A 71,842-nucleotide genomic window follows, 5' to 3' on the forward strand; every position below is an offset into this window, starting at 1 on the left:
CCACCACCCCACCACCACCACCACCATGGTAGCCCACACCACCACCACCACCACACCACCACCACCACCACCACCACCACACCACCACCACCACCACCACCACCACCACCACCACCACGGTAGCCCACACCACCACCACCACCACCACCACCACCACCACCACCACCACCACCACCACCACCACCACGGTAGCCCACACCACCACCACCACCACCACCACCACGGTAGCCCACACCACCACCACCACCACCACGGTAGCCCACACCACCACCACCACACGGTAGCCCACACCACCACCACCACCACCACCACCACACCACCACCACCACGGTAGCCCACACCACCACCACCACCACCACCACCACCACCACGGCAGCCCACACCACCACCACCACCATGGTAGCCCACACCACCACCACCACCACCACAGTAGCCCACACCACCACCACCACCACCATTGTAGCCCCCACCACCACCACCATGGTAGCCCACACCACCACCACCACCACCATGGTAGCCCACACCACCACCACCACCACCACCACAAACATGGTAGCCGACACCACAACCACCACCACCAACATGGTAGCCCACACCACCACCACCACCACCATGGTAGCCCACACACCACCACCACCACCATGGTAGCCCACACCACCACCACCACCACACCACCACCACCACCACCATGGTAGCCCACACCACCACCACCATGGTAGCCCACACCACCACCACCACACACCACGGTAGCCCACCACCACCACCACCACGGTAGCCCACACCACCACCACCAACACGGTAGCCCACACCACCACCACCACCACGGTAGCCCACACCACCACCACCACCACCACGGTAGCCCACACCACCACCACCACCACGGTAGCCCACACCACCACCACCACCACGGTAGCCCACACCACCACCACCACGGTAGCCCACACCACCACCACCACCACCACCACCACGGTAGCCCACACCACCACCACCACGGTAGCCCACACCACCACCACCACCACCACCACCACGGTAGCCCACACCACCACCACCACGGTAGCCCACCACCACCACCACCACGGTAGCCCACACCACCACCACCACCACCACCACGGTAGCCCACACCACCACCACCACCACGGTAGCCCACACCACCACCACCACCACCACCACGGTAGCCCACACCACCACTACCACCACCACGGTAGCCCACACCACCACTACCACCACCACGGTAGCCCACACCACCACCACCACCACCACCACGGTAGCCCACACCACCACCACCACCACGGTAGCCCACACCTTCACCACCACCACGGTAGCCCACACCACCACCACCACGGTAGCCCACACCACCACCACCACCATGGTAGCCCACACCACCACCACCACCATGGTAGCCCACACCACCACCACCACCATGGTAGCCCACACCACCACCACCACCACGGTAGCCCACACCACCACCACCACCACGGTAGCCCACACCACCACCACCACCACGGTAGCCCACACCACCACCACCACCATGGTAGCCCACACCACCACCACCACCATGGTAGCCCACACCACCACCACCACCATGGTAGCCCACACCACCACCACCACCATGGTAGCCCACACCCCCCACCACCACGGTAGCCCACACCACCACCACCACCACGGTAGCCCACACCACCACCACCACCATAGTAGCCCACACCAACAACCACCACCATGGTAGCCCACACAACCTCCACCACCATGGTAGCCAACACAACCCCCACCATCACCATGGTAGCCCTCACAACCACCACGGTAGCCCACAACTCCACCACCACGGTAGCCCACACCACCACCACCACCGTAGCCCACACCACACCACCATGGTAGCCCACACCACCACCACCACCGTAGCCCACACCACACCACCATGGTAGCCCACACCACTACCACGGTAGCCCACACCACCACCACCTTAGCCCACACCACCACCACCACCACCACGGTAGCTCACGCCACCACGGTAGCCCACACCACCACCATGGTAGCCCACACCACCACCATGGTAGCCCACACCACCACCACCACCATGGGAGCCCACACCACCACCATCACAGTAGCCCACAACACCACCAGCAAGCTAAACTAAATACAGGCATTTGCCAACCAACCCAACCAGTTTATAGAAATAGTGTGCAGCAGTTTATCAGTTATGAAGGTTTCATTTCCAAATACAATGGAACAGAAAACTAGACAAGGTAAGTCAGGTACCTGACAGTGTCTAAGTGATCATGTGTGATGAGCACTGTCTGCATCATACATTCCTCCTCCAGGGTGTTAGCCTGTTAGGTTTTCGGAAAGGGAAACTTAACAAAAGAGCAACACATCCATTGTAATGACGCTGTAAATAGTCATGTGACTGAAAATCACAGGAAGTGGGAAATCTGAGGTTGGTCGATTTTCAACTCATTCCCTAATGAAGATACAGTGGGATATTGGTCATGTTGCACTTCCTAAGGCTTCCACTACATGTCAACCATCTTTAGAAACTTGTTTGAGGCTTCTACTGTAAAGGAGGAGCTCATAAGGGCTCTTTGAGTCAGTGGTCTGGCAGAGTGCCACAGGCTCGTGATGCTCGTTCATGTGAGAGGTAGCTCTACAGCACTACAGGACCATTGCTTTTCTACAGACAAAGGAATTCTCCGGTTGGAACATTATTGAAGATTTATGTTAAAAACATCCTAAAGATTGATTCTATACATCGTTTGACATGTTTCTACGGACTGTAACAGAACTTTTTGACATTTCGTCTGCTCCTAGTGAATGCGCTTCGTGACTTTGGATTTGTTTACAAAACGCGCTAACAAAAGTAGCTATTTGGACATAAATGATGGACATTATCGAACAAATCAAACATTTATTGTGGAACTGGGATTCATGGGAGTGCATTCTGATGAAGATCATCAAAGATAAGTGAATATTTATAATGTTATTTCTGACTTCTGTTGACTGCACAATATGGCGGATATCTTTTTGGCTTGTTGGGTCTCTGAGCGCCGTACTCAGATTATTGCATGGTTTGCTTTTTCCATAACACTTTTTTGAAATCTGACACAGCGGTTGCATTAAGGAGAAGTTTGTCTATATTTTCATGTAACATGTAACACTTGTATTTTCATCAACATTTATAATGAGTATTTCTGTAAATTGATGAGGCTCTCTGCAAAATCACCGGATGTTTTTGGAACTACTGAACATAACACGCCAATGTTTACTGAGATTTTTTTAAATAAATATGCACTATATCGAAAAACATTTATTGTGTAATATGAAGTCCTATGTGTCACGTTCCTGACCTGTTTTCTGTTGTTTGGTATGTGTTTAATTGGTCAGGGCGTGAGTTTGGGTGGGTAGTCTATGTTATGTGTTTTCTATGTTGGGTTAATGGGTTGCCTGGTATGGCTCTCAATTAGAGGCAGGTGTTTGGCGTTTCCTCTGATTGAGAGTCATATTAAGGTAGATTGTTCTCACTGTTTGTTTGTGGGTGATTGTTCCTGTGTCTGTGTAATCCACATGGGACTGTTTCGTTTGTTCGTTCGTTTTAGGTAGTCTGTTCCTGTTCTTGCGTCCTTCGTCTATATGTAAGTTCGTTTGTTTCAGGTCTGTTGCCTTCGTTTATTGTTTTGTAGTTTGTTCTAGTGTTTTGTCAGTGTTTCGTCTGTTTTGAAATAAATAGTTATGTATTCATCACCCGCTGCGCCTTGGTCCGTTCATACACCACCAGACGAACGTTACAGTATGAGTGTCATTTGATGAAGATCATCAAAGGTTAGTGATTAATTCTATCTCTATTTCTGATTTTTGTGACTCCACTCTTTGGCTGGAAAAATGGCTGTGTTTTTCTGTGACTTGGCTCTTACCTAACATAATCGTTTGTGGTACTTTCGCTGTATAGCCTATTTGAAATCGGACACTGTGGTGGAATTAACAACAAGATTACCTTTAAAATGGTATAAGATACTTGTATGTTTGAGGAATTTTAATTATGAGATTTCTGTTGTTTTGAATTTGGCGCCCTGAACTTTCACTGGCTGTTGTCATGTCGATCCCGTTAACGGGATCTCAGCCCTAAGAAGTTTTAATTAATTGTGGAAAGCACTACAGGATTGTGAGTATAGCGAGAGGGGTATGCAGAGTACCCACACCATCTCTGAAGTAAAGATCTACTGACTCTGGGTACCTTTCCTCCCCAGAAAAATGTGGTAACAGCCTGATTAATTGACTTGAAAAAACACTTTGGTAAAAACAATGGGATAGATTGAAATAGACTTGGGTAAACTGTTAATTTTTACGGCATTAATCGTTCCTATCACTGCGCAAGAAGGGGAGCAAAGTTTGCAGAAAAAAAGAGCATGTAATGAACGAGGTACGTTCACTCCAAGGTTTTTGAAACCAGAGCTGAAAGGACAAGTCTGTCTGCTGTTGCGCTGCTGGATTGATTGGGAAGCACTCACTTTTCTGGAGATTCAGCTTGTAACCTGAGAAGGAGCCAAAGATCTCCAGAATAGAAAGGATAGAAGGTAAAACAGGTTACAGGGTTATTTACATAGGTTATCATTATATGCAGATTATTTGTTACTCTATGTTCAACTCCTTCCTGTATTACACCTTGGAAAGAGGTGGATGCCCGTGAAGCTACTGAAAGGGGCTCAATGGCGATGGCAAATAATAAAGGGGACAGTGGGCAGCCTTGGCATGTCCCACGTTCCAGGGCAAAATAATCAGAACGGGTGTCATTGGTACGATACTGGCCTGGGGAGATGTATACAAGAGATGGATCCATGAGCTAAATTTGTCCCCAAATCCATTTTTTTTAAGAACAGCAAATAGGTACTCCCCACTGAATTCTGTCGAATGCTTTCTCTGCGTCGAGGGAGATAACCACCTCAGGGTAGTTGGAGAATTGCTTAGAATAAATAATGTTAAACAAGTGTCTGAATGTTAAAAATTGAATATCTGTCATTTATAAAGACGGTTTGTTCCTGTGATATGAGTCCTGGTGAGACGCCTCGCTATCACCTTCGCCAGTACCTTTACATCCACATTAACCTCACTAAGCAGCATTCGGAATTTTGGATGAAAAGCGTGCCCAAACTAAACTGCCTGCTAGTCAGGCCCAGAAGCTAGGATATGCATTTAAAATATTTGGATAGAAAACACTCTAAAGTTTCCAAAACTGTTAAAATAATGTCTGTTAGTATAACAGAACTGATATGGCAGGCGAAAACCTGAGGAAAATCCATCCAGGAAGTACTATTATTTTGAATGGCTGTTTTTCCATTGAAAGCCTATCCACCATACAAAGACTTAGAACCCAGTTCATGATCTCTATGGCTTCTTCTACATGTGGTCAGTCTTAAGGCATTGTTTCAGGCTTTTACTCTGAAAAATGAGGGAGATACAGCACTTTCAATGAGTGGACAGTGGACATTTCCAGACATGAGTGCGGCGTGCGATCGGGAGCGTGCCTTTCTTGCTTCTCCTTTTCTATTGATGAAGCTTTTGTCCGGTTGAAATATTATTGATTATTTATGACAAAAACAACCTGAGGATTGAATTGTTGAATTGTTTTTGACAGGTATTCTGCTCCTCAGGTCGTGTGACATTTGAATCAAAAAGGTAACTTACGAACTCACCAATCAAACATGATATGTAAGAAAGTGGAACACAAAGTACATATTTGGCAAAATTAAATAATACGTAGGAGCTTTGTCCACGAGCTTCTTCTCCATTCACCTGCTAAACCAAAACTCCCCTCTTGTATTTTAACTGAATACACATTTAAACCTTTGACCTGTTACTCCATCTCCTCCTGCAATTTAACTGACACACCACCGTGGTAGCCCACACCACCACCGTGGTAGCCCACACCACCACCCACACCACCACCGTAGTAGCCCACACCACCACCGTAGTAGCCCACACCACCACCGTAGTAGCCCACACCACCACCGTAGTAGCCCACACCACCACCGTAGTAGCCCACACCACCACCGTAGTAGCCCACACCACCACCGTAGTAGCCCACACCACCACCACGGTAGCCCACACCACCACCACCGTAGTAGCCCACACCACCACCACGGTAGCCCACACCACCACCATGGTAGTAACCCATTTCTGACTGTATTATTTTCATATAGGATTTCCCATAAACTAGTCTAGACCTGCTCAGCAAGTGACCATAAAGAGATTAGGGAGATGACGTATTGAAAGGGAAACTTAACGAAATGTAAACCCTTCCATTGTAATGATGCTATAAATAGTTCTGTGACTGAAACTCTTCACTTGGAGAGACATCATATCCTAGAAGAAGCTCATCATGGGTATCCAGGGTTTGACCAGCTTCATAGATCATTGTGGAACATTTTTAACAGATGATCGCTTCAGAAACAGCAAGGTGGTCATAGATGGTAGTAATATCTACCACTTTCTTTATTTTAACTCAAGTGTGGATCAGCAGCATGGAGGGGATTATGATGATTTTGAGGACCAGGTCTGTGAGTTCTTTAACCTTTACCGAGCCTCAACCCCGGATCCGGGATCACCCCCCCCCCCCCCCCCCCCCACACTGATTAGCATCGCTAGCATAGCGTCACAATTAAATAGTAGCATCTAAATATCATTAAATCACAAGTCCAAGACACCAGATGAAAGATACAGATCTTGTGAATAAACCCATCATTTCTGTTTTTTAAAATGTTTTACAGGGAAGACACAATATGTAAATCTATTAGCTAACCACGTTAGCAAAATACACCCTTTCATTTCTTGTCCACCATTTCTCTCTCTACCACTAGCTATCACCAATTCGGCCAAATAAAGATATTGATAGCCACTAACCAAGAAAAAAACTCATCAGATGACAGTCTGATAACATATTTATGGTATAGGATAGGTTTTGTTAGAAAAATGTGCATATTTCAGGTATAAATCACAGTTTACAATTGCACCCACCATCACAACTCGACTAGAATTACTACAGAGAGCAACGTGTATGACCAATTTACTCATCATAAAACAGTTCATAAAAATAGACAAAGCATAGCAATGGAAAGACACAGATCTTGTGATTTCAGACAATATTTCAGATTTTCTAAGCGTTTTACAGCGAAAACACAATAAATCGATAAGTTAGCATACCACATGTGCAAACGTTACCCCAGCATGAATTCAAGGCAAAGGGAGCGATAACGTTATCAACACCAAAATATATTAATTGTTTCACTAACCTTCTCAGAATTCTTCCGATGACAGTCCTGTAACATCATATTACAACATACATATATTGTTTGTTCGAAAATGTGCATATTTAGCCATAAAAAAACGTGGTTATACAATGAAAATAGTAGCAAATCAAGCCTCAAAATGTCGGACGTCATCTTTCAGAGTGATCTAGTTTAATCGAAAGCTAATCATATACTTGACTAAAAAATACAGGGTTGACAGGAATCGAAAGACAAATTAGTTCTTAATACAATCGCTGATTTACATTTCTAAAATTATCCTTACTGTGCAATACAGGGTTCGCCAAGCGAAGCTATACCAAACAAAATGGCGAAATATGCGTTTAAAATATTTCGACAGAACAACGATTTATCATATTAAATATTTCTTACTTTGAGGTGATTTTCCATCAGATTCTTGGGCAATGTATCCTTTCTTGGGTCTAATCTTCTTTTGGTCGAAAGATGTCCTCTGTCCGTCGAAATGCCCACTAACGTTCGACCGGGACCCCGAAACGTGTCCATCGCTTCAAAGTGTATTACAAAGCAATGCCTCAAAATCGCACTAAACGGATATAAATTGCTATAAAACGGTTTAAATTAACTACCTTATGATGTTTTTAACACCTATTACGAGTAAAAACATGACCGGCGCTATATTACTGGCTAAACCAAGGCTTGGAAAAAGGCCAGTCAGATGTCCTTCTTGCGTTGAGCGCAGAGTCCGAAAGAACGCTACTGCCGGTATTTTGTGAATTATAGAGGCACTGATTGCGCAATCGACTCCATTCAAAGCGTCATCACGTACTGACATCCAGGGGAAGACGTAAGAAGTGTCTGTTTCTCCATAGCATTTACACGGACCTTTAAACTGACTCCAGATCAGGGGCCAAGATGTCTGAAATCTGACTCCCTATCATGAAAAGTGCTGTAGATTGAGTTCTGTACCACTCAGAGACATAATTCAAACGGCTATAGAAACTAGAGAGTGTTTTCTATCCAATAATAACAATAATATGCATATTGTACGAGCAAGAATTGAGTGCTAGGCAGTTTAATTTGGAGACCAAAAAATGCTAATGCGAAACAGCTCCCCCTATAGTTGCAAGAAGTTTTAAGGCGCTGAGAGATTGTGGCATTGAACCTTATGTGATTATAGACGGAGGCTCCGAACACACCGACAAAAAGTTTGAAACTCTCAAAGAACGAGGTAAATCAAAGATCGACACAGCCAACCACTTGTCCAAGGGGCATCGAAGGGGCAGATTAATACCAACCCTTGCCAGACAAGTCTTTAAAGAGGTCCTCTCCAGCCTGAAGGTGCCTTTCGCACAGGCCATTTTTGAGGCAGACCCAGAAATAGCCTCCTTGGCTCAAAAGTGGAACTGTCCAGTCCTGTCCAATGACAATGACTTTTATATTTTTGACATCCAGGCAGGATATCTGCCCATGTCCTGTTTTAAGTGGCAGAACGCGTCGGTGCAACGCTGGAGTTCTCAAAATTACATCCCCTGCAAGAGATACACCACAACAAGCTTCTGCAGTCACTTCAACATCAACAGACAGCTTCTCCCAGTCTTCGCTGCCATCGCAGGAAACGACTATGTCAACTTGAAAAAGATGGGCTTTTCCATCAAGTTTGAAGACAACTCGCCGATGGAACCCAATCGGAAGCGCAGTAAGTTTGAACAAATTACGTGTATCCCGAAGTATACATAACTACTACAGATGCATTTGGGACGGCAGGTAGCCTAGTGGTTAGAGCGTTGGGCAAGTAACTGAAAGGTTGCTAGATCGATTCCCGAGCTGACATGGTAAAAATCTGTCGTTCTGCCCTTGAACAAGGCAGTTAACCCACTGTTCTTAGGCCGTCATTGTAAAAAATATTTATTTCTGAACTGACTTGCCTAGTTAAATAATAAAAAATAATAATAAATATATATAATACTGTAGTGAATGGTGGGGCGAACCCAGGTAGCTGGTGTGAAAGGCAACACCCTACGCGTTGTGCCAACAGGGTTAACCCACTTGGTGGGAATTGTAAGGTGGCTCAAGGATCGCTACAATAATATTGTAGCTGTCGTCAAGGCAAAGGGTGGCTATTTGAAGAATCTCAAATATAAAATATATTTTAATTTGTTTAACCCTTGTTTGGTTACTGATTCCATACGTGTTATTTAATAGTTTTGATGTCTTCACTATTATTCTACAATGTAGAAAATTGTAAAAATAAAGAAAAACACTTGAATGAGTAGGTGTTCTAAAACTTTTGACCGGTTGTGTATATCTGAAATCAGAAAACAGACCACTGACATTTATTCTGTTTATCTGAGACAACTGGTCAAATGCAAGCAGCAGCTCACAACATAGTGGACTTTACCATATGAAATACCATACAGTTACAGTATCTTTATTTTCATTTTGTAAACAAATACTACAAATACTACAAATACTACAAGCAAAGAAACAGAATGAAGTGCTTCCACCAGATAAGTGTTTCTTCAGAGATTAAAATAGTACAACCAAGAATCATTGGGGGAAGAGATGTGACAAAAAGCTCTGCAATACATTAACTAGTCTCTCTCTCTCACACACACACACACACACACACACACACACACACACACACACACACACACACACACACACACACACACACACACACACACACACACACACACACACACACACACAATGTGTACAGATCCTTGAGACATGTGGCTGAAACATAATTTGGATGAATGGCATGACAAAGGGCCTTGGAATCTCGTGACGGTATCTCTGTGCATTCACATTTCCATTGATGAAATGCGATTGTGTTCATTGTCCGTAGTTTATACCTACCCATACCAACCAACCCAACCTGTTTGGGTTCTAGATCTAGAGAACAACCAACCCAACAAGTTTTTACAAATTGTGTGCAGCAGCTTGTCTGTTATGAGGTTTCATTTTCAAATAAGATGGAATAGAAAACTTTTCATATAATACATTCCTCCTCTGAGGGCCGATTCCCACCCAAGTTAAGCGCACGTCAATGGAACGTAATTCCCTTTTTTTATGTACCATTCTCTCTTTGTGTTGTCTGACCATGAATTTAAACATGACAATGTTTAAATTCATGACAACATGATAATGTCATTTGTTGTGGAGATCAAATAATTTAAGGTGTGTCTACGGCATATTCTGACCTTGACTTAAATCAAATCAATTGTATTAGTCACATGCGCCGAATACAACATGTGTAGACCTTACAGTGAAATGCCTAGAAGGCCAGCATCCCGGAGTCGCCTCTTCACTGTTGACGTTGAGACTGGTATTTTGCGGGTACTATTTAATGAAGCTGCCAGTTGAGGACTTGTGAGCCTTCTGTTTCTCAAACTAGACACTCTAATGTACTTGTCCTCTTGCTCAGTTGTGCACCGGGGCCTCCCACTCCTCTTTTTATTTTGGTTAGAGACAGTTTGCGCTGTTCTGTGAAGGGAGTAGTACACAGCGTTGTACGAGATCTTCAGTTTCTTGGCAATTTCTCGCATGGAATAGTCTTCATTTCTCAGAACAAGAATAGACTGACGAGTTTCTGGCCATTTTGAGCCTGTAATCGATCCCACAAATGCTGATGCTCCAGATACTCAACTAGTCTAAAGAAGGCCAATTTTATTGCTTCTTTAATCAGTACAACAGTTTTCAGCTGTGCTAACATAATTGCAAAAGGGTTTTCTAATGATCAATTAGCCTTTTAAAATGATGAACTTGGATTAGCTAACACAACATGCCATTGAAATACAGGAGTGATGGTTGCTGATAATGGGCCTCTGTACGCCTATGTTGATATTCCATAACAAATCTTCCGTTTCCAGCTCCAATAGTCATTTACAACATTAACAATTTCTACACTGTATTTCTGATCAATTTGATGTTATTTTTATGGCCAAATATTGTGCTTTTCTTTCAAAAACAAGGACATTTCTAAGTGACCCCAAACTTTTGACCGGTAGTGTATACCATGATTATTTGCATAAATTAGGAGGCCATTGTTTAGCAGTCTCTGCCATGATGTGCTGCAGCAGTAGGCCTAACAGCAGAAACGTTGCTAAACCAATACATTCCTCTCCTGCTAGATGCACAATTAAAAGGGAATTACAGAAAATATATACATTTGTTAGCATTTTTTTCAGACCTCTACATTTTTCTGTTGATGTGAGTTAAGCATTGACATGGACTCAGAACATCAATTTCCGTTGTTTCTCTCTGAATAATTGTAATATTGAGAGTAAAAAACAGAATTTGGAATAATTCAAAATAACATTTTATGGGGCCCCCTTAGAGTTGTTATTTGACTATTATATATTGCCAGAAAACACATCTCTTGTATAAGGAACAGGGGAAGAGTTGCAGGGCTGAGGAGAGGAGAAGAATTTGTCGATTTGAAAGCTATAAAAAAAATGAGTAGCTCGTGAAATTCATTTTTCTTTATGTAGCTGTCATGCTAGAAAAGGTTGGAGATCCCTGCTGTACAGGCTTCCTTCTTTTCACTCTGTCAATTAGGTTAGTATTGTGGAATAACTACAATGTTGTTGATCCATCCTCACCTTTCTCCTATCACAGCCATTAACGTCGCCATTGACCTCATGACCTCATTGACCTCGCGATTTCCTTCCTCTCTGGCAACTGAGTTAGGAAGGACGCCTGTATCTTTATAGTGACTGGGTGTATTGATACACCATCCAAAGTGTAATTAATAACTGGTGTAATTGATGCTCAAAGGGACATTCAATGTCTGCTTTATTGTATATATATATATATATATATATATATATATAATATATATATATATATGTGTGTTGTTTTTTGTGCTTGGGAAGGGGTTGTCTTTTTCAACAAGCTGCTGAAATGGCTGGCCAGTTTCCAGGAGCAGCAGGAGGCCTTGGACAATGTGCCCAGACTCATCGTTTCTAGGAACAACCAGCACAACATGGATGCTGCCCTCCAGGCCCTCTCTCTGAGCATAGAGACATACCAGCTTCAACCCGGTTGCCTGGAGAGGTTCTTCAATGATGGCGAGACTCCTGATCCCAGCCTTCTCCCAAACCATCTGAGTGTGCTTCCACACTGGACCCTGCTGCCGTTGATGAGGGGGAAACTTTCCTCCTACATGATACACATTCTGCTGCTGAGGCCAGTGATACAGGCTGTCCAAGTGGAAGATCCCAAATTACCCAGTGGGAACATCACCTCTCGGCCCATACGGCAGGTATTCTACGGGCTGCTGCTGGGTGAGAGGAAGGAAGTGGAGGAGTATGACAGGGAAGACACGAACCTGACCAGCAGCATGGTTAAAGCCATCTTGCCCAGTGCTGCACAACACCTGCAGCTACACAAGCTGGATCAGGTATGTATACATGTGATATAGTATACAGTATATCAGGTATGTATACATGTGATACAGTAGACAGTATATCAGGTATGTAGACATGTGATATAGTATACAGTATATCAGGTATGTATACATGCAATATTTTAAACAGTATATCAGGTATGTATACACGTGATATAGTATACAGTATAATATAAACATACTGCTGTTGATTCTGAAATTGATTCTCATTCTCTTGTTCTGTTTCTTAGGCTCCACATTCAGTTCGGCTTGAGGTGTTTTTGGAGACCCTTGGTGTGTCCCAGTCCACTTTGAATGGTCTCCCATCTCATCTGAAACTTCCTGTGGCTGTTACCTGCTACTGGCTGAGGCACGCCCATCCCCAACCAGACCTTCCTCTCCTGCAGGCCCTGCTACTAGGACTGGTGTACGGAGAGCTCTGCAGACAGAGGAAGAGCCAGAGAGGTATGGACCAGAATATAAATGAAAACACACACACAGGCACACAACTTAGAATGTATAAATAAAGTGTGTGAAATGCAGCCAATGACTCCTCTTCTTTTTGTGTATCGGGGTTTATAGAGGAGGGACCAGTGTTGGAGAGGCTGAGAGGGCTGATTCAGAGAGGTGCTAGGAGACTAGACCTGGGTGTGGCCCACGCCTATAGCCAATGGCAGCGCTGCATGAGGGATGGCCTTAACCTGAACCAACTGCTGTGCTTCCCTCTACTGGAGCCTCAGTGTGCCTGGTAAGGTATCACTTCCTGAATCAACCCTAACCTCTAACCTCAAACCTCTAGAGTAGACCAGTGTTATTCCTTTACATTGTTTTCTATCCCAGCAGCAACATAGCTAAGTCAACCCTCTGTTGTTTCCCTGTTGGAGTCTAGGCTGTACAAGGGAACTCTGGTGCACCAGCTTGTGGGCCAACTGAGAGGGGGGGTGACCCCGGATTCTCTCCTGATGGAAGACTCTTCCTCTGAGCAGCTTTACAAAGACATGCTGGAAGCCATACTCAACTCCCAGGAAACTGAGACCTCTGGACAACCTGACGGACCCTCTGCAGATTTTGATGATGATGATGATGATGATGATGATGATGATGATGGAGTAGGCTGTACTGAAGTCCCAATGTCCCGTCACAAGAGGAAGGAAAGATTCAACAAAGCTCTGTTGAGTTATAGATATAGGGACCACTATATAGGGACCACCTGTTGAGTTATAGATATAGGGACCACTATATAGGGACCACTAAACACCTGTTGAGTTATAGATATATATGTTTTCTGTGACAGTTTAGTGACAGAGTGCATAGGTAGGAAGGCCCCACTTGCACTCACACATGGAGCATAGAGAACATTGATAAGAGATTTGACATTGATTAAAGAAAATAAGAAAAAGTTGAATAAATTAATTGTGACTGAGGTGAAGTGAAAATTCAAGGTTAAATATGTTAAATGTTAAAGGTTGAAAACATTGTGAAATATTAAAGGTGGATTAAAGTAGCGCATTAAAATGGTTAAGAATGTTATAATGTTGTTTTCTGTAAGGTGTGATGTATATAGACTGTGTTTGTTAGAGGAGGAGGTTGATAATGTAATAGTGTTGGAGTGTTTAAAATGTTGCATGTTTAGAATGTAATGGAGTAATAAATTAGGTTGGATTAGGATTAGAATTGAGTGGAATAAGAAACCTTAATGTTTTGAAAATGTATGTTTTAAAGGTGACTGATAATGGAGTACACTAAGGCTAGCTCGAATTGGAAATCCCAGGTCAGAACAGCCAGGCAGGAGACGGACGTCCTTTTGACGTGAATGTTCTGCTTAGGTGAGGAAAAGGCGGGGGTTAGTTGGTGCTGACAAAGCACCTTTTGAGTGATGGCCGCATTCGGCGTCATTGGAGCAAGAATTAGCCACAATGAGTTAGCAGACAGGAAGACTGAGGGTATAAAGGAAGGGTACCACTCTCTTTGAGCTAGAAGAACCTGTCAGCCTGCTGGAACAACATTTTTGCTTTCGCTTTTTAGAGATATATTTATGTTTTTATTCTACTTATATTTAGGTTTTTATTCTACTTATATTTATGTTTTTATTCTACTTATATTTAGGTTTTTATTCTACTTATATTTATGTTTTATTCTACTTATATTTAGGTTTTTATTCTACTTATATTTATGTTTTTATTCTACTTATATTTATGTTTTTATTCTACTTATATTTATGTTTTTATTCTACTTGGTTAAAGTAACATTCTAGGAGGACTCGTTAAGGTGACCTCATTGATAGAAGTGTGTTAATGTAGCTGTTAGAGTTGTTTTAAACACCAACTGAGGGACTGATCATCTGGAGGGGGAGACAAACAGCTGGTTATAAATTGTAGAAGGTAAGAACCTGTTTTTCTTGTTATTTAATATTGTGCTTCTCATAAAATTGTGATCGACAAATAACATTTTATTGGCACATCCCACTAAGGGTTTAGCTAAAGGGCGCTACAGTTAATTCATGGTTGATTTGAACTTATCATTGATTTGTGATATTGATTTGTGATTGGTTGATTGATCTGGGATTTTTTATGTCTGTTTCTGGAACTTTGAATAAACTGGCTTTATTGTTCTGAAACCCTGTGTCATCAATGAGTCATACTAGTGCTTGTATTTCTTCTCTAGGTTTCTGAACTAGACTTGATTAAAACCTCTTTGGGCTCAAGGGGCAGTATTGAGTAGCCAGATAAAAGGTGCCCATTTCAAAAAGGCCTCGTACTCAATTCTTGCTCGTACAATATGCATATTATTATTACTATTGGATAGAAAACACTCTCTAGTTTCTAAAACCGTTTGAATTATATCTGTGGGTGAAACAGAACTCGACTTAGAGCAATTTTCCTATGTGTATGTCAGAATGCAGAATTTTGCTGGCTGTTCTGAGACCTGTGTATTAATTTGCATGTCCTCTATTGGTTGAGATGCACTGCATACGCCTTCCCCTGGGTGTCAGCGAATAGGGAGACTTGAAATGGAGTTTCTACGTAGTTCCCAAAGGTTATTAATTGCTTGGAACTGAAATGTCCCATCTTTCCACTCTTCGCTCTGACGCAGGGAGGGTCTTGGCATGTCATGTTAGAAGCTCTTGTTTTAGCTCCTAGTTATATCCGGCTCTGTTTTTATTCGATATAGGTGTTAAAGACATCGTAATGTTGTTATTTTAAACCAAATTATATCAGTTTATGTCAGTATATTGCGATTTTCGGGTATTTATTTTCGTGACGTTGTAGGAAGTTGGGTATCTCTGGCCCACATGGCTATTGTTTACTGCTAATTGCAACGTTGAAGACGACGTTCTCCAACCTAGCAACGATTCTTTTGGACAAAGGACACCTTTCCCAAGATTCTGATGGGAGTTCATCCAAAACTAAGAACTATTTATGCTGATAATTCATTGTTCTGTTGGAAAAAGTAAAATGCATAAGACGCCATTACTTGCAGTGTAGCCTTGCTTTATCGCACCCTGCATTGCGCAGTAACGTTAATTTTAAAAATGTAATTCAGCGATTGCATTAAGAACTAATTTGTCTTTCAATTGCTGTCCAACCTGTATTTTTTTAGTCAAGTTTATGAATAGTTTTCGATAAGAATAGGGGCCTTTCCAAGATGGCGCCGGACAGATTGCTTGAGTATTTGGACACTATTTTCATTGTATAAGCACGATTTGTGCCGCTAAATATGCACATTTTCGAACAAACTCTATATGCATTGTGTAATATGATGTTACAGGACTGTCATCTGAAGAATTCTGAGAAGGTTAGTGAAAAAATTTATATATTTTGGTGGTTTCAACGTTATCGCTCTTTTTGCCTTGAATCAATGCTGTTGTTATGTTTGCTATTGTGCTAAGCTAATATAACGCTATATTGTGTTTTCGCTGTAAAACACTTGATAAATCGGAAATATTGTCTGGAATCACAAGATGCCTGTCTTTCAATTGCTGTACACTATGAATTTTTCAGAAATGTTTTATGATGAGTATTTAGTTATTTGGCGTTGGTGTCTGTAATTTTTCTGTCTGCTTTTGGTGCAATTTCTGACTGTAGCTGCAATGTAAACTATGATTTATACCTGAAATATGCACATTTTTCTAACAAAACATATGCTATACAATAAATATGTTATCAGACTGTCATCTGATGAAGTTGTTTCTTGGTTAGTGGCTATTTATATCTTTATTTGGTCGAATTTGTGATAGCTACTGATGGAGTAAAAAACTGATAGAGTAAGAAAAGTGGTGTCTTTTGCTAACGTGGTTAGCTAATAGATTTACATATTGTGTCTTCCCTGTAAAACATTTTAAAAATCGGACATGTTGGCTTGATTCACAAGATGTGTACCTTTCATATGCTGTATTGGACTTGTTAATGTGTGAAAGTTAAATATTTAAAAAAAATATATTTTGAATTTCGCGCCCTGCACTTTGAGCTGGCTGTTGTCATAAGTGTACCGACGTCGGGCTTGCACGCCAAACAGGTTAATGGAGTACTTTTAGCATCTGGTTAGTTAGTCTATCGGGAACCTGAGTTGCTGGTATAAAGGAGCCTCAGACCCAACTACAGGTACTGAGTGCATTGGTAGGAGTCGTGAGAGGGGCGTGTCTGGGCTAAACCAACCCAGGGGAGGGTGACCCACTCATAGTGTGCTGAGGTTGAACCTCTGGCCCGGACGATCCTGAAAAGGAGCCGGGTTTATAGGTTCGGGGTGAGGGAGATCAGGCCAAAGAGTTCAATCTTGGTTTCATCAGACCAGAGAATCTTGTTTCTCTTTTGGCAAACTCCAAGCGGACTGTCATGTGCCTTTCACTGAGGAGTGGCTTCCGTCTGGCCACTCTACCATAAGAGCCTGATTGGTGAAGTGCTGCAGAGATGGTTGTCCTTCTGGAAGGTTCTCCCACCGCCACAGAGGAACTCTGGAGCTCTGTCAGAGTGACCATCGGGTTCTTGGTCACCTTCCCCAATTGCTGAGTTTGGCCCGACGGCCAGCTCTAGGAAGAGTCTTGGTGGTTCCAAACTTCTTCCATTTAAGAATGATGGAGGCCACTATGTTCTTGGGGACCTTCAATGCTGGAGAAATATTTTGGTACCCTTCCCCAGATCTGTGCCTCGACACAATCCTGTCTTGGAGCTCTAAAGACAATTCCTTCGATCTCATGGCTTGGTTTTTGCTCTGACATGCAGTGTCAACTGTGGGACCTTATATAGACAGGTGTTTGCCTTTCCAAATCATGTCCAATCAATGTAATTGAACACAGGTGGACTCCAATCAAGTTGTTAACACATCTTAAGGATGATCAATGGAAACAGGATGCACATGAGCTCATTTTAGAATCTCACAGCAAAGGGTCTGTATACTTATTTAAATAAGGTATTTCTGTTTTTTTTAAATGTATTATAAATTAGCAAACATTTCTAAGAACCTGTGTTCGCTTTGTCATTATGGGGTATTGTGATGTCATTATGGGGTATTGTGATGTCATTATGGGGTATTGTGTTATTGAGGGTTAAAAAAAAATTTTTTTTTGAATGTGGCTGTAACGTAACAAATTGTGGAATAATGTTCTGAATACTTTCCAAATGCACTGCATATAACACCAGAGTGTAGTGAATTATATAACGCCATAGTGTAGTGAATTATATAAAGCCATAGTGTAGTGAATTATATAAAGCCATAGTGTAGTGAATTATACACAGCCAGAGTATAGTGAATTATAGAAAGCCATAGTATAGTGAATTATATAACGCCATAGTATAGTGAATTATATAACGCCATAGTATAGTGAATTATATACAGCCATAGTGTAGTGAATTATATAAAGCCATAGTATAGTGAATTATATAAAGCCATAGTATAGTGAATTATATACAGCCATAGTGTAGTGAAATATATACAGCCATAGTATAGTTAATTCCACTTGTTCCGTGATGAGAACAGTATATGATCATTATTCATATATCTACAGTATAAATACTAAACAGATAAAGTGGTAACTCTTGTTAAGGTGGATTTTTCTGTCCAATCATATAATACCATAGCATAGCAAGTTCCACTTACTTGAGGGTGTCAAGTGCCCACTTCACGGTGAGGCACTCCTTCTCAACAATCGAGTACTTCTTCTCCTTCGGGAGGAGCTTCCTGTGGACCATAAATGATTCCTCACCTTCCTGCTCTTGGGACAAGACTGCCCCTTAAAACTTCTTGTCAATAGGGGGGCGCCATTTCGACTTTTGTAAAAATTTGTTCCCAAATTAAACTGCCTCGTACTCAATTCTTGCTCGTACAATATGCATATTATTATTACTATTGGATAGAAAACCCTCTCTAGTTTCTAAAACCGTTTGAATTATATCTGTGAGTAAAACAGAACTCAAGTTGCAGCTAACTTCCTGTTAGGAAGTGAGAAATCTGAAATCGGGCACTCTGTTCCAGGGTCAGTTTATTAATTTGCATGTAATCTATGAGTCGACAAGCACTGCATACGATTTCCCCTAGATGTCAGTAAGCAGTGAGAATTGGAATGGTGTTGCTAGGCAGATCTGAGGCCATATAAAGGCTCTTGGAACCGGGGGGTGCACTCTTTTCAACGTTCGTCATGGCGCAAGACAGGACCTCAGGATGGCATTCTGAAAAGCTCTCGTTATAGGCCTTAGATATATCCGGCTCTGATTTTATTCGATATAGGTGTTAAAAACATCATAATGTAGTTATTTTAAACCGAGTTATATCAGTTTATATCAGTATATTGCGATTTTCGGAATTTTCTTTGTGCTTTCTTTGTGCTGCGTTATGAAGAGTTGGACACGTCTGGGCCACATAGCTAATGTTTGCTGCTAATTCCTAAGTTGAAGACGACAATCTACAACCGAGCAACGATGATTCTGGACAAAGGACAACTTGCACAAGATTCTGATGGAAGCTCATCAAAAAGTAAGAACTATTTATGATGTTAATTCGTTGTTCTGTTGAAAAATGTAAAACTACTATTCCGCCATTAATTTCGGTGCGGTCTCGCTTTAACGCACGCTGTATGTCGTAGTAACGTTAATTTAAAAAATCTAACACAGCGGTTGCATTAAGAACTAATGTATCTTTCATTTGCTGTCCAACCGGTATTTTTTTGTCAAGTTTATGATTAGTTATTGATTAGATTAGGTGCCTCTCCCAAGATTTCTCCCGACATTTTGTTGGCAGCTTGGCTACTATTCTCATTGTATAAACCACGATTTGTGCCGCTAAATATGCACATTTTCGAACAAACAATATATGTATTGTGTAATATGATGTTATAGGACTGTCATCTGATGAAGTTTTGAGAAGGTTAGTGAAAAATGTAATATCTTTTGCTGGTTTATTCGCTATCGCTAACGTGCATGAATCAATGCTGCTGTGTGGTTGGCTATTGTAGTAAGCTAATATAATGCTAAATTGTGTTTTCGCTGTAAAACACTTAAAGAATCTGAAATATTGGCTGGATTCACAAGATCTTTGTCTTTCATTTGCTGTACGCTGTGTATTTTTCATAAATGTTTTCTGATGAGTATTTAGGTAATTCACGTTGCTCTCTGTAGTTATTCTAGTTGCTTTGGTGAGAGTTGTGATGGTGGCTGCAATGTAAAACTATGATTTATACCTGAAATATGCACATTTTTCGAACAAAACATATGCTATACAATAAATATGTTATCAGACTGTCATCTGATGAAGTTGTTTCTTGGTTAGTGACTATTTATATCTTTATTTGGTCGAATTTGTGATAGCTACCTATGCAGGAAAAAAATGGTGGTCTTTTGCTATGGTGGTTAGCTAATAGAAATACATATTGTGTCTTCCCTGTAAAACATTTTAAAAATCAGAAATGATGGCTGGATTCACAAGATGTGTATCTTTCATTTGGTGTCTTGGACTTGTGATTTCATGAACATTTTATTATATGATATCCCTGTGGCTTTAGGCTAGGCTATGCTAGTCAGCTTTTTTGATGGGGGGGATCCCGGATCCGGGTTTGTGACCCGTTAGAACCCTGTGTCAGATGCATCTGTCTGGACCAGGATGTGTTTTGAGAAGTCCGGGGTGACGAGTACCAGGTGCGAACATAGTGCGTCATTCAGGGCCTGGAACGCCACCTCTGTGTCCTCCGTCCATCTCACAGTCTAGGGTAGTTGTGCCGTCGTTAGGTCTGTGAGGGGAAAAGCTATTGCTGCAAAGTTAGGTACAAATCTACTGTAGTAGCCTGCTAACCCCAGGCACGACTTCACCTGCCTCTTGGTTCGGGGGACCGGCCATTCCATAATGGCAGCGATTTTTTTCTCTTTGGACTTCACATTTCCCCGCCCAATTTGATAGCCCAGGTACTCCACCTCGGCGTAGCCCAGCATCGGTACAAGCACTATAGGGCTAGACCACTCACTGTGGGACTCCTGCAGTAACTCCATCTCCAGCATTGTCGTCACTTCCTGCTGGACCGCCGCCCTCCGGGCTTCTGGTATCTGGTAAGGCTGTTTACCTACTTTTTCTCCAGGACGTGTGTGGATATGATGTTCCACGAGATCTGTGCGCCACAGCACCTCGGAGAACATAGCCGTATTCCACTGGACCAACTCTCTGAGCTCTTGTCGTTGGGTCGGGCTGAGGTCTTCTCCAATGGCAACTTTGACAAAGGGCTGGTTCTGCTGTGGCCGGGTCCACGTTACACACAGCGCCTCTCGTGCGTGCCACTTCTTCAAGACGTTCACTTGGTAAAGGAGGGGTTTTCTCCGCCCCGGTTAGCGGACCTTATAATTGACGTCGCGTAGCCAGGAATTTGCTCTCGCGGTTGGGCCCCCAGGTTGTAGACGCGATCCTGGGCGCATTGTGCCTGGGCCATGTGTTCCCTCACCACTGGCGAAGTCGCCGTAATTCTCACCCTCATTTCCTCCCAGACCTCCATGGTTATGTCCACGGGAGCTCAAAGGGGGAGAATCCAGTGGACGATTGGGTTACCTTGCTCACCGAGAACATCAGTTGGAGTAGCAGCTGGTCCCAGTTCCTCCCGTCTCGAATATGACCTTTGCTCGGCATCTGCTTTAGGGTCTTATTGAAGCGTTCGACTAGTCCGTCCATTTGTGGATGGTACACACGGGTCCTCACCTGTTTGAATCGTAATAGATTGCAGACATCTTTCATCACACAAGACATGAGTGCGGTGCCTTAGTCCATCAGGATTTCCTGCGGAATACCCACCCAGCTGAATAAATGGAAGAGCATTTAGAGCTCCTGTGGAAGAGCTCCTGTGCGATACCTTTAACTGCCGCCGTGCGCAAGGGGATCTCCTCAGGAAACCGGGTGGCATAATCCACGATTACCAGGATGTATTGGTGTCCCCTCGCGGTCTTCACCAATGGACTCACCAGATCCATTGCCACCCGCACAAACAGCACCCTTATAATGGGCAAGGGAACCAAAGGGTTTCTATAACGTGCCTTCGGCGCTGTGATCTGGCACTACAGGCATGTACGGCACTAGTCCTCCACGGCGCATTTGGTTTGACTCCGAGCCAGTGGAACTGATTCCCGATCCGCTCTCTAGTTTTCTCCATCCCCAGGTGTGCCCCAAAAAGGTGGGTGTGGGCAAGCTGCAAGACTGTCCTAACATACTGGGTGGTTTGAGTAACAAGTGTTTCGTCTCCACATTGTCCTTTACTAACTGATACAATAAATGATGCTTGATGGCAAAGTGGGGGTAGCGCCACTCACTTACCCCATGCAACAGCATGCCATCCACCGCAATCACTTGGCCACTTGCGTTCTGGAGGTTGGGGTCTTCTAACTGGGCCATCCCAACTGACCCGTGAGGACTCCTGTGTCGGGAGGTCCGTCTGGTGCCTTCACCTCCATAAAGGGGAGCCTGAGGTCCTCCACGGATGATGGCTTGCTTCCCGGCGCGGGGTCGTCTCCCTCCTCTGGGTCTGACACGGGCCTAGTGGACACCTCTCACAGAAAGCGGTGGGTTGTGCAGGCAACCGTCCATTTCCCTCTCCTTCCTACCTCGCGTGCGTGCCTCTCCAGGTCCCTCCTCCACAGTGCCTGGAAGAGCGGTCAATCTCTACCGACGAGAATGAGCAGAGGCAGGTTAGGAACAGCCCCCACGCACATCTGGCACTCCCCCCTTGGGGTGGTTATCCTTACAGGCACGGTTGGGTACCTCTTCGTTTCTCCGTGTACACAGGACACTGTCATCTCCTCGTCTCCCGTTTTGTCTTTCACCTCTCGTGTGATCCACTGCAGGTGAGCCAGGGCCACCATGCTACCGGAGTCCAGCATTGGTGTCGACGCCAATCGATTCGTACATGAACCATTGGAGGGGCTGGCTCATGTGCGCCCAACAGGAGGTGACATAACTCGCCATCTGGGTTACCCCAGCGCTGGGGGACGTGGAGGGCATGGCATCCTCCTGGTCGGTTCAGGTCTACTCGAGGTGACCCGGCTCGCTGCACTCATAGCATCACCTCTGATCTAGGTCCAGTAGCGGACGTCGTCGTCGGTTCGTGTCGCCCTTCTGCTTCACGGCCTCTGCTGGTTCCGTCTCTTCAGCCCCTCGCCTCTCTCAGTCCTTTTCTCCCTCCTCCCCACATCCACTCTCTCCGCCCGGGTCCCTTTCAGCAGTTCCTGGGTGTTCTGGTGAGTTTTCACAGCGGTCAGCAATTCCTCCAGGTTCTGGGGGTTCTATATCTATATAGATCTATATATATATCTATAATGGAAACTCACCCATTGTAATGATCCTATAAATAGTTCTGTGACAAACTCTTCACATCCCAGACGGAGTCTCTCTCTCTCTCTCTCTCTCTCTCTCTCTCTCTCTCTCTCTCTCTCTCTCTCTCTCTCTCTCTCTCTCTCTCTACCACGGTAGCCCACAGCACCAACACCACCATGGTAGCCCACTACTCCACCACCATGGTAGCCCACACCACCACCACGGTAGCCCACAACACCACCACCACAGTAGCCCACAACACCACCACCACAGTAGCCCACAACACCACCATCACAGTAGCCCACAACACCACCACCACAGTAGCCCACACCACCATCACAGTAGCCCACATCACCACCACCACAGTAGCCCACACCACCACCACCACCACAGTAGCCCACAGCACCACCACCACAGTAGCCCACCACCACCACCACAGTAGCCCACACCACCACCACCACAGTAGCCCACAACACCACCACCACAGTAGCCCACAACACCACCACCACAGTAGCCCACAACACCACCATCACAGTAGCCCACAACACCATCAGCAAGCTAAACTAAATACAGGCCTTTGCCAACCAACCCAACCAGTTTATAGAAATAGTGTGCAGCAGTTTATCAGTTATGGACGTTTCATTTCCAAATACAATGGCACAGAAAACTAGACAAGGTAAGTCAGGTACCTGACAGTGTCTAAGTGATCATGTGTGATGAGCACTGTCTGCATCATACATTCCTCCTCCAGGGTGTTAGCCTGTTAGGTTTTCGGAAAGGGAAACTTAACAAAAGAGAAACCCATCCATTGTAATGACGCTGTAAATAGTCATGTGACTGAAACTCTTCACTCCATGTCCTCCTGTATTTTAAGTTAATTAACCTTTAACCCTTTGACCTGTTACTCCATCTCCTCCTGTGATTTAACTGTCACACCACCATAGTAGCCCCCATCACAAGCACCACCATAGTAGCCCTCATCACCACCACCACCATAGTGGCCCACATCACCACCACCACCATGGTAGCCCACAACACCACCACCATGGTAGCCCACACCACCAGCACCATGGTAGCCCACAACACCACCACCACCACCAACATGGTAGCCCACAACTCCACCACCATGGTAGCCCACATCACCACCACCACCACCAACATGGTAGCCCACAACAACACCACCACCATGGTAGCCCACAACAACACCACCACCATGGTAGCCCACAACACCACCACCATGGTAGCTCACACCACCACCACCAACACCACCACCACCATGGTAGCCCACATCACCACCACCACTGTAGCCCACATCACCACCACCATGGTAGTCCACACCACCACCACCACAGTAGCCCACATCACCAACATCACGGTACCTCGCAACAACACCACCACCACCACCAACATGGTAGCTCACACCACAACACCACCACCATGGTAGCCCACACCAACACAACCACCACAGCCATGGTAGCCCACACCAACACCACCATGGTAGCTCACACCAACACCACCACCACCATCATGGTAGCCCACACAACCACCATGGTAGCCCACACCAACACAGCCAACATGGTAGCCCACACCAACACCACCAACACCACCATGGTAGCCCACACCAACACCACCATGGTAGCTCACACCACCACCACCACCATGGTAGCTCACACCAACACCACCACCACCACCATGGTAGCCCACAACACCACCACCACTGTAGCCCACATCACCACCACCACTGTAGCCCACAACACCACCACCATGGTAGCCCACATCACCACCACCACTGTAGCCCACAACACCACCACCATGGTAGCCCACATCACCACCACCACAGTAGCCCACAACTCCACCATCACAGTAGCCCACATCACCACCACCACAGTAGCCCACAACTCCACCATCACAGTAGCCCACATCACCACCACCACTGTAGCCCACAACACCACCACCATAGTAGCCCACCACCTCCACCATGGTAGCCCACAACTCCACCACCATGGTAGCCCACAGCACCACCACCACCACCAACATGGTAGCCCACAACAACACCACCACCATGGTAGCCCACAACACCACCACCATGGTAGCTCACACCACCACCACCAACACCACCACCACCATGGTAGCCCACATCACCACCACCACTGTAGCCCACATCACCACCACCATGGTAGTCCACACCACCACCACCACAGTAGCCCACATCACCAACATCACGGTACCTCGCAACAACACCACCACCACCACCAACATGGTAGCTCACACCACACCACCACCACCATGGTAGCCCACACCAACACAACCACCACAGCCATGGTAGCCCACACCAACACCACCATGGTAGCTCACACCAACACCACCACCACCATCATGGTAGCCCACACAACCACCATGGTAGCCCACACCAACACAGCCAACATGGTAGCCCACACCAACACCACCAACACCACCATGGTAGCCCACACCAACACCACCATGGTAGCTCACACCACCACCACCACCATGGTAGCTCACACCAACACCACCACCACCACCATGGTAGCCCACAACACCACCACCACTGTAGCCCACATCACCACCACCACTGTAGCCCACAACACCACCACCATGGTAGCCCACATCACCACCACCACTGTAGCCCACAACACCACCACCATGGTAGCCCACATCACCACCACCACAGTAGCCCACAACTCCACCATCACAGTAGCCCACATCACCACCACCACAGTAGCCCACAACTCCACCATCACAGTAGCCCACATCACCACCACCACTGTAGCCCACAACACCACCACCATGGTAGCCCACATCACCACCATCACAGTAGCCCACATCACCACCATCACAGTATCCCACATCACCACCATCACAGTATCCCACATCACCACCATCACAGTAGCCCACATCACCACCATCACAGTAGCCCACAACACCACCAGCAAGCTAAACTAAATACAGGCCTTTGCCAACCAACCCAACCAGTTTATAGAAATAGTGTGCAGCAGTTTATCAGTTATGGAGGTTTCATTTCCAAATACAATGGAACAGGAAACTAGACAAGGTAAGTCAGTTACCTGTCAGTGTCTAAGTGATCATGTGTGATGAGCACTGTCTGCATCATACATTCCTCCTCCAGGGCGTTAGCCTGTTAGGTTTTCGGAAAGGGAAACTTAACAAAAGAGAAACCCATCCATTGTAATGACGCTGTAAATAGTCATGTGACTGAAACTCTTCACTCCATGTCCTCCTGTATTTTAAGTTAATAAAACTTTAACCCTTTGACCTGTTACTACATCTCCTCCTGTGAATTAACTGTCACACCACCATGGTAGCCCACACCAACACCACCACCATGGTAGCCCACAACACCACCACCATGGTAGCCCACACCAACACCACCACCATGGTAGCCCACAACACCACCACCATGGTAGCCCACAACTCCACCACCATTGTAGCCCACACCAACACCACCACCATGGTAGCCCACAACACCACCACCATGGTAGCCCACACCACCAGCACCATGGTAGCCCACAACACCACCACCACCACCAACATGGTAGCCCACAACTCCACCACCATGGTAGCCCACATCACCACCACCACCAACATGTTAGCCCACACCAACACCACCACCATGGTAGCCCACAACTCCTACCACCATGGTAGCCCACATCACCACCACCACCACCAACATGGTAGCCCACAACAACACCACCACCATGGTAGCCCACAACACCACCACCATGGTAGCCCACATCACCCCCATGGTAGCCCACAACACCACCATGGTAGCCCACATCACCACCACCACAGTAGCCCACACCACCACAGTAGCCCACAACTCCACCACCACAGTAGCCCACAACACCACCACCATGGTAGCCCACATCACCACCATCACAGTAGCCCACATCACCACCATCACAGTAGCCCACAACACCACCATCACAGTATCCCACAACACCACCACCATGGTAGCCCACATCACCCCCATGGTAGCCCACATCACCACCATCACAGTAGCCCACAACACCATCAGCAAGCTAAACTAAATACAGGCCTTTGCCAACCAACCCAACCAGTTTATAGAAATAGTGTGCAGCAGTTTATCAGTTATGGACGTTTCATTTCCAAATACAACGGAACAGAAAACTAGACAAGGTAAGTCAGTTACCTGTCAGTGTCTAAGTGATCATGTGTGATGAGCACTGTCTGCATCATACATTCCTCCTCCAGGGTGTTAGCCTGTTAGGTTTTCGGAAAGGGAAACTTAACAAAAGAGAAACCCATCCATTGTATTGATGCTGTAAATAGTCATGTGACTGAAACTCTTCACTCCATGTCCTCCTGTATTTTAAGTTAATTAACCTTTAACCCTTTGACCTGTTACTCCATCTCCTCCTGTGATTTAACTGTCACACCACCACGGTAGCCCACATCACCACCACCACCATGGTAGCCCTCATCACCAGCACCACCATAGTAGCCCTCATCACCAGCACCACCATAGTAGCCCACATCACCAGCACCACCATAGTAGCCCACACCAAGACCACCACCACCAACATGGTCGCCCACATCACCACCACCACCACCAACATGGTCGCCCACATCACCACCACCACCAACATGGTAACCCACAACACCACCACCACCACCACCATGGTAACCCACAACACCACCACCACCACCAACATGGTAACCCACAACACCACCACCACCACCACCATGGTAACCCACAACACCACCACCACCACCACCATGGTAACCCACAACACCACCACCACCACCAACACCAACATGGTAGCCCACACCAACACCACCACCATGGTAGCCAACACCACCACCACCACCATGGTAACCCACAACACCACCACCACCACCACCATGGTAACCCACAACACCACCACCACCACCACCATGGTAACCCACACCAACATTACCACCACCACCATGGTAACCCACAACACCACCACCACCACCAACACCAACATGGTAGCCCACACCAACACCACCACCATGGTAACCCACAACACCACCACCCCCAACACCAACATGGTAGCCCACACCACCACCACCATGGTAACTCACAACACCACCAACACCATGGTAACTCACAACACCACCACCACCACCACCACCATGGTAACTCACAACACCACCAACACCACAGTAACCCACAACACCACCAACACCACCACCATGGTAACCCACAACACCACCAACACCATGGTAACACACAACACCACCACAACAAACACCAAAACGACCAACATGGTAGCCCACACCACCACCGCCACCATGGTAACCCACAACACCACCAACACCATGGTAACCCACAACACCACCACCACCAACACCATGGTAGACAACACCACCACCACCACCATGGTAACCCACAACACGACTATCATCACGGTAGCCCATTTCTGATTGTATTATTTTCATAGAGGATGTCAATAAGACTGATCCCATGAACTAGTCTAGACCTGCTCAGCATCAGGTGAAGTGACCATAAAGAGATCGTGAGGGAGATATGACGTACGGAAAGGGAAACTTAAGGAAATGGAAACTAGTCCATTGTAATGATGCTATAAATAGTCCTGTGACTGAAACTCTTCACTTAGATAGACATCATATCCTAGAAAGATCACATCATGGGTGTCCAGGGTTTAACCAGCTTTATAAACTATCATGGAAAGATTTTAACAGATGATCACTTCAGAAACAGCAAGGTGGTCATAGATGGTTGTAATCTTTACCACTCTCTTTATTTTAACGCACGTGTGGATCAGCATCATGGAGGGGATTATGATGATTTTGAGGACCAGGTCTGTGAGTTCTTTAAGGCTCTGAGAGATTGTGGCATTGACCCTTTTGTGGTTATAGATGGAGGCTCCGACCACACCGATAAAAAGTTTGAAACTCTCCGACAACGAGTTCAAAGCAAGATCAAGCAAGCCAACCACTTGCTTCAGGAGAGCGGTCTACTACCAGTCCTCGTCAAACAAGTCTTCAAACAGGTCCTCTCCAGCCTGAAGGTACCGTTCGCACAGTGCAGCTTTGAAGCAGACCAAGAAATAGCCTCCTTGGCTAAAAGGTGGAACTGTCCGGTCCTGTCCAATGACAGTGACTTTTATATTTTTAACATCCAGGCAGGATATCTGCCCTTGTCCCATTTTCAGTGGCAGAACGTGTCTGTGCAAGGGGGGAGTTCTCAGAATTACATCCCCTGCAAGAGATACACCACAACAAGCTTCTGCAGACAAGTCAACATCAACAGACAGCTTCTCCCAGTCTTCGCTGCCATCGCAGGAAACGACTATGTCAACTTGCATAACATGGGCTTTTCCATCAAGTTTGAAGACAACTCGCCGATGGAACCCAATCGGAAGCCAAGTAAGTTTTAATAAATGATGTGTTTACTGAAGTATACATAACTACTACAGACGTATATAATACTGTAGCGAACGGCAGCTGGGGTCAAAGGCAAACAGCCTACGCATCGTGCCAACAGGGTTTTCCCACTTTGTGGGAATTGTAACGTTGCTCATATAGCGAGGATCGCTACAATATTCTTCAAACACTATATATTTTACTTGATTTAATTTATTAGGATCCCCATTAGCCGACGCCAATGGTGACAGCTAGTTTTACTGGGGTCTGACACATAACGAAAAAGACATGACAGACAAAATACTTCACAATTTAGATATATTTAAACATATTAACATGTAGTGTGTGTGCATTTATCAATTACTCATACAGTGCATTCAGAAAGTATTCAGACCCCAGGACGTTTTCCACATTTTGTTACATTACATAAAAACATTTCCTCATCAATCAACACACAATACCCCCATAATGGCTTTACGGCGAAAGCAAACCATGCGATTATCTGAGAACAGCGCCCAGCAGACAAATCATTACAAACAGTTAGCAGCCAAGAAGAGGAGTAACAAAAGTCAGAAATAGCATTAAAATGTATCACTTACCTTTGATGATCTTCATATGGTTGCACTCCAAAGACTCCATGTTACACAATAAATGTTCGTTTTGTTCAATAATATCCCTCTTTATGTCCAAAAACCTCAGTTTTGTTGGTGCATTTTGTTCAGTATTCCATTGGAACAAAGCGCGGTCACAAAAGACAGACGAAAAATCAAAAAAGTACCATAAAGGTTCGCAGAAACATGTCAAACGATGTTTAATAATCAATCCTCAAGTTGTTTTTGTCATAAATAATCGATAATATTTCAACCGGACAAAAGCTGTGTCAATAGAAAAGGTGAAACAAGAAAGGCGCTCTCCCGGTCTTGCGCTGGCCTCATGTCTGGAAATGTCCACTGTCCACTCATTGAAAGTGCTGTATCTCCCTCATTTTTCAGAGTAAATGCCTGAAACAATGCCTAAAGACTGGCCACATGTTGTAGAAGGCATAGAGATCGTGAACTGAGTCATACGTCTTTGTGTTTGTATAGGCTTTCAATGGCATCACAAAACTGATCTGCACAAAACTTGATACATGGCATCTATGGACCAAGCTTTCACAAACTGTTGTTTTCCAGGATAGCATCTTAAACAATGTGGCCGCTACTGACCAATAAACATTTATGTGGGTGTGGTCTGGCACGGATATTCGTATTGTAACACAAAATACTGTCAAGACTCAACATATCTAAGCACATTCAGATCGACCGCACGGAGGCGCTATAATGGGCACATGTTCATATTTCTTGATCTGTTTGACTCTGAGTGATGAAAACTGGCGCTCCAGGATATGAGTCTAGCTCACCTGTAAAGTATGGTTCAGTTTGGCCGCATAGGAAAAATAATTCATGCAAAGCTCATTGGCTCATAGCAAACATATTGTTTAACCTCACTAGGGTAGGGGGCAGTATTCGGAATTTTGGATGAAAAGCGTGCCCAAAGTAAACTGCCTGCTACTCAGGTCCAGAAGCTAGGATATGCATATAATTGGTAGATTTGGATAGAAAACAATCTAAAGTTTTGTGATTCAGTGCCAGGAGTAGTGTTTTTTTAAACAAAATTCAAGATGGAGGAAAATCCATCACCTTTTAGGCCCTTGAGGCAAATGTATTCCTTGGGAAGAGAGGAACCTACTGTATATACTGAATTTCAGGACTATACCTCGAACGGGGTGAAGGGTGTGAGCTTTCAAAGTTGTTATAGCGCCACCATGTGGCCAACTGGCATGGCATTGCATGAAAGGGTGAGGCCCTTGGCCCTTTACCATCATACAAGGTTGCAACTTCCTAGGCCTTATCATCTCACGGGAATTAATTTATTTTTCATTAATAGGCAGAAGAAGGAGAATAATAATAATAATCAACGTCAACAAATACAACAGCTTAGCTGCTGATTCCCTAATGATCCCATTAACTAGTCTCGATCTACTCAGCATCAGGTGAAGTGACCATAAAGAGATCATGAGGGACATATGATGTATGGAAAGGGAAAACTTAACGAAATGGAAACTCACCCTGACCTCAATCCTATAGAAAATCTGTGGGCATCACTGAAAAAGCGTGTGCGAGCATGGAGGGCTACAAACCTGACTCAGTTACACCAGCTCTGTCAGCAGGAATGGGCCAAAATTCACCCAACTTATTGTGGGAAGCTTGTGGAAGGCTACCCGAAACATTTCACCCAAGTTAAACAATTTACAGGCAATGCTACCAAATACTAATTGAGTTTATGTAAACTTCTGACCCATTGGGAAGGTGATGAAAGAAATAAAAGCTGAAATAAAATAGTTCTCTCTACTATTATTCTGACATTTCACATTCTTAAAATAAAGTGGTGATCCTAACTGACCTGAGACAGGGTATTTTTACGAGGATTAAATGTCAGGAATTGTGAAAAAGTGAGTTTAAATGTATTTGGCTAAGGTGTATGTAAACTTCCGACTTCAACTGTACATGTTTGTTTTTTTGTGCTTGGGAAGGGGTTGACTTCTTCAACAGGTTGTTGAAATGGCTGGCCCGTTTCCAGGAGCAGCAGGAGGCCTTGGACAATGTGCCCAGACTCATCGATCCTAGGGACAACCAACACAACATGGATGCTGCAATCCAGGCCCTCTCTCTGAGCATAGAGACATACCAGATTCAACCCGGTTGCCTGGAGCGGTTCTTCAATGATGGCAAGGCGCCTGATCCAGGCCTTCTCCCAGACCATCTGAGTGTCCTTCCAGACTGGACCCTGCTGCCGTTGATGAAGGGGACACTTCCCTCCTACATGATATACATTCTGCTGCTGAGGCCAGTAATACAGGGTGTCCAAGTGGAAGACCACAGCTTACCCAGTGGGAACATCACCTCTCGGCCCATACGGCAGGTATTCTACGGGCTGCTGCTGGGTGAGAGGAGGGAAGTGGAGGAGTACGACAGGGAAGGGAAGAACCTGACCAGCAGCAAGGTTGAAGCCATCCTGCCCAGTGCTGCACAACAGCTTCTGCTGGACACACTGGATCAGGTATGTAGACATGTGATATAGTATACAGTATATCAGGTATGTATAATTGTGATATAGTATACAGTATATCAGGTGTGTATACATGTGATATAGTATACAGTATATCAGGTATGTATACATGTGATATAGTATACAGTATATCAGGTATGTATACATGTGATATAGTATACAATATATCAGGTATGTAGACATGTGATATAGTATATAATATATCAGGTATGCATACATGTGACATAGTATACAGTATATCAGGTATGTAGACATGTGATATAGTATACAATATATCAGGTATGTATACATGTGATATAGTATACAATATATCAGGTATGCATACATGTGATATAGTATACAGTATTTCAGGTATGTAGACATGTGATGTAGTATACAATATATCAGGTATGCATACATGTGATATAGTATACAATATATCAGGTATGCATACATGTGATATAGTATACAGTATTTCAGGTATGTATACATGTGATATAGTATACAATATATCAGGTATGCATACATGTGAAATAGTATACAGTATTTCAGGTATGTATACATGTGATATAGTATACAATATATCAGGTATGCATACATGTGAAATAGTATACAGTATTTCAGGTATGTAGACATGTGATGTAGTATACAGTATATCAGGTATGCATACATGTGAAATAGTATACAGTATTTCAGGTATGCATACATGTGAAATAGTATACAGTATATAAGGTATGTATACACGTGATATAGTATACAGTATAATATAAACATGCTGCTGTTGATTCTGAAATTAATTCTCATTCTCTTGTTCTGTTTCTTAGGCTCCACATCCAGTGCGGCAGGAGGTGTTTTTGGAGACCCTTGGTGTGTCCCAGTCCACTTTGAATGGTGTCCCACCTCATCTGGGACTTCCTGTGGCTGTTACCTACTACTGGCGGAGGCACGCCCATCCCCAACCAGACCTTCCTCTCCTGCAGGCCCTGCTACTAGGACTGGTGTACGGAGAGCTCTGCAGACAGAGGAAGAGCCAGAGAGGTATGGACCAGAATATGAACGGAAACACACACACAGGCACACACAACTTAGAATGTATAAATAAAGTGCGTGAAGTGCAGCCAATGACTCCTCTCTTTTTTGTGTATCAGGGTTTATAGAGGAGGGACCAGTGTTGGAGAGGCTGAGAGGGCTGATTCAGAGAGGTGCTAGGAGTCAGGACCTGGGTGTGACCCACGCCTTTAGCCAATGGAAGCGCTGCATGAGGGATGGCCTTGACCTGAACCAACTGCTGTGCTTCCCTCTACTGGAGCCTCAGTGTGCCTGGTAAGGTGTCACTTCCTGAATCAACCCTAACCTCTAACCTCTAACCTCTAGAGTAGACGAATGGTATTCCTTTACATTGTTTTCTAGCCCAGCAGCAACACAGCTAATTCAACCCTCTGTTGTTTCTCTGTTGGAGTCTAGGCTGTACAAGGGAACTCTGGTGCACCAGCTTGTGGGCCAACTGAGAGGGGGGGTGACCCCGGATTCTCTCCTGATGGAAGACCCTTTCTCTGGGCAGCTGTACAGAGCCATGCTGGTAATCATCATGGAAGGTAATCCTATTGAGGACGATCAGGGTTGGACTGTAGTCAAGAAAAAGAGCTGATTCAACTATGCTCGGAATTCAAAATTCTCCCAGAAGACCACTATACAGATATAGATATAGGGACCACTATATAACTGTTGTGTTATAGATATAGGGACCACTATATAACTGTTGTGTTATAGATATAGGGACCACTATATAACTGTTGTGTTATAGATATAGGGACCACTATATAACTGTTGTGTTATAGATATAGGGACCACTATATAACTGTTGTGTTATAGATATAGGGACCACTATATAACTGTTGTGTTATAGATATAGGGACCACTATATAACTGTTGTGTTATAGATATAGGTGCAACTCTTTTATGCTTTTAATTGTTCTTATTTGTGTACCTTTAATGACTGTCATTAACTTTGTTTTTTATCACTAACTGTAAAATATGTTTATAAAGGATACACAAAAATATACATTTTATAAATGATAAGAGGGGAAAGTGTTTTATATTGAAAATAGAAGTTTTACATTTGACCGAATTGTATTTGTTTTATACTTCTTTGCTTTCAACTGTAAAGCAGCTTCAGGTCGTTGAGACATGCTATATAAATCACATGTATTGTTAATGTTACATTATTGCACATTTTTATGTCATATTTTATGTACCTTTTTTTTAATGAAAGATTAGAAAAATTCATTTCCTAAACAAAATGTGTATGCTTGCTAGTCTTGAAGTATTTATGGTTGTGGATTAGTAGTCGTAGTGGTAGTCAATGTTCCCTCTAATTATTTTCGGGCACTGAGAAATCTTCAGGTCTCCTGAGCACAAACATGAATGTTGTGAAAATTCTATGTAACTTCTGGCATGAGTTTACAGTGAACACTTGAGGCTGTACCCGCTTTAAGTTACAGTTATAACAGTGGCCAAGTAGGCTACTGTGGCTAGTTGATCATAATGTAGATCTATCAGTGGCCTAACATCAAAAACAATGGAGAAAATGCATCCCATAACATTTTAACATGGAGATAGCTGTTCTATCATTCAGCCTACAGTAGGAGCCAGGGTGTGGTGTTCAGGGTAGGCCTACATTCCATGAGACTTTTGAAAACAACATGTAGAGCTTGACATTAACCTGTTTATCCACTTGTCCTTCGGACAAGGAGGAGACTGAAAATGTTATTGTGTTGTTTTTTGCAAGAAACCACTTTACAAAGTAAAATGCGTTATTATTCCATACCATTTTTTACAGAGAATCAGACAATTATGCTACCCTCTGCCTATTGACTACTTACCTTATTCAAGCCTGTCTTAAAATACAACACTGCCTCTTTAAGACATAAAAAAGCTTTTTACCTGACTTGCTTTTCAAAGATTGCTAGAACTTCACTTGTTTTGTGCTCTTGTAGGAAATGCAACCACTCCCCCATTGCTGACAAATTAGCTACAACTGGGCTAATAGCTCATTAGTAGCAAAGGATATGAACAAAATGTATACACATGGCTACATGTAGCTCTCGCTTTGATCTCAAAACAAGCGCTTCTACTCACGACCGCTCAAAGTGACTGCAGTACGTCATCAGTTAGAGATACCAAATGTATTTATAAAGCCCTTCTTACATCAGCTGATATCTGAGAGCGAGCGAGAGAGAGAGAGAGCGAGAGAGACAGAGAGACAGAGAGAGAGACAGAGAGACAGAGAGACAGAGAGAGAGAGAGAGAGAGAGAGAGAGAGAGAGAGAGAGAGAGAGAGAGAGAGAGAGAGAGAGAGAGAGAGAGAGACTCTGCAGATGACGTATGGAAAGGGAAACTTAAGGACAAGGAAACTAATTCATGTTAATGATGCAACAAGTAGTCCTGTGACTGAAACTCTTCACTTGGAGAGACATCATATCCTAGAAGGAGCTCATCATGGGTATCCAGGGTTTGACCAGCTTCATTGATCATAGTGGAACATTTTTAAAAGATGATCACTTCAGACACAGCAGGTTGATAATAGATGGTAGTAATATCTTCCACTTTCTTTATTTTAACTCAAGTGTGGATTTGAAGCATGGAGGGGATTATGATGATTTTGAGGACCAGGTCTGTGAGTTCTTTAAGGCTCTGAGAGATTGTGGCATTGAACCTTATGTGGTTATAGATGGAGGATCCGACCACACGGACAAAAAGTTTGAAACTCTCCGACAACGAGCTCAATCAAAGATCAACAATTTGTCTATGGGGCTTCAGGGGGACAGAATAATACCAGTCCTCGTCAAACAAGTCTTCAAACAGGTCCTCTCCAGCCTGAAGGTGCCGTTCGCACAGTGCATCTTTGAAGCAGACCAAGAAATAGCCTCCTTGGCTCAAAGGTGGAACTGTCCGGTCCTGTCCAATGACAGTGACTTTTATATTTTTGACATCCAGGCAGGATATCTGCCCTTCTTCCATTTTCAGTGGCAGAACGTGTCTGTGCAACGCTGGAGTTCTCAGAATTACATCCCCTGCAAGCGGTACACCACAACAAGCTTCTGCAGACACTTCAACATCAACAGACAGCTTCTCCCAGTCTTCGCTGCCATCGCAGGAAACGACTATGTCAACTTGACTAACATGGGCTTTTCCATCAGGTGGAAAGGCTACCCGCAGATGGAATCCAATCAGAAGCCAAGTAAGTTTTAATAAATTATGTGTATATTGAAATATACATGATTACAATAGACTCATATAATACTCTAACTGGGGTCCGACACATAACAAAAAATACATTACAGACAAAAGACTTCACAATTTACATAAATAAAATAAAAAATACATGTAGTGTGCATCTATCAGTTCCACATACATGTCAGTATATAAGATGGAAGTGATTTCCATGCACTCATGGCTGTGTATATTACTGTACGTTTCCTTGAATTTGTTCTGGACCTGGGGACTGAAAAAGAGGGATGCTATTTTCACATATGATCATGTTTAGTGTAAGATTCAACATAGTAAAAGTCATTCAGTTAAACATGACATTACTACTACATTACAACATGACATTACTACTACATTACAACATGACATTACTATTACATTACAACATGACATTACTACTACTTTACAACATGACATTACTGCTACATTACAACATGACATTACTACTACATTACAACATGACATTACTACTACATTACAACATGACATTACTACTACATTACAACATGACATTACTACTACATTACAACATGACATTACTACTACATTACAACATGACATTACTACTACATTACAACATGACATTACTACTACATTACATGACATTACTACTACATTACAACATGACATTACTACTACATTACAACATGACATTACTACTACATTACATGACATTACTACTACATTACAACATGACATTACTACTACATTACAACATGACTCTAGTTAGTATTTATATCTGAAATCAGAAAACACACCACTGACATTCATTCTGTTTATCTGAGACAACAGGTCAAATGCAAATGGAAGCTCACAACATAGTGGACTTTACCATATGAAATACCATACAGTTACAGTATCTTTATTTTCATTTTGTAAACAAATACTACAAATACTACAATTACTACAAGCACAGAAACAGAATGAAGTGTTTCCACCAGATAAGTGTTAATTCAGAGATTAAAAGAGTACAATTTCCTTATTAATATATCTATACAGGCTTAATATTACTGCCTGGCTGGATGCCAAGCTCTTTTGACATCTGAAACTGAATGGGACAGTCAGAGAGAGATAGAGAGAAGGAGAGGGAGAGGTTGTGTAGTTTACGTCAGCGTTTGTGTTCATACTCATGTGCGAGTGTGTGTATGACTAGTTAACGTACTGCTGCATTGCAAAGGTTTCTGTCGTATCTCTTCCCCCAAACGATTCTTGGTCCCTAAATGGTTTCCATGTAACACAGCCTGAAAATCCCAGTCATAAATCTACAGATGTCACTTAATGCATTTCAAGCAGTGATTATCAGCCCCCAAACCTCCATATTGGTAAACATGATCTTTATCTTTGTGTTAGTAGAGGATTCAATATAGAAGAAACATACCCTGCGTCCCAAATGGCATCCTATTCCCTACATAGTGCACTACTTTTGACCAGGGCCCATAGGGTGGTGCACTACTTTTGGCCAGGATCTATAGGGTTGTGCACTACTTTTGACCAGGGCCCATAGGGTGGTGCACTACTTTTGACCAGGATCTACAGGCCTATACAGCTTATTTTCATGTCATCTGACAATAGCACCGGTTCCAATCCAAGTGCCAATACTGTTTCTTAAACTCCAGGCGGTGCTATGGTCAGATCACATGAAAATAGAACACTTTGGCCAAGCACACCAGTGGTGAGTTCCGTAAAAAAAACAGAAGCACATGCAGAAAAGTACTTCACACCGACTGTAAAATATGGTGGTGCATCTTTGAGGTTACGGAGCTATTTTGCTACCACTGGTACTGGTATTGGTCAATGGCATCATGACATTTATCAAGTACCAGGACATTTTAGACAAAAAAACTGGTTGCCTCTGCTTGCAGCAATACAATAACCCCAAGCACACAACAAACTCCATCACAGTCTCCGGACTTGAACCCCATTGAAAACCTGTGGTTTGAATTGAACAGGGCCAGTCCATAAGCACAGACAGAGGATATCAAGGATCTGAAAGGATTCTGTATGGAGGACTGCTCTAAGATCCCTCTCAATGTGTTCTAGAATCTCAGAAAACATTCTAGAATAAGTCTCAGTACCTTAGTCCTCACAAGGTGTTCTAGAATCTCAGAAAACATTCTAGAATAAGTCTCAGTACCTTTATCCTCACAAGGTGTTCTAGAATCTCAGAAAACATTCTAGAATAAGTCTCAGTACCGTTATCCTCACAAGGTGTTCTAGAATCTCAGAAAACATTTTAGAATAAGTCTCAGTACCTTTGTCCTCACAAGGTGTTCTAGAATCTCAGAAAACATTCTAGAATAAGTCTCAGTACCTTTATCCTCACAAGGGGAGGGTGCCGTAGTGTTGGAGTGCCAATAATTCCCATCAGGTAGGAAGACTACTCACAGATGGAACCCAATCGGGAAAAAAGTATATATTACATGTATATTGAAGGATGCTTAAATACTACAGATTCATATAATATACATGTACTTCAAATACAAGATGCACTTTTCTACTATATCTTTAAGTATACTACACATATACTATAATTTCACTTCAATACACTTATTAAAAGTGCATTTTAAATGAACTTTTTTCAGTCTTTTAGTAGTGCCTTTAAGTTTTTAATTTTTTTTTAATGAAACTGCTCAAAGAGTGATCAAGTACACGATAGGTATAGTTTCAACTGAGTTTCAAAGTACTGGTAACACTTTATTAAGGTCCCTTACTAAACCATTTATAAACAGTTTGTAAAGAGCTTACTTACCATTTATTAATCATTATTCCTACATTCATTTGTAGATGTCAATAAGCAATCAATCTGAAGCTGAAAAAAAAGAAATCTCTAAATAGTAATGTGTACATTAATAAACACTATTTTAATTAACTGAAATGTCCACATAAAAAATATGCAAAAACAATTATATATTACCCAGCATTCATTTCTGCAGGTGAAGTTTTTATTTAAAATATTATTTTCCTCCTCATCAAATCAAAGTTTATTGGTCGCGTACAGTGTCTTCAGAAAGTATGAATGCCCCTTCAATTATTACACATTTTATTGTGTTACATCCTGAATTCAAAATGTATTAAACATATTTTTTATCACCCATTTACGAACAAAACCCTGTAATGACAAAGTGAAATGCATTCAATATTAAATACAAAAATATCTCATTTTCATGAGTATTCACACCCCTGAGTCAATACATGTTGGAATCACCTTTCTGGGTAAGTCTCTAAGAGTTTTGCACACCTGGATTGTACAATATTTGTCCATTATTTTTTTCAAAATTCTTCAAGCTCTGTCAAATTGGTTGTTGATCATTTCTAGACTACCATTTTCAAGTCTTGCGATAGATTTTCAAGCAGACTTAAAACTTCTTGCGACTACAGGGGGTGCTGTTCCGAATTAGCATTTTGTCGTCTCCAAATTAAACTGCCTAGTACTCAATTCTTGCTCGTACAATATGCATATTATTAATTCTATTGGATAGAAAACACTTTCTAGTTTCATACAACGTTGAAATGATGTCTGTGGGTGACCCAGAACTCTTTCTACAGCGAAATCCATGACAGACAGTGAAAGGTCTGAGAGCGAAGCTCTGGTTTCAGATCAGTTTTTAAGGTCTCTGTCTATCCTATGGAACGACACGAACTGCACCCGCCTTCCCCTGGATGTCAGTAACCAATGAGAAGTGGAATGGGCTTTCTGCGTAGCTCTCAGAGGTTATAAAAGGCCAAGGAGTGAGGGTAGCCCCCCTTTCGACTCTGACCATTGCGCAGGAAGGGACCTCCGGATGCCATTTTCACAGGCTCGGTTATCAACTTGAAATGTATCCGTCTGTAATTTAATTCGATATAGGACTTAGAAACATCATAAGGTAGTTAATTTAAACCGTTTTATAGCAATTTATATCCGTTTAGTGCGATTTTGATGCATTTCTATGTGAAGCACCGGGCACATTTCGGGGTCCCGGTCGAACGTTAGCGGGCATTTAGACGGACAAAGGACATCTTTCGACCAAAAGAAGATTAAACCCAAGAAAGAATACATTGCCCAAGAATCTGATGGAAGAACAGCTCAAAGTAAGCAATATTTAATATGATAAATCGTTGTTCTGTCGAAATATTTTAAACGCATATTTCGCCATTTTGTTTGGTATAGCTTCACTTGGCGAACCCTGTATTGAAAAGTAAGGATAATTTTAAAAATGTAAGTCAGCGGTTGCATTAAGAACTAATTTGTCTTTCGATTCCTGTCAACTCTGTATTTTTTAGTCAAGTATATGATTAGCTTTCGATTAAACTAGATCACTCTGAAAGCTGACGTCCCTCATTTTGATGCTTGAGTTGTGACTATTTCCATTGTATAACCACGGTTTTGTATGGCTAAATATGCACATTTTCGAACAAACTGTATATGTATGTTGTAAAATGATGTTACAGGAGTGTCATCGGAAGAATTCTGAGAAGGTTAGTGAAAAAATTAATATATTTTGGCGATGATAACGTTATAGCTCCCTTTGCCTTGAATTCATGCTCTACTAACGTTTGCACATGTGGTATGCTAACTTATCGATTTATTGTGTTTTCGCTGAAAAACGCTTAGAAAATCTGAAATATGGTCTGAAATCACAAGAACTGTGTCTTTCCATTGCTATGCTTTGTCTATTTTTATGAAATGTTTTATGATGAGTAAATTGGTCATACACGTTGCTCTATCTAGTAATTCTAGTCGATTTGTGATGGTCGGTGCAATTGTAAACTGTGATTTCTACCTGAAATATGCACTTTTTTCTAACAACACCTATCCTATACCATAAATATGTTATCAGACTGTCATCTGATGAGTTTTTTTCTTGGTTTGTTGCTATCAATATCTTAGTTTAGCCGAATTGGTGATAGCTAGTGGTGGAGAGAGAAAATGGTGGACAAAGAAAGATGGTGTATTTTGCTAACGTGGTTAGCTAATAGATTTACATATTGTGTCTTCCCTGTAAAACATTTTAAAAAACAGAAATGATGGGTTTATTCACAAGATCTGTATCTTTCATCTGGTGTCTTGGACTTGTGATTTAATGATATTTAGATGCTACTATTTACTTGTGAAGCTATGCTAGCGATGCTAATCAGTGTGGGGGGGGTGGGGGGTGATCCCGGATACGGGGTTGATACTCGTGAAAGGTTAAGTCAAAACTGTAACTTGGCCACTCAGGAACATTCACTATGTTCAGAGTAAGCAACTCCAGTGTATATTTGACCTGGTGTTTTAGGTTATTGTCCTGCTGAAAGGTAAATGAATCTCCCAGTGTCTGGTGGAAAGCAGATTGAACAAGGTTTACCTCTAGGATTTTACCTGTGCTTAGCTCCATTCCCTCTCTTTTTTTACCCTTAACCTGTCTGGCTCTGGCGTTCCACTAGCGGAACTCCTCCCACATTCCACTGAAAAGGCAGAGCGCGAAATTCAAAAGATATTTTTTTGAAATATTTAACTTTCACACATTAACAAGTCCAATACAGCAAATGAAAGATACACATCTTGTGAATCCAGTCAACATGTCCGATTTTTAAAATGTTTTACAGCGAAAACACCACATATATTTATGTTAGCTCACCACCAAATACAAAAAAGGACAGACATTTTTCACAGCACAGGTAGCATGCACAAAGCCAACCTAACTAACCAAGAACCAACCAAACTAACCAAGAAACAACTTCATCAGATGACAGTCTTATAACATGTTATACAATAAATCTATGTTTTGTTCGAAAAATGTGCATATTTGAGGTATAAATCAGTTTTACATTGCAGCTACCATCACAGCTACCGTCACAAATAGGACCGAAGCAGCCAGAGTAATTACAGACACCAACGTCAAATACCTAAATACTCATCATAAAACATTTCTGAAAAATGTATGGTGTACAGCAAATTAAAGACAAACATCTTGTGAATCCAGCCAATATTTCCGATTTTTTAAGTGTTTTACAGCGAAAACACAATATAGCATTATATTAGCTTACTACAATAGCCTACCACACTACCGCATTCATTCATCAAGGCACGTTAGCGATAGCAATAGGCACATTAGCGATAGCGAATAAACCAGCAAAAGATATATAATTTTTGACTAACCTTGATAAGCTTCATCAGATGACAGTCCTATAACATCAGGTTATACATACACTTATGTTTTGTTCGAAAATGTGCATATTTAGAGCTGAAATCAGTGGTTATACATTGTGCTAACGTAGCCACTTTTTCCCACAACATCCGGATATTTTTCTGACACTTTTTCTGACACACATATTCTGACCAAATAACTATTCATAAACATAACTAAAAAATACATGTTGTATAGGAAATGATAGATACACTAGTTCTTAATGCAATCGCCGTGTTAGAATTCTAAAAATAACTTCATTACGACATCCAGCTTAGGTATAGCGAGAGAGTGCCCAAACTCTGGGCGCAAACGACTAGTTCACATGTACGACAGATATATGAAAAAACATCATAAAATGGGTCCTACTTTTGCTGATCTTCCATCAGAATGTTGTACAAGGGGTCCTTTGTCCAGAACAATCGTTGTTTGGTTTTAGAACGGCCTTTTTCCCTCTCGATTTAGCAAGCACACTTGCCAAGTGGCGCGAATCTCTCCATCGTCAACAAACTCAGAGAACGGAACACGGCAAAACTCCCGAAAAAATTTCAATAATCTGATTAAACTACATTGAAAAAACATACTTTACGATGATATTGTCACATGTATCAAATAAAATCAAAGCCGGAAATATCAGAAGGCAAATCCAGGTCCCTTCTCGCACTCTCCAGAAAACAGGAAACTGGTGACATGCCAAGAGCTATTATTCGAGCCCAGATCAAGTTACACACTCAATTTCTTCTCTCACTGCTTGTCGACATCTAGTGGAAGACGTATGAAGTGCATCTAAACTAATAAATATCAAGGACTTTAATAGGCAGCCCCTAGAACAGTGCATCGATTTCAGATCTTCCACTTCCTGTCAGGAAGTTTGCTGCAAAAGGAGTTCTGTTTTACTCATAGATATAATTCAAACGGTTTTAGAAACTAGAGAGTGTTTTCTATCCAATAGTAATAATAATATGCATATTGTACGAGCAAGAATTGAGTACGAGGCCGTTTAAATTGGGCACGATTTTCCCCCAAAGTGAAAACAGCGCCCTCTGTCCTCAACAGGTTTTAACCTAGTCCTTAACGATTACAAGCATACCCATAACATGATGCAGCAACCACTATGCTTCAAAATACGGAGAGTGGTACTCAGTAAGGTTTTGTATTGTGTATATATAAATATATACACAGTTGAAGTCGGAAGTTTACATACACCTTAGCCAAATACATTTAAACTCACTTTTTCACAATTCCTGACATTTAATCGTAGTAAGAAATCCCTGTCTTAGGTGAGTCAGGATCACCACTTTGTTTTAAGAATGTGAAATGTCATAATAATAGTAGAGAGAATGATTTATTTCCGCTTTTATTTATTTCATCACATTCCCAGTGGGTCAGGAGTTTACATACACTCAATTAGTATTTGGTAGCATTGCATTTAAATTGTTTAACTTGGGTCAAACATTTCGGGTAGCCTTCCAGAAGCTTCCACAATAAGTTAGGTGAATTTTGTCCCATTCCTTCTGACAGAGCTTGTGTAACTGAGTCAGATTTGTAGGCCTCCTTGCTCGCACATGCTTTTTCAGTTCTTGCCACAAATTTTCTATAGGATTGAGGTCAGGGCTTTGTGATGGCCACTCCAATACCTTGACTTTGTTGTCCTTAAGCCATTTTGCCACAACTTTGGAAGTATGCTTGGGGTCATTGTCAATTTGGAAGACACATTTGTGACCAAGCTTTAACTTCCTGACTGATGTCTTGAGATATATAGATATATATAGATATATCCACATCATTTTCTTTCCTCATGATGCCATCTATTTTGTGAGGTGCACCAGTCCCTCCTACAGCAAAGCACCCCACAACATGATGCTGCCACCCCCGTGCTTCACAGTTGGGATGGTGTTATTCGGCTTGCAAGTGTAACGGATGTGAAATGGCTAGCTAGTTAGCGGTGGTGCGCGCTAATAGCCTTTCAATCGGTTACGTCACTTGCTCTGAGACGTTGAAGTAGTGGTTCCCCTTGCTCTGCAAAGGCCGTGGCTTTTGTGGAGCGATGGGTAACGATGCTTCGTGGGTGACTGTTGTTGATGTGTGCAGAAGGTCCCTGGTTCGCCCCCGGGTCGGGGCAAGGGGACGGACTAAAGTTATACTGTTACATCGATGCTGTTGACCCGGATCACTGGTTGCTGCGGAAAAGGAGGAGGTTAAAGGGGGGTGAGTGTAACGGATATGAAATGGCTAGCTAGTTAGCGGTGGTGCGCGCTAATAGCCTTTCAATCGGTTACGTCACTTGCTCTGAGACCTTGAAGTAGTTCCCCTTGCTCTGCAAGGACCGCGGCTTTTGTGGAGCGATGGGTAATGATGCTTCGTGGGTGACTGTTGTTGATGTGTGCAGTGGGTCCCTGGTTCGCGCCCGGGTCAGGGCGAGGGGACGGTCTGAAGTTGAAACTGTTACACAAGCCTCACCCTTTTTCCTCCAAACATAACGATGGTCATTATGGCCAAACAGTTCTATTTTTGTTTCATCAGACCAGAGGACATTCTTCCAAAAAGTATGATCTTTGTCCCCATGTGCAGTTGCAAACCGTAGTCTGGCTTTTTATTGCGGTTTTGGAGCAGTGGCTTCTTCCTTGCTGAGCGGCCTTTCAGGTTATGTTGATATAGGACTCGTTTTATTGTGGTTATAGATCTTTTTGTACCTGTTACCGCCAGCATCTTCATAAGGTCCTTTGATGTTGTTCTGGGATTGATTTGCACTTTTCACACCAAGTACATGAATCTCTAGGAGACAGAACGCGTCTCCTTCCTGAGCGGTATGACGGCTGCGTGGTCCCATGGTGTTTATACTTGCATACTATTGTTTGTACAGATGAACCTGGTACCTTCAGGCATTTGGAAATTGCTCCCAAGGATGAAACAAACTTGTGGAGGTCTTGGCTGATTTCTTTTGATTTTCCCATGATGTCAAGCAAAGAGGCAATGAGTTTGAAGGTAGGCCTTGAAATACATCCACAGGTACACCTCCAATTGACTCAAATGATGTCAATTAGCCTAACAGAAGCTTCTAAAGCCATGACATCATTTTCTGGAATTTTCCAAGCTGTTTAAAGGCACAGTCAATTTAGTGTATGTAAACTTCTGACCCACTGGGATTGTGATACAGTGAATTATAAGTTAAATAATGTAAACAATTGTTGGAAAAATTACTTGTGTCATGCACAAAGTAGAATGTCCTAACCGACTTGCCAAAACCATAGTTTGTTAATTAACAAGAAATTTGTGAAGTGGTTGAAAATAGAGTTTTAATGACTCCAACCTAAGTGTATGTAAACTTCCGACTTCAACTGTATATGGTATATGGGGGATTGAAAATTATGCAGACAATTACATTGATGGACGCTACAATCTATCTACATACTATATTAAAGCTGATCTACCCCCTAAAATACAAATAAAATTAAGAAAACAGGAATAAAAAGTGACCAGTGTTCAATGGTTATGTACATAGGTCAACAGTCTCTAAGGTGCATATTTAGCTTATTCAATTGTTTTAATGTTCATTTTCCAACTGAATAATGTTGTACTTTTAATTACACCTTACAATAAATGTTTTATTTATCACCTTAGTGCAAAATGCCACTGGTGCACAGTTATCAATATCTTTACAATTGCCACAACTACTTAGTGAATGGCCTGTAACTGGCTTAGGGGATGCCTTGTTCAATTTAGTTAACCTGTATGTGGCTAATTACGAGCTAAACTACTTCTATGCTTGCTTCGAGGCAATAACACTGAAATATGCATGAGAGCACCAGCTGTTCTGGAAGACTGTGTGATCACACTCTCCGCAGCCAATGTGAGTAAGACCTTTAAACAGGCAACATTCACAAGGACGCAGGGCCAGACGGATTACCAGGACATGTACTGCGAGCATGCGCTGACCAACTGGCAAGTGTCTTCACTGACATTTTCAACCTCTCCCTGTCCGAGTCTGTAATACCAACATGTTTTAAGCAGACCACCATAGTCCCTGTGCCCAAGAACACTAAGGTAACCTGCCTAAACGACTACCGACCCGTAGCACTAACGTCTGCAGCCATTTCTGCCCTCCGAGTTCATAGTCGCTATTTAAATAGACCCATTTAATTTTGTCTAGCTTGCCATTCCAAATAAAGTGGAATATTTTTACCTCATATAATTTAGAAAAAAATGGTTAGGTGTAGGCGGGGCCAGAAGTAAATATGTAAACTGGGATATGACTTTTTTCCACAAATAGACAGATATTGAAAATGTACTTTCTGTTAAAATGTATTGTAGTGAGATCATTTTTTCTTCGGGATATGAATACTGTGTATGTCCACTTCACTGTCAGACCATTTTATTGGTAAACTTGTCAGATGCTGGGTGTAGCTGGTGCATGGAAGTCAGGCGCAGGAGAGCAGAGAAGAGAGGACAAAGCACTTTACTGAGGCAATTCACTAAAACAGAATGCAACCGCGTCACAAAAACAATATAAATATAAACATATATGTATATATGTGTGTGTGTGTGTGTTTTGTGCTTGGGAAGGGGTTGTCTTCTTCAACAGGTTGCTGGATTGGCTGGCCTCTTTCCAGGAGCAGCAGGAGGCCTTGGACTCTGTGCCCAGCCTCATCGGTCATGGGATCAACAGAGACAACATGGATGCTGCCCTCCAGGCCCTCTCTCTGGGCATAGAAGAGTACAAGCCTCCACTCGGTTGCCTGGAGCGGTTCTTCAATGATGGCAAGGCTCCTGATCCCGGCCATCTCCCAAACCATCTGAGTGTCCTTCCAGACTGGACCCTGCTGCCGTTGATGAAGGGGACACTTCCCTCCTACATGATATACATTAAGCTGCTGAGGCCAGTGATACAGGCTATCCAAGTGGAAGATCTCAGCTTCCCCAGTGGGAGCACCACCTCTCGGCCCATACGGCAGGTATTCTACGGGCTGCTGCTGGGTGAGAGCAGGGAAGTGGAGGAGTATGACAGGGAAGGCAAGAACCTGACCAGCAGCAAGGTTGAAGCCGTCCTGCCCAGTGCTGCACGACAGCTGCAGCTAGACACACTGGATAAGGTATATATATATACATGTGATGTAGTATACAGTATATCAGGTGTGTATACATGTGGTATAGTATACAGTATATCAGGTATGTATACATGTGATGTAGTATACAGTATAACATAAACATACTGCTGTTGATTCTGAAATTAATTCTCATTCTCTTGTTCTGTTTCTTAGGCTCCACATTCAGTGCGGCTTGAGGTGTTTTTGGAGACCCTTGATGTGTCCCAGTCCACTTTGAATGGTCTCCCACCTCATCTGGGACTTCCTGTGGCTGTTACCTACTACTGGCTGAGGCACGCCCATCCCCGACCAGACCATCCTTTCCTGCAGGCCCTGCTACTAGGACTGGTGTACGGAGAGCTCTGCAGACAGAGGAAGAGCCATAGAGGTATGGACCAGAATATGAATGAAAACACACACACAGGCACACAACTAAGAATGTATAAATAAAGTGTGTGAAGAATGTATAAATAAAGAGAGTGACTCCTCTCTTTTTTGTGTATCGGGGTTTATAGAGGAGGGACCAGTGTTTGAGAGGTTGAGAGGGCTGATTCAGAGAGGTGCTAGGAGTCCAGACCTGGGTGTGGCCCACGCCTTTAGCCAATGGCAGTGCTGCGTGAGGGATGGCCTTGACCTGAACCAACTGCTGTGCTTCCCTCTACCTGAGCCTCAGTGTGCCTGGTAAGGTGTCACTTCCTGAATCAACCCTAACCTCTAACCTCTAGAGTAGACCAGTGGTATTCCTTTACATTGTTTTCTATCCCAGCAGCAACACAGCTAATTCAACCCTCTGTTGTTTCCCTGTTGGAGTCTAGGCTGTACAAGGGAACTCTGGTGCACCAGCTTGTGGCCAAACTGAGAGGGGGGGTGACCCCGGATTCTCTCCTGATGGAAGACCCTTCCTCTGGGCAGCTGTACAGAGCCATGCTGGAAGCCATACTCAACTCCCAGGAAGCTGAGACCACTGGACAACCTGACGGCCCCTCTGCAGATTCTGGCGCTGGATGATGAAGATTTTGATGATGATGATGATGGAGTAGGCTGTAATGAAGTCCCAATGTCCCGCCACAAGAGGAAGGAAAGATTAAATAAAGCACTGTTGACCACTATATAGGGACCACTAAACAACTGTTGAGTTAAATACTGTTTTCTGTGACATTTTAGTGACAGAGTGCATAGGTAGGAAGGCCCCCCTTGCATACACCCACACACACACTTATGAAGAAGTTTCACTTTCACTCACACATGGAGCATAAAGAACATTGATAAGAGAATTGACATTGTTTAAAGAAAATAAGAAAAATGAGAATAAATTATTTGTGACTATGGTTTATTGAAATGAAAATTAAAGGTTGAATACAGTTGAAGTTGGAAGTTTACATACACCTTAGCCAAATACATTTAAACTCAGTTTTTCACAATTCCTGACATTTAATCCTAGTAAAAATGTCCTGTCTTTGGTCAGTTAGGATCACCACTTCATTTTAAGAATGTGAAATGTCAGAATAATAGTAGAGAGAATGATTTATTTCAGCTTTTATTTCTTTCATCACATTCCCAGTGGGACAGAAGTTTACATACACTCAATTAGTATTTGGTAGTATTGCCTTTAAATTGTTAAAATTGGGTCAAACGTTTCGGGTAGCCTTCCACAAGTTTCCACAATACGTTGGGTGAATTTTGGCCCATTCCTCCTGACAGAGCTGGTGTAACTGAGTCAGGTTTGTAGGTCTTCTTGCTCGCACATGCGTTTTCAGTTCTGCCCACACATTTTCTAAAGGATTGAGGTCAGGGCTTTGTGATGGCCACTCCAATACCTTGACTTTGTTGTCCTTAAGCCATTTTGCCACAACTTTGGAAGTATGCTTGGGGTCATTGTCCAGTTGGAAGACCCATTTGCTGTCACGTTCTGACCTTAGTTCCTTTTTTATGTCTTTATTTTAGTTTGGTCAGGGTGTGAGTTGGGGTGGGCATTCTATGTTGTTTTTCTATGTTTTGTTCTGTGGGTTATATTTCTATGTGTTTGGCCTGGTGTGGTTCCCAATCAGAGGCAGCTGTTTATCGTTGTCTCTGATTGGGAGCCATATTTAGGTAGCCTGTTTTTCATTGTGTGTTGTGGGTGATTGTTTCCTGTTTCCTGTGTTAGTATCATACGGTACTGTTTCGGTTTTCATTTATTCTCTTGTTATTTTGTATTCATTCTCGATTAAATTATATTATGGATACGTACCACGCTGCATTTTGGTCCTCCTCTCCTTCCACCAACGAAAGCCGTTACATTTGCGACCAAGCTTTAACTTCCTGAGTGATGTCTTGAGATGTTGCTTCAATATATCCACATAATTTTCTTTCCTTATGATGCCATTTATTTTGTGAAGTGCACCAGTCCCACCTGCAGCAAAGCACCCCCAGAACATGATGCTGCCACCCCCGTGCTTCAAGGTTGGGATGGTGTTCTTCGGCTTGCAAGCCGCCCCCTTTTTCCTCCAAACATAAGGTTGGTCATTATGGCCAAACAGTTCTATTTTTGTTTCGTCAGACCAAAAAGTACAGTCTTTGTCCCCATGTGGAGTTACAAACCGTAGTCTGGCTTTTTTATGGCAGTTTTGGAGCAGTGACTTCTTCCTGCTGAGCGGCCTTTCAGGTTATGTCGATATAAGACTTGTTTTTCTGTGGATATAGATACTTTTGTACCTGTTTCCTCCAGCATCTTCACAAGGTCCTTCGCTGTTGTTCTGGGATTGATTTGCACTTTTCTCACACCAAAGTACGTTCATCTCTAGGAGACGGAACGCGTCTCCTTCCTGAGCAGTATGACGGCTGCGTGGAATTGATCCAGATCTCCGGATGGAACTGAAATTCGAGCTCGGATCTGATCCACGTGTCTCCTTAGTCTTTGTCCACTTCCAATAATCACAGTATAAGATACTGGTCCTGAGCAATCCTCAATGGTAGCTGGAATCCATTTAGGACCAAACCCATAGTTTCTTGTATAGACATCATCTCCAGGTGAGAAACTTCGGAGTTTGGCTCGGGTGTCATGATTACATTTTTGATTCCATTGCTTTTGTTGTATTTTCATTTTCAGGTCTGGTCTGATGAGATCCAAGGTTGACCTTAACCTCCTTGACATCAACATTTCTGCAGGTGACAACCCAGTTGTAGCTTGAGGAGTAATCCTGTAGCTAAACAGGAATCGTGACACCTTTGTTTCAATGCTGGGCCCTTGCATCTTCCTCATCCCCTCCTTCAAGGTCTGAACTGCACGTTCTGCTAATCCGTTTGAAGATGGGTGAAAAGGGGCCGACGTTACATGCTGAATTCCATTTTGTTTCATGAAACTTGTGAATTCAGTGCTTGTAAAACAAGTAACATTGTCACTAACCAACATTTGAGGCAATCCCATAACACTGAAGCTTTGTCTCAACTTCTCAATCGTAGCGTACGATGTTGACGTGTTCATGGGGTAAACATCCATCCACTTTGAATGAGAGTCAATCAACACCAGGAACATTTTCCCTAGGAAAGTTCCAGCGTAGTCCACATGTAGTCGTGTCCATGGTTTTTCTGGCCATTCCCATGGATGTAATGGCGCGGTGGGGGGGTGACTTCCTGTTACTCTGACAATCTGCACACCGGCTAACCTCATTTTCCACATCGTGGTCCATCTTTGGCCACCAGACATATGTCGTGTCTTTGGCTATGCCAGATTAATTTCTATGACATGCTATTCTATAAAATAATTTCTCCGTAATTAATATCACCTGATTGAACTAATCATGTAAATGTAATTAACTAGAGAGGGACACCACGAAATAATATTTATAGAGCTGTTATCTTCCGAATAAACTCTTAAAGATTTAGTAATATTTTTCGTCAATAGCAGTCAACGTCAATCGTCATCTTACTTCAGTCTCATATTCTGAAAGTTGTAAATCCTTGGTTATCTGCAAGAATCCTGGCTAACAAGTTGAATCAGCAATACAAAATTGGGTTTAATTATTTATTTACTAAATACCTAACTAATCACACAGAATCACACATACACAATTAAATCATAACTTGATTACAAATAGCCGTCATAAAGGAAAACGTCCATAGCGGGCGGAATAGATTTGACAGCTGGTTACACAAAGGGAAGGGGCTGAGTTTTGGTGAATGAGCGGGAGACTGGAACAGAGGCGAAGCTGTGCTATCGTAAATACAGTATCTTATGCATTCTAAATTACCGCCCATTTGGAAAAGGAAAATGCAATAAATATTTACTCTGAGCTGCGCTTCAGTAGGTTGGTGGTAGATGGAAGACCGTGTCGCCAACCCGAGTCCTCTGTCCTTTGAAGAATGTCTCTGGTGGTCACGGGATAAGTTGTAGTAACGTCGTTGTGTAGTAGACGGGATACTCTGACTGTCCTTCCTAACCTGCGTTTGTAGCAGCTGTTGCTAACTCAACGGCTAGGAGGTATCACTTCTGTAGTGAATACGAGTTCAAAGTTCATACCATTTACAACCAAAGTCCATGCTGATGTTGGCTTAGTTCTGTAGTTATTATCTGAACCATTCTGACATCGGATCGTCACCCTAATGTACCCGGAACAGAAGGTTATAATTTTGTCAATGGCTTTATATAGTGGAGGGAGAGGGGTGTGTCTGAAAAGTTTATAACCATGTCTCTTCACAGGGGCGGGCCCCTGGTTGAGCAGAAGCCCAAACTTATGAAAACCCAAATCTCTCATTTGGAAGCTAAAATTACATTTCATCTCTTCACAAATAATTTCATATTCAAACATTTGAATTAAACAACAATTCCATGTGAATCCAATACCTCTGATGTTTAGACTTTCCACAGTAGAGTTTATGTCTTTCTATCATTGATGAGAATGTGTCGGAGGGCAACCGAACTGACATAATATACCTTAAGTACCACCGCATATGTTCAGTTGGTCGGATTACCAGAATATAGTTCATTTCCCCCCAACTTCTGATGTTCCCAGAATCTCTATGTTAACCAAGGGGTTTTCTTATGTCACATCAGTAGGGAAGAGGAACGGGGGAGGGGGGAAAGAGGTATTTATGACTGTCATAAACCTACCCCCAGGCCAACGTCATGACACATATGACCTCGCTAGGCCTTTCATTCTCGACATACCTGGATGCGACTGATGCAACAACTTCAGTAGCAACCCCTGCCCTTGTGGTGGGATAACTACTCTTGAACCCCACAGAACACATCCATCTCGAACACTCAATGCCAAGCGGCGAGTGTAGTAAGGCATGATCTGAGGCTCGGTCACAGTAGGCCATCCTCTCAGGATAAATCCATGCACTTGTGATAGCGTCACATCCTATGAAGTCCATTGCCTGATTTGTGCCGTGTTCACTGGTGCATCATCCAACACATCGATCATCAAAACCTGGTCATTTTCTTCTTCCTGAATGATGATTTGTGGAACGGGCAGCCTACTCAGAGCATCAGCATTCCCATGGTATCTACCTGGTTTGTAAATTATTCTGTACTCGTAGGCCCTGAGCCACACAGCCCAACGTTGAACTCTTGGAGAGACCATTTGTGGTACTGGCTTTTGTTCATGGAGCAGAGAGATCAGAGGCTTATGATCCGTCACAATAGTGAATGTTCTCCCTTACAAGTACTTGTGGAATCTCTGTATTCCGAATATGACAGCCAGTCCTTCCTTGTCCAGCTGAGAGTACTTTTTCTCCGCTGGCGACAACGTTCTTGACATGAACCCGATAGGTTTCTCTGCACCATTCTCCATCCGGTGGGATAGCACCGCCCCCACACCATACGATGAGGCATCACACGATAAGATGAGATCTCTGTCTGCTGAGTAGTGCACTAGCACTTAAGCTGATTGCAGTAAGACCTTTGACTTTGCAAAAGCTTCTTCCTGTCTTTCTGACCATTTCCAGGCCTCCTCCTTCCTTAGCAGTTGATGTAGAGGAGCTAAGAGGGTAGAGAGGTTCGGAAGGAAGCGATTATAATAGTTCAGTAAGCCTAGATAGGCTTTCAGCTCTGTAACGTTTGTCAGAGCTGGAGCTTCCACAACGGCCCTCACTTTAGCTTTGACAGTGTGTAACCCCTTGGCATCCACCTTGTGACCCAGGTACTGCACTTCATCAGCTAACAGTGTACACTTGCTCCTCTTCAGCCGGAGACCGGCGTCCTCCATCCTCCTCAAAACTTCACCTAAGTTTCGGAGATGTTCCTCCTTCGTGACTCCCGTGACAAGAATGTCGTCGAGGTAAACAGCTACCTTGGGTATCCCCTGCAGAATTCCCTCCATAGTTCTTTGGAAGCTGGTGCAGAAGACACCCCGAAAGGTAAACGTTTATAGGTAAACATCCCTCTGTGGGTGTTTATGGTCAGGTACTTCAGTGAAGCTTTATCCATTAGCACTTGCTGATATGCGTGACTCATGTCCAGTTTTGTAAACTGTTGCCCTCCGGTTAAGGTTGAAAGCAAATCCTCCACTTTGGGTATTGGGTACTGCTCCAGAGAATAAACTCTATTTACAGTCAGCTTATAGTCACCGCATAATCTGATTGAACCATCTGGTTTTAGTATGGGAACAACTGGTGCTGCCCACTCAGAAAACTTGACAGGTACAATTATATCCTCTGCTAAGAGTCTGTCAATTTCCACATCCACTTTATGCTTCATGGCATATGGAACTGATCTTGGCCTATAGAATCTGGAAGTAGCATCAGCAGCAACATGAATGGTAGCTTGGACCCCTTTTAATGTCCCTAGCTCTTCTTTGAAAACACACTCATGCTTTGAAAGCACCTGCTGTAGTGTCAATGTCTCTGTGGTGACATGTTTGATTTCATCCCAGTTCAAATTTATTTCCTTCAACCACCCTCTCCCTAGTAAACTGGGGCCAGTACCTTCCACTACTAAGAGAGGCAGACTTTTCTTTTATCCATGATATTCCACTTGAACATCAGCAACTCCAATCACAGTGATCTTCTCCCCTGTGTACGTTTTGAGTTTAATGGGGGTGTCTCTCAGTTTAGGCACTTCAACGGTTTTCCACTTCGTATAGAATTGGGACCTGTTCATCAGTGTGACACTACATCCTGTGTCTAGTTCAAACGGTACCTGCAATCCATTTATTCCCATTTCCACAATGAAAGGCTTCACCTTCTTCATATTCGCCCCCTGTACACTGTACATTGAGAATGCTTGCTCTGCGTCTGCGCACTCACTTTCACTTTCTTTCACTTGATTAGAGCGGTAGCTAGAGCTTCTGGAGGTATTCGGTTTTCTGTCCGTCCTCTTTTCTGCAGCCCGTGGCTTTTTTTTATTGCGGCACGCCCTCGCAATGTGGCCTATTATCCCACATGCATAACACTTTTCGTGTTTGAATTTACAGTCAAACGCTGCGTGTTTGCCTTTGCAACGATAACAGTCTCTATTGGCTGCTGCATCACGGCTTTCTGTTCTTTGAAATTCTACGCGCTCAGCGCTGCTCTCTTTTATTGTATGGCACGCAGTTGCGCACCTTGCCTGCAAATCCAGTGCATTTCTATTTGCGGACTCCATGGCCTGGGACAGTTTGAGTGCATTCTCAAACGTGAGATTAGGCTCTGATAACAATCGTATTTGTATCCTGTCATCATTAATCCCACACACCAGCCGATCGCGTAGCATTTGCGATAATGTATTCCCATAGTTACAGTCCAATGCTAGTTTTCTCAACTCAGCCACATATTCCCCCACTGATTCTGTAGGTTTTCTCTTGCGTGAATCAAACTTGAATCTTTGTACTATCTCACTGGGTTTGGGGTTGAAGTGATTTTTTAATAGCTCGACTAAATCTATGAATGACTTTTCTCCTGGTTTATCTGGGCTCAACAGGTTTCTCATTAAGCTGTACGTCTGTGCACCGACAATGCTTATGAGTATGGATTTCTGTATAGTGGCATCAGTTATTTCATTAGCAGCAAAGAAATGTTCCATTATTTCACAGTACTCCTCCCATTCCTGATTTTTAGGATCAAATGGTGGTAGCGAGCCTATTGTTGCCAAAGCCATCTTTTCCGATTCTTTCTCCCCTCACACAGTCAATAATTCGTCCTATCCATTTCCAGGGAATCAATCCTTCAGAATCTTCCACCGCTCACTTGAGTCTCACCTCCCGCGTCGCACGCCAAACACTCCGTTAAAACCTCTAATTCCTCCCAATCCCGGATCCGGGAGCACCCCCATCAGTAAAAAAGCTGACTAGCATAGCCTAGCATAGCGTCACAAGTAAATACTAGCATCTAAATATCATTAAATCACAAGTCCAAGACACCAGATGAAAGATACACATCTTGTGAATCCAGCCATCATTTCTGATTTTTAAAATGTTTTACAGGGAAGACACAATATGTAAATCTATTAGCTAACCACGTTAGCAAAAGACACCACTTTTTTACTCCACCATTTTTTTCCTGTATAGGTAGCTATCACAAATTCGACCAAATAAAGATATAAATAGCCCCTAACCAAGAAACAACTTCATCAGATGACAGTCTGATAACATATTTATTGTATAGCATATGTTTTGTTAGAAAAATTTGCATATTTCAGGTATAAATCATAGTTTACCATTGCAGCCACCATCACAACTCTCACCAAAGCGACTAAAATAACTACAGAGAGCAGCGTGAATTACCTAAATACTCATCATAAAACATTTCTGAAAAATACACAGTGTACAGCAAATGAAAGACAAAGATCTTGTGAATCCAGCCAATATTTCAGATTTTTTAAGTGTTTTACAGCGAAAACACAATATAGCATTATATTAGCTTACCACAATAGCAAACCACACAACAGCATTGATTCAAGCCAAAAATAGTGATAACGTATACCCAGCAAAAGATATACATTTTTTCACTGACCTGCTCAGAATTCTTCAGATGACAGTCCTATAACATCATATTACACAATACATATAGAGTTTGTTCGAAAATGTGCATATTTAGCGGCACAAATCGTGGTTATACAATGAGAAAAGTAGCCAAGCTGCCAACAAAATGTCGGGAGAAATCTTGGGAGAGGCACCTATTCTAATCGATAACTAATCATAAACTTGACTAAAAAATACAGGTTGGACAGCAAATGAAAGATACATTAGTTCTTAATGCAATCGCTGTGTTAGATTTTTTAAATTAACGTTACTACGACATACAGCGTGCGTTAAAGCGAGACCGCACGGAAATTAATGGCGGATTATGCATTTTACATTTTTCAACAGAACAACGAATTAACAGCATAAATAGTTCTTACTTTTTGATGAACTCCCATCAGAATCTTGGGAAAGGTGTCCTTTGTCCAAAAGAATCGTTGCTCGGTTGTAGAATGTAGTCTTCAACGTTGCAATTAGCAGTAAACATTAGCCATGTGGGCCAGACATCACCAACTCCCTAGAACGCAACACTAATAAATATCCGAAAATCGCAATATACTGACATAAACTGATATAACTCGGTTTAAAATAACAACATTATGATGTCTTTAACAGCTATATCGAATAAAAACAGAGCCGGATATATCTAAGAGCTATAACCGGAGCTTTCTACTACGACATGCCAAGGTCCTTCCTGCGTCAGAGCGTAGTGAACAAAGACAGGACCCCTCGTTCCCAAGCTATTTATAACCTCTCAGATCTGCCTAGAGACTCCATTTCAAATCTCACTATTCGCTGACATCCAGGGGAAGGCGTATGCAGTGCATCTCAACCAATAGAAGACAGGCAAATTAATAAACTGACCTGGAAACAGCTTGCAGAATTCTGCATTCTCACATCCTCATAGGAAAAATGCTCTAACTCGAGTTCTGTTTTACTCAGATATAATTCAAACGGTTTTAGAAACTAGAGAGTGTTTTCTATCCAATAGTAATAATAATATGCATATTGTACGAGCAAGAATTGAGTACGAGGCAGTTTAATTTGGGAACGAAATTATTACAAAGTGCAAATAGCACCCCCTATTGAGAAGAAGTTTTAACTTCGTGGCAAAAAAATCCAACGCAGTTCTCCATAGTTATCCTCATCGCCAAATATGTAGTATCCTTAAAGGCTTCTTAGAGTTACGACTCATGAGACTTAAGTACGGTTTAGTATTTAATTGTAACTTAGATTTACATTCTCTTATGCACCTGGATTAAACTACCTGAAGCTTTCTTAATCATTGTTAAATAGGCAGACATAGGAAATAGCTACGGATAGCGGGAAGCAAATCTATTGGTAAACATAAATATACCAGGTTACTACAGTATCCCACACCACCACCATGGTATCCCACACCACCACAATGGTATCCCACACCACCACCATGGTATCCCACACCACCACGGTAGCCCACACCACCACCACCACCATGGTATCACACACCACCACCACGGTAGCCCACACCACCACCTTGGTAGCCCACACCACCAACATGGTAGCCCACACCACCAACATGGTAGCCCACACCACCACCATGGTATCCCACACCACCACCACGGTATCCCACACCCCCACCACCACCATGGTAGCCCACACCACCACCAAGGTAGCCCACACCACCACCACCACCACGGTAGTCCACACCACCACCACCACCACGGTAGCCCACACCACCACCACCAACACGGTAGCCCACACCACCACCAAGGTAGCCCACACCACCATGGTAGCCCACACAACCACCACCACCACGGTAGCCCACACCACCACCACCACGGTAGCCCACACCACCATCACCACGGTAGCCCACACACCACCACCATGGTATCCCACACCACCACCACCCCCACCACCACCACCACGGTAGCCCACACCACCACCACCACCACGGTAGCCCACACCACCCACCACCGCCATGGTATCCCACACCACCACCACCACCACCATGGTAGCCCACACCACCACCACCATGGTAGCCCACACCACCACCACCACCATGGTAGCCCACACCACCACCACCACCATGGTAGCCCACACCACCACCACCACCACCATGGTAGCCCACACCGCCACCACCATGGTAGCCCAAACCACCACCACCACCATGGTAGCCCACACCACCACCACCACCATGGTAGCCCACACCACCACCACCACCATGGTATAAAACACCGCCACCACCACCATGGTAGCCCACATCACCACCACCACCATGGTAGCCCACACCACCACCACCACGGTAGCCAACACCACCACCACCACCACCACCACCACCACGGTAGCCCACACCACCACCACCACCACCACCACGGTAGCCCACACCACCACCACCACCATGGTATAAAACACCACCACCACCACCATGGTAGCCCACACCACCACCACCACCACGGTAGCCCACACCACCACCACCACGGTAGCCCACACCACCACCACCACCACGGTAGCCCACACCACCACCACCACCACGGTAGCCCACACCACCACCACCACCACGGTAGCCCACACCACCACCACCACCACGGTAGCCCACACCACCACCACCACCACCACCACGGTAGCCCACACCACCACCACCACGGTAGCCCACACCACCACCACCACGGTAGCCCACACCACCACCACCACCAAGGTAGCCCACACCACCATGGTAGCCCACACCACCACCACCACGGTAGCCCACACCACCACCACGGTAGCCCAAACCACCACCACCACGGTAGCCCACACCACCACCACCACGGTATCCCACACCACCACCACCCCCACCACCACCACCACGGTAGCCCACACCACCACCACCACCATGGTAGCCCACACCACCACCACCACCACACCATGGTAGCCCACACCACCACCACCATGGTAGCCCACACCACCACCACCACCATGGTAGCCCACACCACCACCACCACCACCATGGTAGCCCACACCACCACCACCATGGTAGCCCACACCACCACCACCACCATGGTAGCCCACACCACCACCACCACCATGGTAGCCCACACCACCACCACCACGGTAGCCAACACCACCACCACCACCACAGTAGCCACACCACCACCACCATGGTAGCCCACATCACCACCACCACCACCATGGTATAAAACACCGCCACCACCACCATGGTAGCCCACATCACCACCACCACCATGGTAGCCCACACCACCACCACCACCACGGTAGCCAACACCACCACCACCACCACAGTAGCCCACACCACCACCACCACGGTAGCCCACACCACCACCACCACCACCACCACCACCACCACCACCACCACTAGCCCACACCACAACCACCACCATGGTATAAAACACCACCACCACCACCATGGTAGCTCACACCACCACCACCACCATGGTATAAAACACCACCACCACCACCATGGTAGCCCACACCACCACCACCACCACGGTAGCCCACACCACCACCACCACGGTAGCCCACACCACCACCACCACCACGGTAGCCCACACCACCACCACCACCACGGTAGCCCACACCACCACCACCACCACGGTAGCCCACACCACCACCACCACCACGGTAGCCCACACCACCACCACCACCACCACGGTAGCCCACACCACCACCACCACGGTAGCCCACACCACCACCACCACGGTAGCCCACACCACCACCACCACCAAGGTAGCCCACACCACCATGGTAGCCCACACCACCACCACCACGGTAGCCCACACCACCACCACGGTAGCCCAAACCACCATCACCACGGTAGCCCACACCACCACCACCACGGTATCCACACCACCCACCACCCCCACCACCACCACCACGGTAGCCCACACCACCACCACCACCATGGTAGCCCACACCACCACCACCACCACCATGGTAGCCCACACCACCACCACCATGGTAGCCCACACCACCACCACCACCATGGTAGCCCACACCACCACCACCACCACCATGGTAGCCCACACCACCACCACCATGGTAGCCCACACCACCACCACCACCATGGTAGCCCACACCACCACCACCACCATGGTAGCCCACACCACCACCACCACGGTAGCCAACACCACCACCACCACCACAGTAGCCCACACCACCTCCACCATGGTAGCCCACATCACCACCACCACCACCATGGTATAAAACACCGCCACCACCACCATGGTAGCCCACATCACCACCACCACCATGGTAGCCCACACCACCACCACCACCACGGTAGCCAACACCACCACCACACACCACAGTAGCCCACACCACCACCACCACGGTAGCCCACACCACCACCACCACCACCACCACCACCACCACCACCACCACCACCACCACCACGGTAGCCCACACCACAACCACCACCATGGTATAAAACACCACCACCACCACCATGGTAGCTCACATCACCACCACCACCACGGTAGCCCACACCACCCCACCACCATGGTAGCCCACACCACCACCACGGTAGCCCACAACACCACCACCACGGTAGCCCACACCACCACCACCACGGTAGCCCACACCACCACCACCAGGGTAGCCCACACCACCACCACCACCACGGTAGCCCACACCACCACCACCACGGTAGCCCACACCACCACCACCACGGTAGCCCACACCACCACCACCACGGTAGCCCACACCACCACCACCACGGTAGCCCACACCACCACCACCACCACGGTAGCCCACACCACCACCACGGTAGCCCACAACACCACCACCACGGTAGCCCACACCACCACCACCACCACGGTAGCCCACACCACCACCACCACCACCACGTTAGCCCACACCACCACCACCACCACGGTAGCCCACACCACCACCACACCACGGTAGCCCACATCACCACCACCACCACGGTAACCCACACCACCCTCAAATCACATTTTATTTGTCCTAATGCAACAGCTGTAGACCTTACTGTGAAATGCTTACTTACAAGCCCTTAACCAACAATACATTTCAATACATAGAGTAGAGATAATATTTATTAAATTATTAACTAAAGTAAAAAATTCATCAAAAAGTAACACAACAAAATTGCACAACAATAACGAGGCTATATACAGGAGGTTCCGGTACCGAGTCAATGTGCGGGGGTACAGGTTAGTCAAGGTCATTTTTATACGTAGGTCGGGTTAAAGTGACTATGCATAGATATTACGCAGAGAGTAGCAGCAGTGTAAAAAACAAACAAATAGTCAGGGTGGCCACTAAATACAGTCCTTTACCAACCAACCCAACCAGTTTATACAAATGTTGTGCAGTAGGTCATCCGTTAGAGATATGACGTATGGAAATTGAAACTTAAGGAAATGGAAACTCATCCATTGTTAAAGATGCTATAAATAGTCCTGTGACTGAAACTCTTCACTTGTGAAGACATCACATCCCAGACGGAGAACATCATGGGAATCCAGGGTTTGGCCAGATTTATAAAGGATCATGGAGAGATTTTAACAGATGATCACTTCAGACACAGCAGGTTGATAATAGATGGTAGTAGTATCTACCACTTTCTTTATTTTACCTCAGGTGGGGATCAGCAGCATGGAAGGGATTATGATGATTTTGAGGACCAGGTCTGCAAGTTCTTTAAGGCTCTGAGAGATTGTAGCATTGAACCTTATGTGGTTATAGATGGAGGATCCGACCACACCGATAAAAAGTTTGAAACTCTCCGACAACGATTTCAATCAAAGATCAACAATTTGTCTATGGGGCTTCAGGGGGACACAATAATACCAATCCTCGTCAAACAAGTCTTCAAACAGGTCCTCTCCAGCCTGAATGTGCCATTCGCACAGTGCATCTTTGAAGTAGACCAAGAAATAGCCTCCTTGGCTCAAAGGTGGAACTGTCCGGTCCTGTCCAATGACAGTGACTTTAATATTTTTGACATCCAGGCAGGATATCTGCCCTTCTTACATTTTCAGTGGCAGAACGCGTCGGTGCAACGCTGGAGTTCTCAGAATTACATCCCCTGCAAGCGGTACACCACAACAAGCTTCTGCAGACACTACAACATCAACAGACAGCTTCTCCCAGTCTTCGCTGCCATCGCAGGAAACGACTATGTCAACTTGCGTGACATGGGCTTTCCCATTAGGTTGGACGACAATCAGAAGTCAAGTAAGTTTTAATAAATTATGTGTATAGTGAAATAAACAAAATACTCATATAATACTGTAGCGAACAACGGGGCACAGAAGCGAACCTTGGTAGCTGGCATGAAAGGCAACCATCCTATTCATCGTGCCAACAGGGTTAACACACTTGGTGGGAATTGTAACGTGGTTCATATATATTTTGATTTGATTTATTAGGATCCCCATTAGCCGATGCCAATGGAGACAGCTAGTCTTACTGGGGTCCCACACATAACAAAAAATACATTACAGACAAAAGACTTTACAATTTACATAAATAAATATAAAAATACATGTAGTGCGTGTGCATCTATCAGTTCCACATACATGTCAGTATATAAGATGGAAGGGATTTCAATGCACTCATGGCTGTGTATATTACTGTACGTTTGTTCTGGACCTGGGGACTGAAAAAGAGGGATGCTATTTTCACATATGATCATGTTTAGTGTAAGACTCAACATAGTAAAAGTCGGGGGCCTCCCGGGTGGCGCAGTGGTCTAGGGCACTGCATCGCAGTGCTAACTGCGCCACCAGAGTCTCTGGGTTCGCGCCCAGGCTCTGTCGCAGCCGGCCGCGACCGGGAGGTCCGTGGGGCGACGCACAATTGGGCTAGCGTCGTCCGGGTTAGGGTGGGTTTGGCCGGTAGGGATATCCTTGTCTCATCGCGCTCCAGCGACTCCTGTGGCGGGCCGGGCGCAGTGCGCGCTAACCAAGGGGGCCAGGTGCACGGTGTTTCCTCCGACACATTGGTGCGGCTGGCTTCCGGGTTGGAGGCGCGCTGTGTTAAAGAAGCAGTGCGGCTTGGTTGGGTTGTGCTTCGGAGGACGCATGGCTTTCGACCTTCGTCTCTCCCGAGCCCGTACGGGAGTTGTAGCGATGAGACAAGATAGTAATTACTAGTGATTGGATACCACGAAAATTGGGGAGAAAAGGGGATAAAATGAAAAAAAAAAAAAAAAAAAAAAAAAAAAAAAAAAAAAAAACATAGTAAAAGTCATTCAGTTAAACATGACATTACTACTACATTACAACATGACTCTAGTTAGTATTTATATCTGAAATCAGAAAACACACCACTGACATTCATTCTGTTTATCTGAGACAACTGGTCAAATGCAAGCAGCAACTCACAACAACATACCATATGAAATACCATACAGTTATAGTAGCTTTATTTTCATTTTGTAAACAAATACTACAAATACTACAAGCAAAGAAACAGAATGAAGTGTTTCCACCAGCTAAGTGTTAATTCAGAGATTAAAAGAGTACAAATTCCTTTTTAATATATTTATACAGGCTTAATATTACTGCCTGGCTGGAAGCCAAGCTCTTTTGACGGCTGAAACTGAATGGGACAGTCGGAGAGAGATAGAGAGAAGGAGAGGGAGAGGTTTTGTAGTTTACGTCAGCGTTTGTGTTCATACTCATGTGCGAGTGTGTGTGTGACTAGTTAACGTACAGCTGCATTGCAAAGGTTTCTGTCGTATCTCTTCCCCCAAACGAGTCTTGGTCCCTAAATGGTTTCCATGTCACACAGCCTGAAAATCCCAGTCATAAATCTGCAGATGTCACTTAATGCATTTCAAACAGTGATTATCAGCCCCCAAACCTCCATATTGGTAAACATGATCTTTATCTTTGTGTTAGTAGAGGACTCAATATAGAAGAAACATACCTTACGTTCCAAATGGCATCCTGTTCCCTACACTTTTGACCAGGGCCCATAGGGTGGTGCACTACTTTTGACCAGGATCTATAGGGTTGTGCACTACTTTTGACCAGGATCTATAGGCCTATACGGCCTATTTTCATGTCATCTGACCATAACACCGGTTCCAATCCAAGTGCCAATACTGTTTCTTAAACTCCAGGCGGTGCTATGGTCAGATCACATGAAAATAGAACACCAGTCATGAGTTTGGAGTAGAAAAATGCAGAAAAGTACCTCATACCTACGTTAAAATATGGTGGTGCATCTTTGAGGTTAAGGGGCTATTTTGCTACCACTGGTCCTGTGGCCCTTGTTAACTTCACTAGGGTAGGGGGCAGCATTCGGAATTTTGGATGAAAAGCGTGCCCAAATTAAACTGCCTGCTACTCAGGCCCAGAAGATAGGATATGCATATAATTAGTAGGATAGAAAACACTCCAAAGTTTCCAAAACTGTTAAAATAATGTCTGTGAGTATAACAGAACTGATATGGCGAAAGCCCGAGCAAAATCCAACCAGGAAGTACTATTATTTTGAAAGGCTATTTTTCCATTGAAAGCCTATCCACCATACAAAGACTTAGGACCCAGTTCACGAGCTCGTTGTCTTCCTCTACATGTGGTCAGTCTTTAGGCATTGTTTCAGGCTTTTATTCAGAAAAATTAGGGAGATACAGCCCTTTCAATCAGTGGAAATTTCCATTCATCAGCCATGCGCCCTGATCGGGAACGCACCTTTCTTGTTTCTCCTTTCCTATTGACAAAGCTTTTGTCCGGTTGAAATATTATTGATTATTTATGACAAAAACAACCGGAGGCTTGATTTTAAACATCGTTTGGCATGTTTCTACTAACTTATATTGTACTTTTTAAAAAACTTTTCGTCTGGAATTAGTGTACGCGCCTTAAGCATTCGGATTACTGGACAAAACGCGCGAACAAAAAGGAGGAATTTGGTCATAAAGAGGGACATTATCGAACAAAACTAACATTTATTGCCTAACATGGAGACCTGGGAGTGCCACCAGATGAAGATCATCAGGAGTAAGTGATTCATTTTAATGCTATTTCTGACTTTTGTGACACTCTCCTTGGCTGGAAAATGGCTGAATGGGTTTCTGTGGCTAGGTGCAGACCTAACATAATCGCAAAGTGTGCTTTCTCCTTAAAGCCTTTTTGAAATCTGACACAGAGGTTGCATTAAGGAGAAGTGTATCTTTATTCATATGTTTAACACTTGTATCGTTTATCAATGTTTATGATGAGTATTTCTGTAATTTGATGTGGCTCTGCACTTTCACCGGATGTTTGTTTGAGACAGTGCATTTCTGACCATAACGCGCCAATGTAAACTGAGATTTTTGGATATAAATATTAACTTTATCGAACAAAACATACATGTATTGTGTAACAGGAAGTCCTATGAGTGCCACCTGATGAAGATCATCAAAGGTGAGTGATAAATTGAATCTCTATTTCTGCTTTTTGTGACTCCTCTCTTTGGCTGGAAAAATGGCTGTATGGTTTTCTGTGACTAGGTGCTGACCTAACATAATCGCATGGTGTGCTTTCGCAGTAAAGCCTTTTTGAAATCGGACACTGTGGTTGGATTTACAAGAAGTTTATCTTTGAAATTGTGGATAATACTTGTATGTTTGAGGAATTTTAATTATGGGATTTCTGTTGTTTTGAATTTGGCGCCCTGCAATTTCACTGGCTGTTGTTGAGGTGGGACGCTACCGTCCCACTGGTACCAGAGAGGTTAAAAATCGGAAAAATCGTGCCCAAATTAAACTGCCTCGTACTCTATTCTAGATCGTACAATATGCATATTATTATTACTATTGGATAGAAAACACTCAAGTTTCTAAAACTGTTTGAATTATATCTGTGAGTAAAACAGAACTCATTTTGCAGCAAACTTCCAGACAGGAAGTGAAAAATCTGAAAACGATGCTCTGTTCCAGGGCCTGCCTATTCAATTGCCTAATATTTATCGATATGCATGCACTTCATACGCCTTCCACTAGATGTCAACAGGCAGTGGAAGGTGGAATGGGGTGTCTAGCTTGATCTGAGGTCGAACAAGAGCCTTTGGAGTGGGAGGTCAGGAATTTCCTTTGTCTACCAAGGCGCGAGGCGGAGCTCGACATTGGCTTCTGAAAAGCGTTCGGTATACACGGCTAATATCTCCGGCTCTGTTTTTATTTGATACATATTAGAAAAACATCATAAAGTAGGTTTTTTCAACCGAGTTTCATCAGTTTATTCAACGTTTATTGAGACTTTTGGAGTTTTCCGTTCTTTGCGTCGAGAGAAACTGGGAACGTCATCAACATTGGCTAGCATTGTGGCACGAATTCGACAGGAGAAAAGGACATTCTAAAACCAAACAACGATTTATCCTCGACCTAGGACTCCTTGTACAAGATTCTGTTGGAAGCTCAACAAAAGTAAGAACAATTTATGATGTTATTTCGTATTTCTGTGGAAAATGTTATTCCTATTCTCTGCCGTTTTGGCGGGCGCTGTCTTGCAATAACGCAAGCTGTTTGTTATGGGAAAGTTATTTTTAAAAATCTAACACAGCGTTTGCATTAAGAACCAGTGTATCTTTCATTTGCCATACAACAAGTATTTTTATGTAAAGTTTATGATGAGTTCTTTGGTCAGATTAGGTGAGTGTCCAAACTAGCTCCGGACATTCTGGTGAATCGATGCTACATATTCACAATGTATAACCACGGTTTGCAGCTCTAAATATGCACATTTTCGAACAAAACATAAGTGTATTGTATAACCTGATGTTATAAGACTGTCATCTGATGAAGTTGGTCAAGGTTAGTGATTAATTTTATATCTTTTGCTGGTTTTTGCGAATGCTATCTATGCGGTGAATAAATGCGGTTGTGTGTTTGGCTATTGGGGTAAGCTAATATAATGCTATATTGTGTTTTCGTTGTAAAACACTTAAAAAATCGGAAATATTGGCTGGATTCACAAAATGTTTATCTTTCATTTGCTGTACACCATGTATTTTTCATAAATGTTTTATGATGAGTATTTAGGTATTTCACGTTGCTCTCTGTAATTATTCTGGCTGCTTTGGTGATATTTTTGATGGTAGCTGCAATGTAAAACTATGATTTATACCTCAAATATGCACATTTTCGAACAAAACATACATTTATTGTATAACGTGTTATAAGACTGTCATCTGATGAAGTTGTTTCTTGGTTAGTGACTAATTATATATCTATTTGGTCGGTTTTGTGATAGCTACCTATGCGGTAGAAAAATTGTGAAAATATGCGGTTGAGTCTTTGGCTATTGTGGTTAGCTAATAGAAATACATATTGTGTTTTCGCTGTAAAACATTTAAAAAATCGGAAATGATGGCTGGATTCACAAGATGTTTATCTTTCATTTGCTGTATTGGACTTGTGATTTCATGATATTTATATGCTATTATTTACTTGTGGCGCTATGCTAGGCTATGCTAGTCAGCTTTTACTGATGAGGATGCTCCCTGATCCGGGATGGGTGTTAAGTAGAGGTTAAAAGTCAATGACATCATGAAAGTTACCAAGTACCAGGACATTTTAGCCCAAAAAAACTGGTTGCCTCTGCTTGCAGCAATACAATAACCCCAAGCACACAACAAACTCCCTCACAGTCTCCGGGACTTGAACCCCCATTGAAAACCTGTGGTGTGAATTGAAGGGGTCCATAAGTACAGACAGAGGATATCAAGGATCTGAAAGGATTCTGTATGGAGGACTGTTCTAAGATCCCTCCCAATGTGTTCTAGAATCTCAGAAAACATTCTAGAATAAGTCTCAGTACCTTTATCCTCACAAGGTGTTCTAGAATCTCAGAAAACATTCTAGAATAAGTCTCAGTACCTTTATCCTCACAAGGTGTTCTAGAATCTCAGAAAACATTCTAGAATAAGTCTCAGTGCCTTTATCCTCACAAGGTGTTCTAGAATCTCAGAAAACATTCTAGAATAAGTCTCAGTACCTTTATCCTCACAAGGGGAGGGTGCCGTAGTGTTGGAGTGCCAATAATTCCCATCAGGTAGGAAGACTACTCACAGATGGAACCCAATCGGTAAAAAAGAATATATTACATGTATATTGAAGGATGCTTAAATACTACAGATTCATATAATATACATGTACTTCAAATACAAGATGCACTTTTCTAGTATATCTTTAAGTATACTACACATATACTATAATTTCACTTCAATACACTTATTAAAAGTGCATTTTAAATGAACTTTTTTCAGTCTTTTAGTAGTGCCTTTAAGTTTATTTTTATTTTTATGAAACTCTGCTCAAAGAGTGATCAAGTACACGATAGGTATAGTTTCAACTGAGTTTCAAAGTACTGGTAACACTTTATTAAGGTCCCTTATTAAACCATTTATAAACCGGTTGTAAAGAGCTTACTTACCATTTATTAATAATTATTCCTACATTCATTTGTAGATGTCAATAAGCAATCTATTGTCAATAAGCAATCTATCTGAAGCTGAAAAAAAAGAAATCTCTAAATAGTAATGTGTACATTAATAAACACTATTTTAATTAACTGAAATGTCCACATAAAAAATATGCAAAAACAATTATATATTAACCAGCATTCATTTCTGCAGGTGAAGTTTTTATTTAAAATATTATTTTCTTCCTCATCAAATCAGAGTTTATTGGTGTCTTCAGAAAGTTTTACTGCCCCTTCAATTATTACACATTTTATTGTGTTACATCCTGAATTCAAAATGTATTAAACATATTTTTTATCACCTATTTACACACAATACCCTGTAATGACAAAGTGAAATGCATTCAATATTAAATACAAAAATATCTCATTTACATGAGAATTCACACCTCTGAGTCAATACATGTTGGAATCACCTTTCTGGGTAAGTCTCTAAGAGTTTTGCACACCTGGATTGTACAATATTTGTCCATTATTTTTTTCAAAATTCTTCAAGCTCTGTCAAATTGGTTGTTGATCATTTCTAGACTACCATTTTCAAGTCTTGCGATAGATTTTCAAGCAGACTTAAGTCAAAACTGTAACTTGGCCACTCAGGAACATTCACTGTGTTCAGAGTAAGCAACTCCAGTGTATATTTGACCTGGTGTTTTAGGTTATTGTCCTGCTGAAAGGTAAATTAATCTCCCAGTGTCTGGTGGAAAGCAGATTGAACAAGGTTTACCTCTAGGATTTTACCTGTGCTTAGCTCCATTCCCTTTCTTTTTTTACCCTTAACCTTAACGATTACAAGCATACCCATAACATGATGCAGCAACCACTATGCTTCAAAATACGAAGAGTGGTACTCAGTAAGGTTTTGTATTGTGTATATATAATATATATACACAGTTGAAGTCGGAAGTTTACATACACCTGAGCCAAATACATTTAAACTCAGTTTTTCACAATTCCTGACATTTAATCGTAGTAATAATTCCCTGTCTTAGGTCAGTCAGGATCACCACTTTATTTTAAGAATGTGAAATGTCATAATAATAGTAGAGAGAATGATTTATTTCAGCTTTTATTTATTTCATCACATTCCCAGTGGGTCAGAAGTTTACATACACTCAATTAGTATTTGGTAGCATTGCATTTAAATTGTTTAACTTGGGTCAAACATTTCGGGTAGCCTTCCAGAAGCTTCCACAATAAGTTAGGTGAATTTTGTCCCATTCCTTCTGACAGAGCTGGTGTAACTGAGTCAGGTTTGTAGGCCTCCTTGCTCGCACATGCTTTTTCAGTTCTTGACACAAATTTTCTATAGGATTGAGGTCAGGGCTTTGTGATGGCAACTCCAATATCTTGACTTTGTTGTCCTTAAGCCATTTTGCCACAACTTTGCAAGTATGCTTGGGGTCATTGTCAATTTGGAAGACACATTTGTGACCAAGCTTTAACTTCCTGACTGATGTCTTGAGATATATAGATATATCCACATAATTTTCTTTCCTCATGATGCCATTTATTTTGTGAGGTGCACCAGTCCCTCCTACAGCAAAGCACCCCACGACATGATGCTGCCACCCCCGTGCTTCACGGTTGGGATGGTGTTCTTCGGCTTGCAAGCCTCACCCTTTTTCCTGCAAACATAACGATGGTCATTATGGCCAATCAGTTCTATTTTTGTTTCATCAGACCTGGAGGACATTCCTCCAAAAAGTATGATCTTTGTCCCCATGTGCAGTTGCAAACCGTAGTCTGGCTTTTTATTGCGGTTTTGGAGCAGTGGCTTCTTCCTTGCTGAGCGGCCTTTCAGGTTATGTTGATACAGGACTCGTTTTATTGTGGATATAGATACTTTTGTACCTGTTTCCTCCAGCATCTTCATAAGGTCCTTTGCTGTTGTTCTGGGATTGATTTGCACTTTTCACACCAAAGTACATGAATCTCTAGGAGACAGAACGCGTCTCCTTCCTGAGCGGTATGACGGCTGCGTGGTCCCATGGTGTTTATACTTGCATACTATTGTTTGTACAGATGAATGTGGTACCTTCAGGTAGGCCTTGAAATACATCCACAGGTACACCTCCAATTGACTCAAATTATGTCAA

General features: G+C 43.5%; 4 protein-coding genes across 4 annotated transcripts; all 4 read left to right on the forward strand.

Moving 5' to 3' along the window:
• Positions 1-6,364: 6,364 nt before the first annotated feature.
• On the forward strand, positions 6,365-22,366 carry LOC120036349 (protein asteroid homolog 1-like). Its single transcript, XM_038982827.1, has 7 exons — positions 6,365-6,546; positions 8,378-8,946; positions 12,131-12,657; positions 12,894-13,107; positions 13,225-13,390; positions 13,532-13,751; positions 22,262-22,366. The coding sequence occupies exons 1-7, from the start codon at positions 6,365-6,367 to the stop codon at positions 22,364-22,366; spliced, it is 1,983 nt and encodes a 660-aa protein (XP_038838755.1).
• A 5,513-nt stretch (positions 22,367-27,879) lies between these two features.
• LOC120036350 (protein asteroid homolog 1-like) lies at positions 27,880-34,558 on the forward strand. The gene is made up of 7 exons (XM_038982828.1): positions 27,880-27,996; positions 29,223-29,468; positions 29,613-29,826; positions 32,396-32,922; positions 33,735-33,948; positions 34,059-34,233; positions 34,375-34,558. The coding sequence occupies exons 1-7, from the start codon at positions 27,880-27,882 to the stop codon at positions 34,556-34,558; spliced, it is 1,677 nt and encodes a 558-aa protein (XP_038838756.1).
• Positions 34,559-36,408: 1,850 nt separating this feature from the next.
• On the forward strand, positions 36,409-37,161 carry LOC120036351 (protein asteroid homolog 1-like). The gene has a single exon (XM_038982830.1). It carries the CDS (start codon positions 36,409-36,411, stop codon positions 37,159-37,161), a length of 753 nt encoding a protein of 250 aa, XP_038838758.1.
• A 10,501-nt stretch (positions 37,162-47,662) lies between these two features.
• On the forward strand, positions 47,663-49,793 carry LOC120036352 (protein asteroid homolog 1-like). The gene is made up of 5 exons (XM_038982831.1): positions 47,663-47,689; positions 47,939-48,418; positions 48,587-48,800; positions 48,928-49,093; positions 49,228-49,793. The coding sequence occupies exons 1-5, from the start codon at positions 47,663-47,665 to the stop codon at positions 49,418-49,420; spliced, it is 1,080 nt and encodes a 359-aa protein (XP_038838759.1). The 3' UTR covers positions 49,421-49,793.
• The last annotated feature ends 22,049 nt before the right edge of the window (positions 49,794-71,842 follow it).

This window comes from Salvelinus namaycush, unplaced genomic scaffold (genome assembly GCF_016432855.1).
Source record: "Salvelinus namaycush isolate Seneca unplaced genomic scaffold, SaNama_1.0 Scaffold1312, whole genome shotgun sequence".
Lineage (NCBI taxonomy): Eukaryota > Metazoa > Chordata > Actinopteri > Salmoniformes > Salmonidae > Salvelinus > Salvelinus namaycush.

Excerpts from the sequence above, each read along its gene's own strand:
- LOC120036351 (XM_038982830.1), top strand. The coding sequence starts at position 36,409 with ATGGGTATCCAGGGTTTGACCAGCTTCATTGATCATAGTGGAACATTT.
- LOC120036350 (XM_038982828.1), top strand. The coding sequence starts at position 27,880 with ATGGTAGCCCTCATCACCAGCACCACCATAGTAGCCCTCATCACCAGC. Across the intron at positions 27,997-29,222 it reads AGACCACCACCACCAACATG|CATCATGGAGGGGATTATGA; the intron begins GTCGCCCACATC and ends CGTGTGGATCAG. Across the intron at positions 32,923-33,734 it reads TGCTGGACACACTGGATCAG|GCTCCACATCCAGTGCGGCA; the intron begins GTATGTAGACAT and ends TCTGTTTCTTAG.
- LOC120036349 (XM_038982827.1), top strand. The coding sequence starts at position 6,365 with ATGGGTATCCAGGGTTTGACCAGCTTCATAGATCATTGTGGAACATTT. Across the intron at positions 8,947-12,130 it reads GGAACCCAATCGGAAGCGCA|GGGTTGTCTTTTTCAACAAG; the intron begins GTAAGTTTGAAC and ends GTGCTTGGGAAG. Across the intron at positions 13,108-13,224 it reads ACAGAGGAAGAGCCAGAGAG|AGGAGGGACCAGTGTTGGAG; the intron begins GTATGGACCAGA and ends CGGGGTTTATAG.
- LOC120036352 (XM_038982831.1), top strand. The coding sequence starts at position 47,663 with ATGAATACTGTGTATGTCCACTTCACT. Across the intron at positions 48,419-48,586 it reads AGCTAGACACACTGGATAAG|GCTCCACATTCAGTGCGGCT; the intron begins GTATATATATAT and ends TCTGTTTCTTAG. Across the intron at positions 48,801-48,927 it reads ACAGAGGAAGAGCCATAGAG|AGGAGGGACCAGTGTTTGAG; the intron begins GTATGGACCAGA and ends CGGGGTTTATAG.